Source organism: Somniosus microcephalus, chromosome 31 (assembly GCF_052327205.1).
Source record: "Somniosus microcephalus isolate GS21.2 chromosome 31, FLI_Smic_1.0, whole genome shotgun sequence".
NCBI lineage: Eukaryota > Metazoa > Chordata > Chondrichthyes > Squaliformes > Somniosidae > Somniosus > Somniosus microcephalus.
The window spans coordinates 24,031,882-24,103,970 of record NC_141017.1 but is presented as its reverse complement, the minus strand read 5'-3'; the positions used below and the strand labels follow the sequence as shown (position 1 = coordinate 24,103,970).

Sequence of the window (72,089 nt, the reverse complement as noted above, 5' to 3'; positions counted from 1 at the left end):
ATCGCAAACATGCATATTCAGCCTTAATCCGCAATACTGACATGATAGTCAGTCCAAAAACTCACCACCCTGCCTCACAGCAAATAAAATCTGGCACAAAAATCAGAAGTTCTATCTGGAATAGGTTATGTTGACTAACTGGAAGATCAGACTATCTGGCACATCATATGCAACTATTAATATAACACTTTGCCCAACATCTGACTCCCGAGTCCAAGTTGTTTATGTAAATAGTGAACAACAGTGGTCCCAGCACCTGTCGCTGTGGAACACCACTTACCATCTTTTTATATTCCTTAATAATTTAATGCTTTAGTTTCTTTTTGCCTTCTTTTTTTACTGTTTTCCTAACCTTTTTGTATTCCCTTTTGTCATCCTCTCCTTTGTTGTCTATGTACTTAGTGTATGGATTTTTCTTTAGTTTCAGAGTTGCCCTTATTTCTTTACTCTTCCATGGTGTGTCATTACTAGCTAGTTTGTTCTTGCATTTTAGTGCGATATATTTCTCCTGGACTCTATTGATCACCATTTTAAATGTTTCCCACGGCTATTCAATTTCATTGTTTGACAGTAAATTTTTCCAGTTTATTTCCCTAGTTCCATTCTCATCAGCTTTTTTTCCAATTTATTACTTTGGTCTTTGTTTTACTTATGTCCATCTCAATCTTTATCTTAAAACGTATTGGGGGGAAAAATTGGCTCGTGCCCCCGTTGGGGCAATAACTTCGCCGGGGCGCTACATTTGGCGTCTCGAAAAAGTTAACGCCCCGCCCCTGAAATTGAATGGTAGCGCCCCAAGCAGGAGGCGGGGCGCTACTGGAAGCGCTCACCCTCCATCCTGGGGCGCTCCCATTGAATATTGCGGCGCTACGTGCAGCAGCGCCATGCGTGTTGGCACGTGGCACCGCGGTACTGCAGGCCGCACTCCCCTGATTAAAGGGGAGGGGCCTAGCCCAACGCGCACTGGGGCCCTGCTGGCCCACCGGGGAGCGGGGTGCCAGCAAAAGAGCCCGGCACTCAAGAGGAGCGCCGGGCTGACCGATTGCAGCTGGCACTCTGCAGGAGGAGGCCAGAGGGGGCAGGTGCTGGCAGGCAGCCCCAAAAAAATGGCCGCCCGGCACCTGCCCTTTAATTTGCGCCACCCTGTCAGACACAGCGTCCGGTTGTAGGTCAGGGGGCACGAGCCAAGTTTACGGCCAGGGTGCAAGGGAGGTGCTGCGCACGGCAATGACGTCATCGCCAGAGGCGCAGCGCCGTGGGGAGCTACTGGCTGCCGCCGGCGCTAACCTCCCGTTGAATTTCACGGGAGGCATTAGCAGCGCCGTGCCCAGGCGCTAGGGGCTTTGAGCCCCGGGGCGCTAATGGGAGGTGCAAAGCAACCAAATGTTTCCCCCATGATGTTGTGATCACTATTGCCTAGATGTTCCCGTATACTTATTTCTCTTATCTGTTCAGTTTCATTTCCCATTGCTCGATCCAGCAGTGTTCCCTCTTTTGTTGGGCTTTATACATAATGGGTAAGAAAGAAGTCCTGCACACATTTTTAAACTTCTTTTCCTGCCCCCTTTCATTACCTCTTCTTGCCAGTTTATATGGGAGAAACTAATATCTCCCATTAGAATTATTTTATGTCCTTTCACACATTTCACACATTTGTTTACATATTTCTTCCTCCACTTCCTTTCCACTATTAGGTGGTGTGTGGTTTACCCCTATTAGCGTGACCAATCCCTTTCTGTCTTTTATTTCAATCCATATGAATCCTGTTTCTAACCTTCTGTTAGTTATGTCCTTTTTTCTACTGGCATTATATTATCGTTAATTAGTGCAGCTACCCCATCCCCCTTCTTCCTTCTCTATTCTTTCTGATTATGTTATAACCTGCAATATTTAGTTGCCAGTCCTGTTCTTTGGTAACTGGAAGGAACAGATTTAAAATATTCACTAAAAGAACAGTGGGAGAGGGCAGGAGCATTATTTTTTAATGCAGAGGGTTGTTAGCAGAAACTCAGCTAATCTAGGCAATTACAAACTAGTTACTTTAACATCCATGGTAGGAAAAAAATTCTAGGCCGCGAAATTTCGGCTCCTTTGTGCCTGTCGTTAGCGCCTCCGAGGCGCAAAGGGCTTCTCGCCCGGCGGGGCCGCTAATAGCGCCTCCCGAGAAATTTGGCAGGGCACTACTGAGGCGCTAGCCGATAGCGCCGCGCCCTCGCCAGTAGCACCCCGGTCCGCTGCACCACCAGCGATGATGTCATCAGTGTGCGCCGCGACACCTTAGCGCCCCACAGCCGAAATTCAGCTGCGGGTCGCGAGCTGGGCCTACCTCCGCTCACGGGGCGCTAATTAAAGGGAGGTGCGGCCATGACGCGCGCCGCCATTTTATTTTTTTTGGATGACCTCCATGTCGGCCCTCCATGGTGGCCCTTGGTGTGGTCGTGGCCACCATCGCGCAACCCGGCACCGCGTCTCGGTGACGGGCTCCAGCCACGGCACCATGCCGCCCTGGTGGGCTAGTGCGGGCCATCGGAGGCCCTGCAGAGCTCGCAGCGTCCCTCCCCTTTAACAGAAGGGGAGGGGAGGTGAAATGCGTCAGTGCTACGTGGAGCAGCTGCGTAGCACTCTGGCACTACTGCACTTTGTGCCCCCGACACTGCCCCGAGAAGAAGTGGAGCGCCCGAGATAGCACTCCACTTCCTCGCCGGGGCGGTAAGCAGAATTTAACAGCCGGGCCGGTACTTCCGCACCAGGCGCTAAATCTCCAGCGATAACTTGGTTACCGCCACCTCTCCTCCTGCAGCTCCCCCTCTCCTCCTGCAGTCCACCCTCTCCTCCTGCAGTCCACCCTCTCCTCCTGCAGGCCCCCCCCCTCTCCTCCTGCAGTCCACCCTCTCCTCCTGCAGGCCCCCCTCTCCTCCTGCAGGTCCCTCTCTCCTCCTGCAGGTCCCCCTCTTTCCTCCTGCAGGGGCCCCCTCTCCTCCTGCAGGTCCCCTCTCCTCCTGCAGGTCCCTCTCTCCTCCTGCAGTTCCCCCTCTCCTCCTGCAGTTCCCCCTCTCCTCCTGCAGGCCCCCCTCTCTCCTCCTGCAGTTCCCTCTCTCCTCCTGCAGGTCTTCTCTCCTCCTGCAGGTCTCTCTCTCCTCCTGCAGTTCCCTCTCTCCTCCTGCAGGCCCCCCCCCTCTCCTCCTGCAGGCCCCCCTCTCTCCTCCTGCAGTCCACCCTCTCCTCCTGCAGTCCACCCTCTCCTCCTGCAGGTCCCTCTCTCCTCCTGCAGGCCCCCCTCTCCTCCTGCAGTCCACCCTCTCCTCCTGCAGGTCCCTCTCTCCTCCTGCAGGTCCCTCTCTCCTCCTGCAGGTCCTCCACTCCTCCTGCAGGTACCATTAGATCAGGACGAATCCCAGCTGCGTTATTTCCTAGTTTGCCTTGATGATGTCCTCTTCTGAGCCTTGCGGATGAATTATTTATGTAAATATGAAATATGAAAATGTCACTTCATATTTGCATCCGTGGAACGGGTTTCTTTTGAAGATATAAAGGCATTGTTATGTATTACGATATTTCTAAATTTCATAGAATAGTCTATCACCAATAAGAAAGTCTTGCATTGATACAACATCCTTCACAATCTTGGGACGTCCCAAAGCGCTTTACCGCTAATTAAATACTTCTGAAGTGTAGTCACTGTGGTAATGGAAGAAAGATGGCGGACAATTTACGCACAGCAAGATGCCACCAACAGCAATGACCAGATCATCGTTTTTTTTTGTAGTGATGTTGGTTGAGGGATAAATATTGGCCAGGACTCCCCTGCTCTTCTTCGAAATAGTACCGTGGGATCTGAGAGGGCAGACGGGGCCTTGGTTTAACGTCTCATCCAAAACAGCACCTCCGGAGATGGGCATAAATGATCCCACGGTACGATTCGAAGAAATGCAGGGAAGTTCTCCTGGTGTCCCGGCCAATATTTATCACTCAACCAACATCACCAAAAACAGCTTATCTGGCTATTTCTTGCTGTGTGTAAATCAGCTTGTCACATTTGCTTAGCTGACAGAAGCGACCGCACATCAAAAGTACTTCAGTGACTTTGGGACGTCCTGGGGTCATGAAAGGCTCTACATAAATGCAAGTTCTTTGTCTTTCTTTCTTTCGCCACCCTCCAATTTTTTCACTCCTCTCCTTGAAGCCACTGATTGATGCTGGGATTCCAGACCACGGGCGGCATTATTCCCGCTAAGCCCCGCGGCCTGCCCGTTTAAATGGGTCGCACAACTAGTTAAAGGGCCCGCGCTCAAAAAAAAAATTGATGGGCCAGCCTCCAGTTCCACTCCCAAGTGGCCATTGTTCAGGTGCAAGGCTAAATGGTGAGTGATGTAAAAAGATTACTGAGCACTTGGTGTGAGTATAAAACAAGGCTTTAATCAACTGTTTCACAACCATGAGATTCTAGTTACATCACTAGTTCCTGGTTACAGAAATGTCCTGAGCAAGCTGGGCCCACACCTGAGTATTTATACTCCTTGGATGGCGCCACCAGCTGGCCGCCCAGTGTTATTTCATGAGTCATTTCTCCATGAATGGTAAGATTCATGACAGTGAGCGTCAGCAGGAGATCCAGTGGTGGTAGGACTTGGTCCTGTTCTCAGTTGATGTCCACGCACATGCTCATTCTAATGTGTGTGGTCATCGAGCAGGAACCCTGGCTGATTTCTCCTCCCTGAGGCCATTTGTAGCAGCTGAACCAAGATCGACCAACTACGGACATTCTTCTTCTTCTTAGGCAGTCCCTCGGGAACCGAGGATGACTTGCTTCCGCACTAAAAATGAGTTCTCAGGTGACTGATGAGTCCAATGCGGGACCTACAGTCTCTGTCACAGGTTGGGGCAGGTGGGTGGGGTGCTTGGGTTGACGTGCGCTCCTTGCGCTTGGCTTCCACTTGCTCCCGGTGAAGAGACTCGAGGTGTTCGGCGCCTTCCCGGATGCTTCTCCTCCACTTTGTGCGGTCTTGGGCCAGGGATTCCCAGGTGTCGGTGGGGATGTTGCACTTTTTCAAGGAGGCTTTGAGGGTGTCCTTGAAGCATTTCCTCCGCCCACCTGGGGCTCTCTTAAAGTGGAGCCGAATCTGGGATCGGTGTGACTCAGTAACACACAGATCTAACCTGTAACGTCATAAACCCTTGTCAAAATATCAGCAACACCGTAATTATAACAGATGGTTTTCGCCTCTGGCAGTGTTGGGTTGAATGAGGTACCACAGGGATCTGTCCTGGGCCCCCAGCTGTTCACAATTTACATTAATGACCTGGATCAGGGAGTCGGATGCAGCATTTCCAAATTTGCAGACGACACTAAACTAGGAGGGGGGGTGGGCTCAGAGGAAGAGACCAGGAAGCTCCAGAGCGATTTGGACAGACTGGGCGATTGGGCGGATAAATGGCAGATGCACTATAATGTGGACAAGTGCGAAGTTATCCACCTTGGGTGCAGGAACGGGAGGGCAAATTATTATTTAAATGGCAATAGATTGGGAGAGGGGGAAGTACAGAGAGACCTGGGTGTTCTTGTACACCAGTCACTGAAGGCGAGCATGCAGGTGCAACAGGCGGTCAAGAAGGCAAACGGTATGCTGGCCTTCATAGCAAAAGGGTTAGAATACAGGAACAGGGATACCTTGCTGCAGCTGTACAGGGCACTGGTGAGACCACACCTCGAGTACTGTGTACAGTTTTGGTCGCCTCATCTGAGGAAGGATGTTCTTGCCATGGAGGGGGTGCAGCGGCGATTCACCAGGCTGATACCAGGAATGGCGGGAATGACCTATGAGGAGAGACTATGTAGTTTAGGGATGTACACACTGGAGTTTAGAAGATTGAGAGGGGACCTCATAGAAGTGTATAAAATTCTGACAGGTCTAGACAGACTGGATGCAGAAGGAATGTTTCCCTTGGCGGGTGAGAACAGAACTAGAGGACATAATTTAAGGATAAGGGCTAAACCATTTAGGACAGAGATGAGGGGGAATTTCTTCACTCAGAGAGTGGTGAACCTGTGGAACTCATTGCCACAGAGGGCAGTGTACGCCAGCTCATTAAATATATTTAAGAGGGAATTAGATATATTTCTACGGGCAAAAGGGGTTAAGGGTTACGGAGAGAAGGCGGGGACGGGATACTGAATTAAAGGATCAGCCATGATCTCATCGAATGGCGGAGCAGGCACGAAGGGCCGAATGGCCTACTCCTGCTCCTATCTTCTATGTATTTCTATGTAAAATAAAAGTCTATCTACAGATTGTTCCCTGTAGGCACCGCACCCAGCCCAAAGCCTAATGGGATGTCATTGGTTTGGGATTGACGTGGATAGCAAATGTCATAAATAATTCCAGCACAGCCTTGTGCTCATCCCCCTAATAACAGCGTGTCAAACTGCAACCCCATAATTATTGAGTGAAGCCGAGTTAAAGGACCTTTCCCCCAAAGAGTTTTGAGGCTGAGATGGAGAATGTGCAATGGCAGTCTTCATGTTTGGGCGGCACTCCCTGCACTCTTGTCTTCCTGATTTACATAGCATTTGTAGCACAGAAACTGGTCTACCTTTACGCCACATGAGCCTCCTCCCATCCTTCATCTCACCCTATCAACATATCCTTCTAAGACTTTCTCCCTCATGTACCTATCTAGCTTCTATAGCATCTATGCTGTTCTCCTCAACTACTCCACTTGGTAGTGCATTTTAACCACTCTCTGGGTAAAGAAGTTTCTCCTGAATTGCTTATATTTATGTCCTCTAGTTTTGGACTCCCCCCACAAGTGGAAGCATCTTCTCTACGTCTAGCCAATCAAACCCCTTTATCATCTTAAAGGCCACTTATCATGTCGCCCTTAAGCCTTCCCTTTTCTAGTGGATAGAGCACCGGCCTGTACAGTCTTTCCTGATAGTTGTGCCCTCTCAGTTCTGGTATCATCCTTGTAAATCTATTTTTCACCTTCTCCAGTGATTTAGGCCCGTCACACGGTTTTCATCGTCCCCCTAGTGGTCTAAGGGGTAATGGCACAGCCCCATGTGATACCAAAGGCGCGATCTTGCCAGCCCTGGGGAGGCGGGTATGGACGCGGGACTGCCAGGAAAATGGCAGAATTTGGGGCGGGTCCCTCCAACCCGCCTCCGTGCCATCTTGCCAGGAGGCGGGTAGCCGACCCGTGCCGGGTCCTATCTCCTTGGAGGCGGGAAGGGGATTACAGGCACCTAACTGCCTGTTAACAGGCAGATAAGAGGATTATCCCCATTTTGCCCACACAAGTGCAGGCTTCCCGAAGGCTGCGAACCCCGCCAGGGTCACCGAGGCGAGCAGTGGGTCTGCGGGGGTCGGAGGGGTGCAAAAGTGCGCTGTGAAGGTAAGTGATGGGTGCAAGTGTGGAGAGGTGAGTGTGTGAGGTAAGTGGAAAGTGTTAGAAAAAGTTTACTTACCTTTGTTTCTTCCTGCAGGCTTCAATCGTTGGGGATGCGGAGAGTCTCGCATCTCCGCGGCAGAGATGATAGATGGCCGCTGCATTCTCCAATGCAGCAACCAAATAATTTCTGCTAAAGAAAGAGGTTTGGTGAGTCTTGAGTACAAGAACTCATCAAACTACAGAGAATGTCCGTGTTTGACAGCTTCACAGGGCTGTTACATGATGACAATTCATCTGTCAAAAATGAAACGTCATACGCTGATGTTCTCTATAACCAGCTTTCCCTTAATTAGCCTGCTGAGCCCGCTGGGCGGGCTTAACAAGGTCAATCAAGGGAAAATAGCGTGGGTTGGCCACAAATCGGTGGAGGCGGGACATAAACCCGACAAGTGGGAGTCCCGCCTCCAACGCGCCCCCATTGGCGAAATCGCCTCCTATGTCTCTACACACCAGAGGTTCAATTCCTAATCTATGCTGAGTCCACTGGTCTTGGCTGGGTCAGTAATAGGGGCTGTTACAATTTTTAAAAAAAATTAATTTGTGGGATATAGGCGTCGCTGACAAGGCTAGTATTTATTGCCCATCCCTAGTTGCCCTTGAGAAGGCGGTGGTGCATCTCCCAAACCCGCGACCTCTACCACCTAGAAGGACAAGGGCAGCAGGTGCGTGGGAACACCACCACCACCAAGTTCCCCTCCAAGTCACACACCATCCTGACTTGGAAATATATCGTCATTCCTTCGTCGTCATTGGGTCTAACTCCCTTCCGAACAGCATTGTGGGAGTACCTTCACCACACGGACTGCAGCGATTGAAGAGGTAGCTCACCACCACCTTCTCAAGGGCAATTAGGGATGGGCAATAAATGCTGGCCTTACCAGCAATGGCCACATCCCATGAATGAATAAAAATAAATGTGGTGAAGGTGCTCCCAAAGTCCTGTTAGAGAGGGAGTTCCAAGGTTTTGACCCAGCGACGATAAAGGAACGGTGATATTTCCAAGTTGGGATGGTGTGTAACTGGGAGGGGAACTTAGAGGTGAAGGTGTTCCCATGCAGCTGCTGCCCTTGACCTTCTGGGCAATGGAGGTCGCGGGTTTGGGAGGTGCTGTTGTAAAAGCCTTGGAGAGTTGCTGCAGTGCATCCTATGGCTAGTGCACACTGCAGCCACGGTGCGCCGGTGGTGGAGGGAGCGGATGTTTAAGGTATCAATTGGCATTAGTGCCTAGGGGTTGGAAGAAGGAAAAAATCAGCCTGGTTCTGATCCAAGGCCCCAAGTGTATGCGTGGTTGTTGTGTGACGCTGGGCTGTGATGCCCTTCATGGGCGAACTCCCTGCCGACCCTCTGCCTAAGCTCAGACATGAGGAACAGCCATTTGGGTGGGGTATGGAAGAGCAATTGCTGATCCTGGAACTGAACCCCAGCAAGACACACTCCAAGAGCGAGAAGTGGGAACAAAGGTGTTGGAGTGTCTGCCCATTTCAGGTGCAGGAAGCAGTGATCACAGACACTGGAACTAGTAGAATGGGCAGACAAGTAGCAGATGGAATTTAATACAGGGAAGTGTGAGGTGATGCATATTGGCAGAAGGAACAGGGAGAGGCAATATACACTTAATGGCATAATTTTAAAGAGTGTGCAGGGACAGAGGGACCTGGGAGTTAATGTGCATAGGTCCCTGAAGGTGGCAGGACACATTGAGAGAGTGGTTAGCAAAGCATATGGGATCTTGGGTTTCATAAATAGAAGTATTGAGTACAAAAGTAGAGAAGTTATGCTGAACCTTTATAAAGCGCTGGTTAGGGCACAACTGGAGTATTGCCTCCAGTTCTGGTCACCACACTTTAGGAAGGATGTGAAGGCCCTTGAGAGGGTGCAGAGGAGATTTACCAGAATGGTTCCGGGGATGGGGGGTCTTAGCTACAAGGACAGGTTGGAGAAGCTGGATTTGTTTTCATTAGAGCAACGGAGGTTGAGGGGTGATTTGATTGAGGTGTACAAGATTATGACAGGTTTGGATAGGCTAGACTGGGAAAGGCTGTTCCCACTAGTTGATGGTACAAGGACTAGGGGACACAGATTTAAGCTTTTGGGCAAGAGATACAGGGGGGATGTGAGGAAAATCTTTTTTACGCAGCGAGTGGTGAGGACCTGGAACTCGCTGCCGACGGAAGTGGTGGAAGCGGAGACACTCAATGTTTTCAAGGGGAGACTGGATAGGCACTTGAGGGAAATAAACTTGCAGGGCTACAGGGATAGAGCGGGGGAATGGGACTGACTGGATTGCTCTACAGAGAGCTGGCACGGACTCGATGGGCCAAATGGCCTCCTTCTGTGCCGTTTTGACTCTATGACCTTCCACCAGATCATCTCCCCAGTTCTTCCGTGAGTGTCATGCATTCCAGTCCTGGAGGATGAAATATCTTTGCCTCAGGGTCAGGTGCCCCTCAGGCCAGTAGAGTTAGATGCAGAGCAAAGCTCCCTCCCTCGCTATGGCAACCAGGTGCCTTAACAGCAACTTTCATTCCAGACTATGTCAAACTGGCACTCACACCTTCCTCGGCTGTACTGTACCAGACGGGAGTGAATCATTCCATTTTAACTGCTGTGTACTGTACACATACAGGAGGTGACACTGAGACACACACGCGCCGTACAGTACCAGATGGGAGTGAATCGTTCCCTATCACCCTCTGTGGCCTTTAGGGGGGATTTGGGAAATTGTTTGTGCGTCAGCTGTGGCTCAGTGGGTAGCATGCTCTTGCCCCGGAGTCAGAAGGTTGTGGGTTCAAGTCCCACCTCAGGGACTTGAGCACAAAAATCCAGGCTGACACTCCAGTGCAGCGCTGAGGGAGTGCCGCACTGTCGGAGGTGCCCTCTTTCATATGAGACATTAATCCGAGGCCCCAACTGCTCTCTCAGGTGGATATAAAAGATCCCATGGCACTATTTCGAAGAAGAGCAGGGGAGTTCTCCCCGGTGTCCTGGCCAATATTTATCCCTCAATCAACATCGCTAAAAGCAGATTATCTGGTCATTATCACGTTGCTGTTTGTGGGAGCTTGCTGTGCGCAAATCGGCTGCCACATTTCCTACATTACAACACTTCAAAAGTACTTCATTGGCTGTAAAGCACTTTTGGGACGTCCTGACGTTGTCAAAGGCGCTATAGAAATGCAAGTCTTTCTTTCTTCATTGGCCTCCACGCATTAGCACCAGCCTGTAATTTATGAATGTAACATTTCTATTTTCAAATGGTGTGGATGACACAGATTAGCAAACATGGCAGAGAAGGTTCATGTCTCGGAGTTGTCAGGGATGTTTTTTGAAGAATTTAAACTCTCTCTGAACATCTTTGTTGTATATATAAACAAAATCAAGGGAAACTCAAAGTTCTGAGCAAAACCTTTAACTGAGCTCGGCTACAGACTTTCCCAGTGGTCTCCAGAATTGCCCTACACTCTCCACCCTCCCCACAAGGCTCCTGGGGAGCAACACGACGAGAAAGAATTTTCATTCACCTCTTCCCAGCTTTCAGCAATGCTCGTTGCTGCCAGCTTAACCCATTAACTTCCACCCCTCCTGCGCAGCAATGCTGGCTCACGGCTTTTAACCGCTGCGACTCTTCCCCACTCCCTCCGCAAATTGTTCGGCCCCCCCTCTTAAAGGGGGCTCCCCCCCACCCCCCCTTTCCGACAAAGGGTCTGCGCGGGAACGACTTGCAGTTGTAAGAACCCATCGGTATCAGCGAGGCTGCTGCAGGATCGGATAAATGAAATTCGAGGGCGAGGAGCAGGCAGAGCGGACAGAAGGAAGGAGCTGATAAAGAAAGCCAAAAAGAAGTCTTTAGTCAGTTATTTAAAGCGGGAGTGAGGGGGGTACGTGAGATGGTTTAGGGGGGGAGGGAGGTCCAGGAGGATAGATGGCAAAAAGAAGAGCCACTAATGCTGGTATGAAAAAGACGAGGAACATTAAACCCAGAACTCGAAACCTGTCTTTTCAGGTGCTGATCAGTTTGCTGTGGATTTGCAGCATTTTAAGTTTTCAGTCCTTATCAGCGGATAGTGTCTGCTGTCCTCTAACTAGACACCTTGTGCTAAACATAAATAAACAACTTCCATTTATTTAGCTCTTTTCACGACCTCAGGACGTCCTAAAATGCTTTGCAACCAATGAAATACTTTTGACGTGTAGTCACTGGTGTAATGTAGGAAACACAACAGCAATTTGCATTTATATAGCGCCTTTAACATAGTAAAACGTCCCAGGGCGCTTCACAGGGGCGGTTATCAAACAAAATTTGACACCGAGCCACATAAGGAAATATTAGGGCAGGTGACAAATAGGTAGATTTTAAGGAGTGTCTTAAAGGTAGAAAGAGAGGTAGAGAGGCGGAGAGATTTAGGAAGAAAATTCCAGAGCTTAGGACCTCAGCAGCTGACGGCACGGCCGCCAATGGTGCAGCGATTAAATTCGGGGGTTCATAGCAGCCAATTTGCGCACAGCAAGCTCCCACAAACAGCAATGTGATAATGGCCAGATCATCTGTTGCTTAGGTGTTGGTTGAGGGATAAATATTGGCCAGGACACCGGGGAGAACTCCCACTGCTCTTCTTCGAAATGGTGCTGTGGGATCATTTATGTCCCCCCCGAGAGAGCAGACGGTGCCTCGGTTTAACATCTGGTCCGAAAGGCGGATAAATAAAAATGCAGATTTTGATTTTCTGCGAGTGTAAAACGGGTGAAAGCGAACCTGCAGCCCGCTTTACATCGCTCCCGGTTGAGTTCGATGGGAATAAAAAGCAGGAGAGCCGCAAAAACCGGCTGCAGACTCGCTAACACCCATTTTACAGCAACATGCAAAGTCAGAATCTACCCCAAGGTGCTTAAACTATCGACAGGAGACACATCGAGAAGGCGTCGTCCTGAAGAGCCAACGCTGCTTTAATCATTCTGTTCACACGCTGACCTGAGCTGTTATTGCCCCTCTGACGCTTGTGCAGGTGTGTAGTCCACATGCAAGAGAGGAGGATCAGTATTCAGCCAGTTCAGTGAACTGAGCTGTCGCCTCCAGACTCGACTGTTCCAAAGCTCTCCTGACCGGCCTCCCATGCTCCACACGCCATAGCCTTCAGCTTATCCCAAACTCTGCTGCCCCGTGTCCTATCCCGCACCAAGCCCCACTCACCAATCACCCTTGGCCTTGCTGAGCTCCATCGGCTCCAGTTTAAGAAGTGCGGAGGCTGCTTGCGTGCGTTTGCTGTGCTTCGGTGTCCCTCGGCCACCCACGCATTTCAGAATCAGGATTGTTTTTTTGGACGCAGCTCCCTGATCTCTCCTGCCAGTGAGCTTCCCCAGGAAGCCAGCAACGTTTCCACCTCCGACTGCTGCCTACTCGAGCGTGTTCCAAAATTAGGAGTTGGGTTTGCACAGGAAGTTAAAAAATAACCGTGGTATAAAAAGCTGGAAGCAGAGCGAGACTGTGGTCAGAATCTGTGTGCGATTGACCACATAACTAAACGGAGACTGAGTGAAAGTCAGAAATCCTTTCCTGGCATATTTATTTATATATATATGCTATTTTCCTAATTCCCCACTTGCCACCCCTTCCTCCTTGGGAGACCGGGATGATCCAGACCTGACGACCCTCCAAACGGCCTTAATATTGAATGTTGGTTGAATTATGTCAAAAACCCCATCCCAATTTCTCAGGTCAATGGTTCTGGCCACCTTCAGATAGCCCAGTATAGAGAATCATAGAATCGTAAACAGAGGGAGGCCATTTGCCCCATCGTGCCTGTGTCTTTGAAAGAGCCATCTAATTAGTCTCACTCTCCTGCTCCTTCCCCATAGCCTTGCAATTCTTTTCCATTTCAATTATTTATCCAATTCCTGTTTGAAAGTTACTACTGAATCTGCTTCTGCCACCCTTTCAGGCAGTGCTACCAATAATAATCCAGTAGATATGCAAAAACTTATCCTGCCATTATGTCACAGATGTATCTAAACGCGGATTTGAATGAGGGTTGGCTTGTCGTCAGAATATTGTGGGATAGCAGCCACTTCACTTCCACTTCCTGTCTCTCCAGAGCTATCAGGTCATTATCAACAATGAACCTCAGGTAATACTTTCTCTGCTCAGTGACTGAGACATCTAAACCCTGGGGTACCACACCTCACATCTACTGGACGGAGAATAGCCCAATAAGCACATGCCGATTATTCATAAGAACATAAGAAATAGGAGCAGGAGTCGGCCATAGTCCCCTCGAGCCTGCTCCACCATTCAATAGGATCATGGCTGATCATCGACCTCAACTCCACTTTCCTGCCCGATCTCCATATCCCTTGATTCCCCTAGAGTCCAAAAATCTATCGATCTCAGCCTTGAATATACTCAAAGACTCAGCATCCAAAGCCCTCTGGGGCAGAGAATTCCAAAGATTCACAACCCTCTGAGTGAAGAAATTCCTCCTCATCTCGGTCTTAAATGGCCGACCCCTTACCCTGGGACTGTGCCCCCCTAGTTCTAGACACACCAGCCAGGGGAAACAACCTCTCAGCATCTACCCTGTCAATCCCCTTCAGAATCTTATATGTTTCAATGAGATCACCGCTCATGTTTCTAAACGCCAGAGAGTATCGGCCCAATCTACACAATCTCTCATCATAGGACAACCCTCTCATCCCAGGAATCAATCTAGTGACCCTTCGTTGCACCGCCTCCAAGGCAAGTATATTCACCGAACATCACCTAGCGTGAAGAGAGCGGAGCAGAGGACCAGCGTATGTTTTTTTATTATTCATGGGACGTGGGCGTCACCATCCCTAATTGGCGGTGAGCCACCAATGCTGAAGGTACTCCCACAGTGAGTAGCGGTTTGATACAACTGAGAGGCTTGCTAGGCCATTTCAGAGGGCAGTTAAGAGCCAACCACGTTGCTGTGGGTCTGGTCAGACCAGGTCAAGATGGCAGATTTCCTTCCCTAAAGAACATTAGAGAACCAGATGGGTTTTTACAACAATCCGGTAGTTTCATGGTCACCATTACTGGTACAAGCTTTGAAAATGGGATTTGAACTGATGTCCCCAGATTATTAGTCCAGGTCTCTGGATTACCAGCCCAGCAACATAACCACTAGGATACAGGAAACTCTCGATTTACTGGCACCTAAATAACCGGAAATCTCTGTTAACCGGCAAAATTCAGGAGTAGGTTCAGGTAAGTTTTACTTCATATTAGTGGCAGTTCCTGGATCTGTGGCGTGTAACTGGGGCTCCTACACTTGTTGCTAAGCAACAGGGACGCTTGGTCTGTGGCCGGAGTTCCTGCAAATGTTGCTAAGCAACAGGGAAGCCTGGATTTGTTGCTGTGTACGGGGCTCTCGTACCTTTTACTATACCTCTCTGTAATCCGGACTTTTGATAAACCGGCACCACACCGGTCCCGTCGGTGCCGGATACCAAAGAGTTTCCTGTACAGTACTCCATGCGCTGACAGCTCCCGCTCACACAAATGTTCGCCAACCACTTCACACACCAGCTGACCCCCAGTCTTCTCCTTTCCTCTTGGTGAATCATTGATTTTTCTAGGTACAGTTCCACCTACGACCCTCTGGTACCTAGTACTTTGGCCAGGAGTCCATTACTCATGTGTGAGCCCAGACAGTGTGTCGATAGGATGTGGGGAACACCACAACCAGGTCCAGGCCCAGGCCTGTCCTCGGCTGGGGTCCTTTTCCCAAATTGGTATTTTGCACAGGTGTCCATTATTCGTTGTATCTTACCTACAAGAGAGAAACTAAGAGAGACGGAGAGAGAGAGAAAGAAAAAGAAAGAGACTGAACAAGAAATAAAGTGAGTGAGCTATAAAGAAGGTACATAAAGGGATGAAAGAGGAGGAGAAGGAAAGGGGCACTAAATTAAGGGGATTCCCAGTATGTTGGGATCCCACCGCCAATGGATGGCAGAGATGGGGAAATTCATCCTCTGGGTTATTGAATAGAGAAGGGGTGAGTGTGTGGATATATTGAATGGAGAAGGAGAGAGTGTGTGGATATATTGAATGGAGAAGGAGAGAGTGTGTGGATATATTGAATGGAGAAGGAGGGAGTGTGTGGATATATTGAATGGAGAAGGAGGGAGTGTGTGGATATATTGAATGGAGAAGGAGGGAGTGTGTGGATATATTGAATGGAGAAGGAGGGAGTGTGTGGATATATTGAATGGAGAAGGAGGGAGTGTGTGGATATATTGAATGGAGAAGGAGGGAGTGTGTGGATATATTGAATGGAGAAGGAGGGAGTGTGTGGATATATTGAATGGAGAAGGAGGGAGTGTGTGGATATATTGAATGGAGAAGGAGGGAGTGTGTGGATATATTGAATGGAGAAGGAGGGAGTGTGTGGATATATTGAATGGAGAAGGAGGGAGTGTGTGGATATATTGAATGGAGAAGGAGGGAGTGTGTGGATATATTGAATGGAGAAGGAGGGAGTGTGTGGATATATTGAATGGAGAAGGGATGAGTGTGTGGATATATTGAATGGAGAAGGAGGGAGTGTGTGGAGAGCTTAGGGTCCAGGCAGCTGAAGGCACGGCCGCCAATGGTGGAGAGATTAAAATCAGGGATGCGCAAGAGGCCAGAATTGGAGGAGTGCAGAAATAACGAAGTGTTGTAGGGTTGGAGGAGGTTACATAGAGTGTGTGAATATATCAAATGGAGAAGGGCTGCTACACAACAGTTTTAATGGCCAGGATATTCCGATCCTTACGGGTGTGTACGAGCTGTGTGCCCACCCGCAGGGACATCGGAAATGCCGGTTTCAGGCATGCACAGCGCATGCGCTGAAAACCGGTATTTCCGATCCGTCAAGAATGCTCTCGACAGATCGGACGCCTGCCCTGGAGAAGGGCCTCTGCGGGGGGAGAGTTCCGCTTTCTGGAGACCCTCCGCCCGCAGAAAACCCTTACAATTCTTACGCCTGGTAAAAGCAGGCATAAGGCCTGCTTTTACCAGGATACGAGTTGAAAAAATTTAAAAAGAAAAAAAAAATTTCACTGATTTATCATTTAAAAATACTTTTAAAAAAAGGTAAGTTTATTTTTAGCCCCGTAAAAAACTTTAATTATTTTTTTCAAAGAATAAAATTTTTGTTTAAAATACTTAATTTATTGTAATTTCAAGTCATTTTAAAAATGTGATTAAAAAAAAAATGTATTTAAAGTTTTACTATGTTTTTGGGGGTGATCTCCATTCATATATTCGACAGGTCTTCCTGTCAAGTGTATGAAGGGAGATTCCCTTCTTTGACTGGCTCCCCATGGCCCACGTGATCCCAGGGACGCTGCGAACTACCTGCGCCTCTGGGATATGTGGGCCCTGCACATTTGGAGTTTGGTGAGGCCCAGGAGCCGAAGAGTGTGCGTCCTGGGGGCCCTCAGGTAAGGGCACAGATTTTTCCAGATCGCAGGCCCCCACCCGCGGGGAGGCCTGCGATCGGAAAATACGGGCCAATGTGTCAATCGATATCTTGTTCTTGATCTTTGCCAGGAGGGACTGACTGGCTGGTGAGATAGAACACAGAACTTCACTTTCTTGGGGCAGAGTTCAGAGAGTTTCATCATCTGATGAGTGCTACCTGCCCTGGGAGTACTCGATGCTGGCATTGGTTGCAAAGAAGCATATAGTAGGAATTAAAGAAAGAAAGACTTGCATTTATATAGCGCCTTTCACTCACCACCGGAAGTCACACAGAATCACAGAAACCCCACAGTGCAGATAGAGGCCATTTCGGCCCATCGAGCCTGCACCGACACATATCCCACCCGATCCCCGTAACCCCTACACCAACACATATCCCACCCTATCCCCACATATTTAATCCCCCCCCTAACACTAAGGGTCAATTTATCATAGCCAATCAACCTAACCCGCACATCTTTGGACTGTGGGAGGAAACCGGAGCACCCGGAGGAAACCCACGCAAACACGGGGAGAATGTGCAAACTCCACACAGACAGTCCCCCGAGGCCGGATTCGAACCCGGGTCCCTGGCGCTGTGAGGCAACAGTGCTAACCACTATGCCACCGTGCAAGTCCCAAAACACTTTACAGTGAATTAAGTACATTTTTTCTTTTTTTGAAGTGTAGTCACTGTTGTAATGTAGGAAACCCGGCAGGCAATTTGCGCACAGCAAGCTCCCACAAACAGCAATGTGATAATGACCAGATAATCCGTTTTAGTGATATTAATTGAGGGATAAATATTGGCCAGGACGCCGAGGATAACTCCCCCTGCTCTTCTTCAAAATAGTGCCATGGGATCTTTTACGTTCACCTGAAGGAGTAGTCGGGGCCTCAGTTTAACATCTCATCCAAACGACAGCACCTCTGACAATGCAGCGCTCCCTCAGTACTGTCCTGGAGTATCAGCCTAGATTTTTTATGCTCAAGTCCCTGGAGTGGGACTATGAGCCCACAACCTTCTGACTTGGAGGCAAGCATGCTACCAACTGAGTCACAGCTGACTCTCCTATGTATTAACATGTATGTATGTCATCCAGATTAACAACCTCTCTGAAGGCAGCACTTGGGAAAATGTTGAAAGTAATGCAACAGGCAGTGAAAGCTCTCAGCTTTGTCCAGTGAGCCTTACACTGTGCAGCACTCTCTCCGGGGCATCAGCTTCTGTGCAAGTCACTAAGTGGAGGGCGGGACTCCGTAGTCTCAAAACAGTAGTACGTCGGAAAAGTACAGGGCTCTGATGGATAGCAAGAGAGCTTAGATTTAATGCCATCTCTCTCAGCTGGCCTGATTGCAAGCCATAGCTGAATAGTCTGTTTCAAGCTTCTTCAAGGTACAGGAAACTCTCGATTTACCAGCACCTAAATAACCAGAAATCTCTGTTAACCGGCAAAATTCAGGAGTAGGTTCAGGTAAGTTTTACTTCATATTAGTGGCCGTTCCTGGATCTGTGGCTGTGTAACCGGGGTTCCTGCACTTGTTGCTAAGCAACAGGGAAGCCTGGATTTGTTGCTGTGTACAGAGCTCTCGTACCTTTTAACTACACCTCTCTGTAATCCGGACTTTTTGATAAACCGGCACCACGCCGGTCCCGTCGGTGCCGGATAAAAAAGAGTTTCCTGTACACAGGAGACCTCTTTAATGAATGCGATGCCAAATTTCTGGGGTTGGCCTAAGCTGAATGAGCTAACTCTTTAAAGAGTCATCTAGACATTTTCATTCCAACCCACAGCCTGCCAGGTATCTCTCTTCCTCTGACTCTGCCCGGGGTACCGTTCCACACTGCTGCCTGATACCTTACCCAAGTGGTCATTCTTCATGTTGGGCGCTGGTAAGATGTCTGACAATGAATGGGCATCACACACATGCGCCACCCTTTCCAGCAGCTGCCAGTTTCTTTCTCTGCCATTGATGCCATCCACACACTACGCCTACCAGCGAGAGCGCCTAACATTGTAAGGGAGGGGAACTCCTCACCTCCGAGGGCATACTGCAACGACTTGCAAACGTATGGCACCATTATCAGAGAGGAAAATTGATGTGCCATCAATAACTCAAGGACAAGAAGTTAAAGGATTCAACTGAAGGCTTTTAATCGCTAAGAACATTGCACGTCATTCCACATCGGATTCGGCTGGCAGAATGACTCATACAGCTCTTGAGGCCTTTATATGACAAAAGACAGGGGCGGAGCCAATACACCCAATAGGGAAAAGGGGGCAGTACACACAATACAATGCAGGTAAAACACAGGGGCTGATGAAGACATATATTTCATCACAAAAACATCCCAAGACGCTTCACGGAGGGGTGATCAGACAAAAATGGACGCTGGTCACAGGAGGAGATGTTGGGAGGACTTAGGACAAAAGCTGGCCTAAGAGGTGTGCTTTTTCTTAGGAGCTTACAGGAGGAGAGGAGAGGTGGAGTGGCGGAGGGGTTTCGGAGGGAATTCTAGATCGTGGCACCTAGGCAGCACAGTCACCAGTGGAGGGGCGGGGAAGGGTGTGCAGGTTGCACAAGAGGATGTGAATGTTAATGGGCTTCCATTGAAACACCAAAATACACAGGCCTCCATCGCTATTGGCCCTACAGAGGCCAAAGGTACACTATTCTTTTGGACACTACGGGAATCAAGGGATATGGGGATAGTGCGGGAAAGTGGAGTTGAGGTCGAAGATCAGCCATGATCTTATTGAATGGCGGAGCGGGCTACAGGGGTCGTATGGCCCACTCCTGCTCCGATTTCTTATGTTCTTATACAAGCAAAATCAGAGAAAGCAGCCCTCATTGGTGAGGGGTCACAGTGTGGACCACTCTCCCAACACCCTAACCTATGATAGGATTAGACACTAGGCTTTGTTAATTAAGGGATAGAGTTGATTGAGGGCATTCTATACTGAACCGCAGGAAGATGACTTCAATCCCTTGCCGGTCCTAAGAAACAGAGCGAGGAGGTTGAAGACATAGAGAAAAAACCAAGCTAATTATTGACTACACTGTCAGGGCAGTGCTGGTACGCTGAGGCACTGAGTCGGACAGCGCTAGCACTGGGGACTCTTCCTCTCTCTCGCCCACAATTTCTGAAATATTACCAAGAATTCCTCTACTAGCTATGGGTAGGGGCATTACTGAATTAGCGATCTTTTCCTCTGTTCAGTAATTTTTAGTAAATCATAAAAGAACACGCTTTACATACTGCTGAGTATAATGAACCCTCATCCCATTCTGAGATCACAATCCCGTGGAGATCTCACCCCATATTGGGATCCAATCTCGAGGAACCCTCATCCCATACCGAGATTCCAATCTCGAGGAGCCCTCATCCCATACCGAGATCCCAATCTCGAGGAACCTTCACCCCATACCGAGATTCCAATCTCGAGGAACCCTCACCCCATACCGAGATCCCATTCTTGAGAAACCCTCATCCCATATCGCGATCCCAATCTCGAGGAACCCTCACCCCAAACCGAGATTCCAATCTCGAGGAGCCCTCATCCCATACCGAGATCCCAATCTCGAGGAACCCTCACCCCATACCGAGATTCCAATCTCGAGGAGCCCTCATCCCATACCGAGATCCCAATCTCGAGGAACCTTCACCCCATACCGAGATTCCAATCTCGAGGAACCCTCACCCCATACCGAGATCCCATTCTTGAGAAACCCTCATCCCATATTGCGATCCCAATCTCGAGGAACCCTCACCCCATACCGAGATCCCAATCTCGAGGAGCCCTCATCCCATACCGAGATCCCAACCTCGAGGAACCCTCATCCCATACCGAGATCCCAATCTCGAGGAACCCTCATCCCATACCGAGATCCCAATCTCGAGGAGCCCTCATCCCATACCGAGATCCCAATCTCGAGGAACCCTCATCCCATACCGAGATCCCAATCTCGAGGGGCCCTCATCCCATACCGAGATTCCAATCTCGAGGAGCCCTCATCCCATACCGAGATCCCAATCTCGAGGAACCTTCACCCCATACCGAGATTCCAATCTCGAGGAACCCTCACCCCATACCGAGATCCCATTCTTGAGAAACCCTCATCCCATATCGCGATCCCAATCTCGAGGAACCCTCACCCCATACCGAGATTCCAATCTCGAGGAGCCCTCATCCCATACCGAGATCCCAATCTCGAGGAACCCTCACCCCATACCGAGATTCCAATCTCGAGGAGCCCTCATCCCATACCGAGATCCCAATCTCGAGGAACCTTCACCCCATACCGAGATTCCAATCTCGAGGAACCCTCACCCCATACCGAGATCCCATTCTTGAGAAACCCTCATCCCATATTGCGATCCCAATCTCGAGGAACCCTCACCCCATACCGAGATCCCAATCTCGAGGAACCCTCATCCCATACCGAGATCCCAATCTCGAGGAACCTTCACCCCATACCGAGATCCCAATCTCGAGGAGCCCTCATCCCATACCGAGATCCCAATCTCGAGGAACCCTCATCCCATACCGAGATCCCAATCTCGAGGAACCCTCATCCCATACCGAGATCCCAATCTCGAGGAGCCCTCATCCCATACCGAGATCCCAATCTCGAGGAACCCTCATCCCATACCGAGATCCCAATCTCGAGGGGCCCTCATCCCATACCGAGATCCCAATCTCGAGGGGCCCTCATCCCATACCGAGATCCCAATCTCGAGAAACCCTCATCCCATACCGAGATCCCAATCTCGAGGAGCCCTTATCCCATACCGAGATCCTAATCTTGAGGAACCTTCACCCCATACCGAGATCCCAATCTCGAGGAACCCTCATCCCATACCGAGATCCCATTCTTGAGAAACCTTCATCCCATACTGAGATCCCATTCCCGAGGAGCCCTCATCCCATACCGAGATCCCATTCTCGAGAAACCTTCAGCCCATACCGAGATCCCATTCCCGAGGAGCCCTCATCCCATACCAAGATCCCATTCCCGAGGAGCCCTCATCCCATACCGAGATCCCATTCTCGAGAAACCCTCATCCCATACCGAGATCCCATTCTCGAGAAACCTTCAGCCCATACCGAGGTCCCTTTCTCGAGAAACCCTCATCCCATACCGAGATCCCATTCTCGAGAAACCCTCATCCCATACCGAGATCCCATTCTCGAGAAACCTTCAGCCCATACCGAGATCCCATTCCCGAGGAGCCCTCATCCCATACCGAGATCCCATTCTCGAGAAACCTTCAGCCCATACCGAGATCCCATTCTCGAGGAGCCCTCATCCCATACCGAGATCCCATTCTCGAGGGGCCCTCATCCCATACCAAGATCCCATTCTCGAGGGGCCCTCATCCCATACCGAGATCCCATTCTCGAGGAACCCTCACCAAGATCCTAATCTCAGCCGATTGAACCAGTGGCCACTGTCCAGATGGTACGACTCTCCTCCTAAGGACCAGTTGAAGAGCAGATCATCAGAGTAAAATGGGGGACCCTCCAGCACACCTTATGTTTAGACTTACCATAACCCAGTGCTCTCTTATTGTTCCACAATGGTGACTTTCTTGTTCTCCTCACAGCAGTAACCCTCCAGTACCTTACCCAAGCGGCTATTCTTCATGAGTGAGCCGGGACAATGATTGTTGGGGGCTATTCCTCCATGTGGGCTATCATAGGGAATCCCAATTTCATTCATACATGAAGCCCACACATGTGCAGTAGGGAGTGGTCAGGAGTCCAAATCCTGGCTGAATTTTCTCCCCCTTAGCGTGAGCACAATGAAGCCAGCCATAGTGTCCCTAGTACCATCCAACTGGGATCAGCTAATGCAATACAAATAGGATCAAACCTTCACCTGCCTGCTCGTATGACTCAGAATCATTATGCTGTCCAGTAAATCAGAGCACAAAAGAAAGTTGTGAATGTGTTAACTAGTGCACTGCGCATGAGGGCACACCTTCCTACATTGTTCTATGGAACATCTGAAGGATGAGTTCATGGAATGACTTGGCTCAATTTCTGATTATTTGTCATTTTCTTCCTGGTCTGACTGAATAAAGCCTGAAAAGCTGCTGCACCTTGTCGCTTGAACTGTTGTCGAATGTTACATGCCTTCAGGAACAGCTCTGCGTTATTATAGGTTACATACAGCAACCTGGGCGTATTTCATGTCCTCCACATATAGGGGTAGAAATTCGGGTACGCCCATTTCTGGGCGGGTGTGGGGGCTCGGGGAACCATCCCTGCACCTGAATGGTGAGGCCCATCCAGTTGCCGAGGTGTGAAGAGCCCGCTGCTGCTGCTAGCATCGTCGGGAACCTCAAGTAAGTGAGGACCTGGTCAGGGGGATATGGGGCCGTGAGGGTCAAAGGCCGGGGGTCGGAGGCCGTGGGAAGTCTGAGGCCGGGGAGGGTGGGTGGGTGGTCGGAGGCTGAGGTGGATCTCAGAAGATCGAAGGCTGAGGGGATCGGAGGTCAGTGGGGTCAGAGAATAGGGGGATCAGAGGCCCGGGGGGTGGGGGGGTCGGGGGTTGGGGGTTCAGAGGCCATAAGAACATAAGAAATAGGAGCAGGAATAGGCCACTTGGCCCCTCGAGCCTGCTCCGCCATTCAATAGGATCATGGCTGATCTTGGGCTCAAAGCCACTTCCCTGCCTGCTCCCCATAACCCTTCACTCCCTTATCTTGTAAAAATCTGTCTATCTCTACCTTAAATATATTTAATGGCCCAGCCTCCACAGCTCTCTGCAGAGAATTCCACAGATTCACGACCCTCAGAGAAGAAATTCCTCTTCATCTCAGTTCTAAAAGGGCGACCCTTTATTCTGAGACTGTGCCCCCGAGTTCTAGATGCCCCCACGAGGGGAAACACCCTCTCTGCATCCACCCTGTCAAGCCCCCTCAGTATCTTATATGTTTCAATAAGATCACCTCTCATTCTTCTAAACTCCAATGAGTATAGGCCCAACCTGCTCAACCTTTCCTCATAAGTCAACCCCCCTCATCTCTGGAATTAACCTCGTGAATCATCTCTGAACTGCCTCCAATGCAAGTATATCCTTCCTTAAATAAGGAGACTGACGTAATAAAGACTCACTACGTACTTGGTTGAACATAAAGCAAGGCTTTAATCGACTTGTAACAAAACATGGAGGTCTAGTTAGTAGTCACTAACTTCCTGTTTCCAGATTGTCTCTGGCCAAGTTGGGCCCACGCCCGAGTATTTATACTCCTTGGACGGTGCCCTCAGCTGGCCTTTCAGTAGTACTTCCTGAGTTATTTCTTGTAGAAGTTGCGATTTATGACAGGGACCATGAGGGTCAAAGGCCGGGGTCAAAGCCCAAGGAGGCCCGGGGTCGGTGGGGAGGTTTTAGGAGGCATGGGAGAGGGGCGATGTCAGTGGCCAGAGGGGAGTGGCGGCAGCCCGCATTCTTTAAATGTAGGGTCGGGAGGAGCAGGCTGTCCCGAGCCCTAGTTTCCCTGAGTGCAGCCAGTTGAGATATTGCCCATCCTCGGACCCTCAGTGACCAGTGGGCTTTATCTCCTCACTGACGCTCAGTCCCCAGTGGACGGGGGGAGGGGGGGGTGGAAGGGAGGGTGGCCTCAGACCTTGGGTACAGGGTTAGCTTTGCTGCTGATGAAAGTCTAATGACTCTGATAATGAATCTTCCGCATTCTGAGACACAGGCTTAACTGGAAAATTTCAATTTTAAAAGCAGCCTGCTGGTGGCTGGTTTAAGTTTTCCTAATTTACAGTAGCCCAGTCAAAGTGCGAGTTAGGATACGGGCAGCAGAATTTTGGATGAGCTTTCAGTGAGGAACTGTGCCATGTAGTGTGACGCTGAGTCACACAGGGCAGGTAAGTCACATGATCGGTGGCCGCGCTGATCCCAGCTGCAGCAGCAGTTTTGGAGATACATAAAGTATTTACAGCACAATAACATGCAAATGTGTCTCAGGGAACCCGGGCTAAAGAAGGGAACACTCAGCCAGGGCACGGCCCCTCATCGCTATCTAGTGACCCCTGCGGGAAGTCCATGTGCGGGGATGTGGGGTGAGGATTGGATCGGCCTCAGCTACTCAGGCCCACTGGCTTACCGCTTTCCCGGAATAATGTACAGGATTGCGCAACGCAATCCTGTAATAATCCCTGGACAGTGCAGTAATCTCATGTCATGATAATGGAATAAAAAGAAAGACTTGCATTTATATAGCGCCTTTCACGACCTCATAAGAACATAAGAACATAAGAAATAGGAGCAGGAGTAGGCCAATCGGCCCCTCGAGCCTGCTCCGCCATTCAATAAGATCATGGCTGATCTGATCCTAACCGCCAATCCACTATCACAGAACCATCTCCTGAATCTAACAGAATTAGACACACGAAATAGGAGCAGGATCAGGCGACACGGCCCCTGGGCCCGCTCCGCTACCCACAGGGCCATGTCCGATTCGAACCTAGACTAATGTCCAAATTCCTGCCCGCTCCCCGTAACCCTTTATTCCCTTTACTTCTAGGAAACTGTCTATTTCTGTTTTAAATTTATGTAATGATGTAGCTTCTACAGCTTTTTGGGGCAGCATATTCCATGGACCTACCACCCTCTGAGTGAAGTAGTTCCTCCTCATCTCAGTTTTGAAAGAGCAGCCCCTTATTCTAAGACTATGCCCCCTAGTTCTAGTTTCACCCATCATCGGAACATCTTCCCCGCATCCACCCGATCCGGCCCCTTCACAATCTTATATGTTTTAATAAGATCGCCTCTCATTCTTCTGAACTCCAATGAGTAGAGTCCCAATCTACTCAACCTCTCCTCATACGTCCATCCCCTCATCCCCGGGATTAACCGAGTGAACCTTCTTTGTACTGACTCGAGAGCAAGTATGTCCTTTCTTAAGTATGGACACCAAAACTGTACGCAGTATTCCAGGTGCGGCCTCACCAATACCTTGTACAACTGAAGCAATACCTCCCTATTTTTATATTCTATCCCCCTAGCAATGAAAGCCAACATTCCATTGGCCTTCTTAATCACTTGCTGCACCTGCATACTAACTTTTTGAGTTTCATGCACCAGGACCCCCAGATCCCTTTGTACCTCAGGACGTCCCAAAGCGCTTTACAACCTACGACGTACTTTTGAAGTGTCGTCGCTGTTGTAATGTGGGAAATGCGGCAGCCAAATTACGCACAGCAAGCTCCCACAAACAGCAACAAATGAACGACCGGTTCCATCTGTTTTAAGTCCTGGCTGAGGGATAAATATTGGCCAGGACACTGGGGATAACTCATAGGTAGACTCATAGAGTTATACGGCACAGAAAGAGGCCCTTCGGCCCATCGTGTCTGCGCCGGCCATCAAGCCCTGTCTATTCTAATCCCATTTTCCAGCACTTGGTCCGTAGCCTTGTATGCTATGGTGTTTCAAGTGCTCATCTAAAACTTTCAAGTGCTCCCAGCTGTTCTTCGAAATAGTGCCATTGGGATCTTTTACGTCCACCTGAGAGAGCGACGGGGCCTCGGTTTAACATCTCATTCGAAAGACGGCACCTCCGGCAGTGTAGTGCTCCCTCAGCACTGCACTGGGTTTGTCAGTTTAGATTATGTGATCAAATCTTTGGAGTGGGACTTGAACCCACAACCTTCTGACTCCGAGGTGCGAGTGCTACCAACAGCCACGTAAAGCCGTGATCCTAATGATAAACTGACTGAATCGTGCAATGGGATGCCCCAAAACAGCAGCAGCAATCCCAGAAATACACATATTCCATGGGTTAAAAGAGAATTGAAGCTGGGCAGTCCCTGTAAAGCAGCGGCTCTGACATGGCCAAAGGTCTGCTGGCATGGTCTTGGTTTTCAAACTGTGGGCCTTGGGGATTCCAGGGGATCCTCGCGGTCAGAATGGGCATTAACCAATCTGCACAATAGCAAAATACTGCGGATGCTGGAAATCTGAAATAACAACAGAAAATGCTGGAAACACTCAGCAGGTCAGGCAGCATCTGCGGAGAGAGAAACAGAGTTAACGTTTCAGGTCTGGGACCCTTCATCAGATCAACTACCAACAGCCTGTTGGTGTTTTGGGAATTCAGTCAGTTTAGAATTAGGAACACTGTTTTACGTGGCTGTTCGTAGTTCTGAAGAAGGGTCTCCGACCTGAAACGTTAACTCTGTTTCTCTCTCCACGGATGCTGCCTGACACGAAGGATCTCCGACCTGAAACGTTAACTCTGTTTCTCTCTCCACGGATGCTGCCTGACATGAAGGATCTCCGACCTGAAACGTTAACTCTGTTTCTCTCTCCACGGATGCTGCCTGGCCTGCTGAGTGTTTCCAGCATTTTCTGTTGTTATTTCTAACCAATCTGTACCTGGGCAGGATTCAGTGCCCTTAGGAGAAATGATTGAATAGAGGTGTTCAAAATTATGAGGGGTTTTGATAGAGTAGGTACATACGAACATACGAATTAGGAGCAGGAGTAGGCCACTCGGCCCCTCGAGCCTGCTCCGCCATTCAATAAGATCACGGCTGATCCGATTACTCCACATTCCCGCCTACCCCCGATAACCTTTCACCCCCTTGCTCACCAAGAATCTATCTACCTCTGCCTTAAAAATATTCAAAGACTCTGCTTCCCCCGCCCTCTGAGGAAGAGAGTTCCAAAGACTCACGACCCTCTGTGAGAAATTTTTTCTCCTCATCTCTGTCTTAAATGGGCGACCCCTTATTTTTAAACAGTGACCCCTAGTTCTAGATTCTCCCACAAGAGGAAACATCCTCTCCACATCCACCCTGTCCAGACCCCTCAAGATCTTATATGTTTCAATCAAGTCACCTCTTACTCTTCTAAACTCCAGCGGATACAAGCCTAGCCTGTCCAACCTTTCCACATAAGACAACCCGCCCATTCCAGGTATTAGTCTAGTAAACCTTCCCTGAACTGCTTCCAACGCATTTACATCCTTCCTTAAATAAGGAGACCAATACTGTACACAGTACTCCCGATGTGGCCTCACCAATGCCCTGTATAACTGAAGCATAACCTCCCTACTTTTGTATTCAATTCCCCTCGCAATAAACAATAACATTCTATTAGCTTTCCTAATTACTTGCTGTACCTGCATACTAACCTTTTGCGATTAATGCACTAGGACACCCAGATCCCTCTGCATCTCAGAGCTCTGCAATCTCTCACCATTTAGATAAGATGCTTCTTTTTTGTTCTTCCTGTCAAAATAGACAACTTCACATTTTCCCACATTATACTCCATTTGCCAGATCTTTGCCCACTCACTTAACCTATCTATATCCCTTTGTAGCCTCCTTATGTCCTCTTCACAATTTACCTCCCTACCTATCTTTGTGTCATCAGCAAATTTAGCAACCATACCTTCGGTCCCTTCATCCAAGTCATTTATATAAATTGTAAAAAGTTGAGAGGCCCCAGCACTGATCCCTGTGGCACACCACTCGTTACATCTTGCCAATCAGAAAATGACCCATTTATGCCTACTCCCTGTTTCCTGTTAGCTAGCCAATCTTCTACCCATGCCAATATGTTAGGCAGAAACTGTTTCCACTGGCAGGAGGGTCAGTAACCAGTGGACACAGATTTAAGATAATTGGCAAAAGAACCAGGGGGGGAGATGAGAGGATATTTTTTTTAATGGTACAAATTGGGCACACTGGCTGAAAGGGCAGCGGGAGCAGGTCCAACATTCAAAAGGGAAATTGAGAGACACTTGAAAAGGAAAATAAATTGCAGGGCTATGGGGAAAGAGCAGGGGGAGTGGGACTAATTGGAGAGCTCTTTCAAAGGGCTAGCACAGGCACGATGGGCCGAATGGCCTCCTTCTCTGCTGTACGATTCTATGTGGCGACATAAAATCATGTAACCTTTAAAATACAAACTTCTTCGATCATATTGCAAGCATATAAAAACAACCTGCTCTAAATTCTGGACACTATAAAGTGCTGGTAGGGCTTTCTACATAAAGTTAAAAGGAGGGTTTAAAAAAAAAGTTTTCTAAACTTTTTCAGAAGTTGAACGCTTGTCAATTTCATAATTTTGCAACTCACAGGCACCGCCCTTCGGCAGCAGAAACTTTGTGCGTGTCATTAATATTAAACAGGTGCATGCATATAAAATCACGTGTATGAATATTAATCAGGGACAAGTTCCGCCCCCACCCACAATCTGGAAAAACAGAGCCAACCTGTTGCTGAGAAACTTTTCAGATCGGGAAGTGAGTGAGAGAGAGAGAGAGAGAGAGAGAGAGAGTGTGAGTGGGAGCAGGAGCAGCCACAGAGAGACCCTGACTCAACCTGCTCACTCTCCCCTCCCACCCCATCCTACCCCCCGGGTCAGTGACATCCCCCACCCCCTTCAACACCTTACCCCGGACTTGCCATGGCTCTGGCCGATGCCGTTCTACCTTCGATCAGCTCCTTTGCCAATCCCAGCAACTTTCAGGAAAAGCAGGACGAGATCATCAAGGTATGGAAAAAAAAAACCCCAATTGAGCAAGTTTTACCTTGGGTTGGGGTTGGGAATTGGAGAGGAGATGGGGGCCGCTTACAATATTGCATGGCCACTCTGCTATTTCACGGGACATAATTCCGTGAATAAAGTATGGGAGTACTCGGATATTGTCGCGCTCTTTCAGTATATTACGAATCACAAGTAGCAGCATTTCCAGCATTGCTGGCTTTCATGGTCGAGCAGCAGATTTCGGTGTTGGAGGCTGCAAGCTTCGTGTGACCAGAGCCCAGCATTGAACGCGATTGCAATGTAGGCTCCTGTGTGTCCCAGGGGAGCACTGGACTGCAGCAGATCAGATTGTCTACACACACACTCTGCCAGGTTATATGATTTATTTCTGTTTATAATTAATTGCAGAAGGGGGGAAAAAAATAACTTTTCGGTAGGTGGGTGTGGAGATTAATCTAATGGCATTTAATTATTCTGCTTAAAAAATTTTTTTTTGACAAGTTGGAAATGGTGAATTTGTTGATTTGTGCCTATAACTAGGAGAAGTGATCCAGCTTTGGGTGGCAAGACTTGTCATGAGGGGGTTGGATAATCGGGTGTGGCGTGCTGTGAGGATTGAAGGGTTTGAGTGGGTGACGGTCTTCACTAGGGTTGGGTGATGGCCAGGGGTGGGCTAGAGGGCTACTGCCCGTGAAACCATCGCACAGCAAGAGTCAGCACCTTTGGGAGAGGAGGGGAGGGGACAGGAGGAATAAAGGTGTGTGTGTGTGCGTGCGTGGGTTGGTACACAGATTTTCTGAAAACTGTCAAGTGGATTCTTTGCACCGGCGTGTTGGCATGGAGATAAAGATTTTTTTTTTAAGAATAATTTTCAATTGAGAATTCGGCTGAGATCCCAAAGAGGGAAATCATTGCTTTTCTATAGCACGTCGCCACATTGAACAGCTTTTTCTGGAGAGTGCTGACTCGTTATGTAAGCACAGTGAGATCCCGCAAACCAGAATAACCCGTTAATCTGAGGGAGGAATGTTGGCCCAGTACACCGGGGAGAGCTCCCTCTTTTTTTTTGAATAGTTGCCATGGGATCTTCAATGTTCCTCCCAACCACCCAACAGGCAGGTGGGTTCTCGGTTTAGTGTCTCATCCGAAGAGTGGCAGCTCTGGCAATGCAGCACTCCCTCGGTACTGCACTGCAGTGCCTTTGAGAAGTCGCTTTGCAATGGTCATTAGCTGCTTTCGTGTAGCGATCTTTTTTTAATTTTGTTTTTTGGTTTTCTGGGACTGCGAGGCTCCTGACATGAGGGTCCGGCAAAGCTAGCAGCAATCACAGAATCAGAATCACAGAATCACAACAGTGCAGATAGAGGCCATTTCGGCCCATCGAGCCTGCACCGACACATATCCCACCCGATCCCCATAACCCCACGTATTTAATCCCCCCTAACACTAAGGGCCAATTTTTATCATGGCCAATCAACCTAACCCGCACATCTTTGGACTGTGGGAGGAAACCGGAGCACCCGGAGGAAACCCACGCAAACACGGGGAGAATGTGCAAACTCCACACAGTCACCCGAGGCCGGATTCGAACCCGGGTCCCTGGCGCTGTGAGGCAACAGTGCTAACCACTATGCCACCGTGCTGCCCGTGGGAGCTTTCCAAAATTCGCAAGTGCTAGCCACCAGAAGGACTTGAGTTAGAAATAGGAGAGAACAGCCCCGGCATTATTTACGTGCAATAAAAAAGAAAAGATTTGAATTTATTTAGCATCGTTCATGACCTCAGGATGTCCCAAAGTGCTTTATGTTAAGTATGTGTATTGTATTGAACAATTAACACAAAGACTTAAACGTATAACTCAAACAGGTCTTTACTGGTTGGAGGTAGGGACTATACATAGGTCTTTACTTCATGCCCACAGGCGGGAACTGAGGGGAGATCAGTACCCACAGTACTATTTATACCCCTATGGCCAGGAGTGGTACTGCGTATCACTACGCCCAACAAGTAGTGCAGTCCTGTCCATAGGTTCAAAGTAGCACACATATTACATACACAACACTTTACAACCAATGAAGTCTTTTTGAAACGTGGCCACTGTCCTAATGTAAGAAATGCGGCAGCCAATTAGCGCACAGCAAGCTCCCGCAAACCGCAATATGAAAATGACCAGATAATCTGTTTTTAGCGATTGTTGGTTGAGGGATAAATATTGGCCAGGACACTGGGGGAGAACTCCCCTGCTCTTCTTCGAAACAGTGCCGTGGGATCTTTTACGTCCGCCTGAGAGAGCAGACGGGGCCTCGGTTTAACGTTTCTTCTGAAAGACGGCACCTCCGACCGTGCGGCGCTCCCTCAGTAGCTGTACGGGAGTTGTCGGCTTGGATTGTGTGCTCAAGTCCCTGGAGTGGGACTGAGAACCTACAACCTTACTGGTTCAGAGGCAGGAGTGCTGCCCACTGAGCCACGGATATGCAACAACAACCCGCGCCTTTAATAAAGTAAAATGTCCCAAGGCGCTTTCTAGGAGTGTCGTCCAATTAAAAAAATAAAATAAAAGCAGCTTAAGTCAGGAATTTAGAATTTAACTTGGAAGGAATTAAAGATGTTGCTTAATGTAGGCGTGCGTGTGTAAGGTGTTTCTTTATTATAAAGAATCTGCCCTTATCACGACTTGAAATTGGGATGACATAATTTAAGAAGGCATCATGTGTCCTGGGGTTCTCAGTAAGAAAGAAAGACTTGCATTTCTATAGCGCCTTTCACGACCACCGGACGTCCCAAGACGCTTTACAGCCAATGCAGCACTTTTTGAAGTGTAGTCACTGTTGTAATGTAGGAAACGTGGCAGCCAATTTGCGCACAGCAAGCTCCCACAAACAGCAACGTGATAATGACCAGATAATCTGTTTTAGTGATGTTGACTTAGGGATAAATATTGGCCCCAGGACACCGGGGATAACACCCCTGCTCTTCTTCGAAATAGTGCCATGGGATCTTTTACGTCCACCTGAGAGGGCAAGTACCTGAAGGAAAATACATTTTCAGGGCTATGGGGAAAGGGCGGGGGGAGTGGGACGAGCTGAAGTGCTCTTGCAGAGAGCCGGCACGGGCTTGACAGGCCGAATGGCCTCCTTCTGTGCTGTACCCATTCCATGATTCTATGAGAGCGCGGACTGGCCTCAGTTTAACGTCTCATCCGAAAGACGGAACTAATCCGCCCAGCCTCCATTCCCCAAGCAACCAGCGAGGCATTCCTTCACCAAGATTTCAAAAATTGATGAGGAATTTCATCTCGGTGTAACTGTGGAGTGAGAAATGAATTTGTTTGTGCGAATTTTGACTCGCAATGTTCAGACGCACAGCTCGGGGGGGGGGGGGGGGGAAACCCTTAGCACCTGCACAAGGGGAAGAGATTGGAATTCAAACAGCCAATGCAAATCTGTGACACGCTTTGGCGGCTGGAGAAAAGATCAGGTGGAAAAACGAACCAGTATCCACACCGCAGGGAATATCGAAAGAAGCACTGGAATTGCTGAGGAGTTTTGCATTTAAGGAATCGAGCGGGTGTTTAGAGTTTATGGCGGGGGTGGGGGCGGATTCGATTGTGGTGGGGTAGGGTCCTGAAGGGGCATTTTAGGGAGGAAGGTGTTATTGTCACCACACCACCCACCCCAGGCTCGCTGACCCACATTGGCTCCCGGTCCAGTATCGCCTCGATGTTAAAATTCTCATCCTTGTTTTCAATTCCCTCCATGGCCCTCGCCCCCTCCCTATCTCTGTAACCTCCTCCAGCCCTACAACCCTCCGAGATCTCTGCGCTCCTCCAATTCTGGCTGCTTGCGCATCCCCGATTTTAATCGCTCCACCATTGGCGGCCGTGCCTTCAGCTGCCGAGGCCCTAAGCTCTGGAATTCCCTCCCTAAACCTCTCCACCCTCCTTTAAGACAATCCTTAAAACCTACCAAGCCTTTGGTCACCTGTCCTAATATCTCCTTCTGTGGCTCGGTGTCAAATTTTGTTCGATAACGCTCCTGTGAAGGGCCTCGGGACGTTTTACTATGTTAAAGGCGCTATATAAATACAAGTTGTTTGGTCTGATGAGCAATAATAACAAGTTAAAGCAACTGCAAATGCTGGAAATGTACAGCAGGCCTGTCAGCATCTGTAAAAGGTCAGGTTAATATATCGAGCATCTTCTGTCAGCTACGGGTCTGACCAAGGGTTTACACCTGAAACCCAAACTATCTTTCTTCAGATGTGAACAGAGCCCCTGTGAATATCCTGCATTTTCCGAGCATATTTTTGCACCAAATTTAACTGTAGAACATTAGAATTTTATTTTACGGTTACTGCGGACACTTATCCCTCTGAGAGAACCACTATCCAGCTCTGGATCAATTTACTAATTTTTTTTATAACTTGTGTGTTTCATCGTGAATCTAGTTTTAAAAAAAAAACTAATCATGGGATACGAGACGACTGCTAGTGAGTTACAAGGGAGCCACTCGGCAAACTGCAGCCTGACGATGACAATATCTTGTATTTATATAGCGCCTTTGACATAGTAAAACGTCCCAGGGTGCTTCACAGGAGCGATTATCAAACAAAATTTGACACCGAGCCACTTAAGGAGATATTGGGACGGGACCAAAAGCTTGGTCCAAGAGGTGACTTTTGAGGAGCGTCTTAAAGGAGGAAAGCGAGGCGGAGAGGTTTAGGGAGGGAGTTTCCGAGCTTAGGGCCTTGGCATCTGAAGGCACGGCCGCCAATAGCGTGGAAGCATCAAATCCAGCCAATGCATGGGTATCAGACATTAAACTGCTCCCGTACCACACACCTAGCTCTCCCCTGGCATTGCTCGTGGAAACTCAAACGACGTGCTGCTTTATAATGGCATGTAGCATGTAATGTATATGGTGTAGCTGTGCTTAGGATGACTTGCCCTCTCAAGGCCACATAGTTTCATTGCTGTCTGTAGCAAGACGTCTCGAGGTCAGTTAGAGGTTCATTGCTGTTGGGTGAGAGAGGTTTTCAGATTGCCAGGTGCTTGCAAAGTTCTGGGACCAGGTCAGGAGAAACCAGCAAAAAATAGCTGTCTCTCTCATCCTTTTGATACTTGGAAATGTGATATCTGATGTAAAACTTTATATCGTTTTTTAATTTCCTAATTCAGAAGGTGGAGGTGCCGTCTTTTGGACGAGACGTTAAACCGAGGTCCCGTCTGCTCTCTCAGGTCGACGTAAAAGATCCCATGGCCACTATTTCGAAGAAGAGCAGGGGAGTTATCCCCGGTGTCCTGGCCACTATTTATCACTCAACCAACCTCACTAAAACAGATTATCTGGTCATTATCACATTGCTGTTTGTGGGAGCTTGCTGTGCGCAAATTGGCTGCCGCGTTTCCCACATTACAACAGTGACTCCACTTCAAAAGTACTTCATTGGCTGTAAAGCGCTTTGGGATATCCGGTGGTCGTGAGAGGTGCTATATAAATGCAAGTCTTTTTTATTTTTATATATAATACTTTCCTTTTGTTACCATTGTGTGCTGGTATCAGTAGTGACAGAGGCAGTGTGACACTGGTGCTGGTGTAGTACCAGAAAGAAATGCTGCTAGTTTTTCAGCAACATATGTCCTGGCTTGGACACATATCAACGTCCCTTCCTAATTGCTATGTCAGTGCCCTGGAATTCCCTACACACGCTATCATGGAAGCCACAGCACCACACGGACTGCAGAGGTTGAAGGAGAAGGCCCACGACCACTTTCTCAGGGCAACTAGGAATGGGCAACAAATGTTGGCCTTGACGGTATCGCTCATGTCCCCAAAACAAGTAAAAAGCTAAGTGCAAGGGTGAGCATGTGAAGTTTTCATCGAACGATGAAAGCACCCAGCATCAGGGGCCTTGGCTATTCACCCAGGCTTCTCAGCAAAGAAACAAAACACAGGGCTGCCTCTCGTGGCAAGTCACCAATGTGCCCTTGATGTTGGAGGCATTGAAATCCACCTGGAATGGGATTTTCACCCATGAGAACATAAGATCATAAGAAATAGGAGCAGGAGTCGGCCATTCGGCCCCTCGAGCCTGCTCCGCCATTCCATAAGATCATGGCTGATCATCAACCTCAACTCCACTTTCCCGCCCGATCTCCATATCCCTTGATTCCAAAAATCTATCGATCTCGGCCTTGAATATACTCAAAGACTGAGCATCCACAGCCCTCTGGGGCAGAGAATTCCAAAGATTCACAACCCACTGAGTGAAGAAATTCCTCCTCATCTCGGCCTTAAATGGCCGACCCCTTATCCTGAGACTATGCCCCCTAGTTCTAGACACTCCAGCCAGGGGGAAACAACCTCTCAGCATCTACCCTGTCAATCCCCCTCAGAATCTTGTATGTTTCAATGAGATCACCTCTCATTCTTCTAAACTCCCACCACCTCTGATCCAAACTGTTGGTCTTGGTAAATGTAAACAACTCATTGATCTGACATTTTGGGGACGGAATAAGTCAGCTCGTCAGCTCACCCGTAGCGGGCAGTAAGACACTTTCTGCATTGTTGCGGGGAAAGTTAACTGCAGAAATTTGCAACCGTGCATTCTTTGAAAGTCATGTTGGCAACGTGAGGGGGTATCTGTGCATAGGCAAATCGCATGCATGCTCATAGTTACTGAATCTGGCCTACAGTATAAACAACAACAACAACTTGCATTTATATAGCGCCTTTCGCGTAGTAAAATGTCCCCGGGCGCTTCACGGGAGCGATTATCAAACAAAATTTGACACTGAGCCACATGTTAGGGCAGGTGACCAAAAGCTTGGTCAAAGCGGTAGGTTTTAAGGAGCGTCTTAAAGGAGGAGAGAGAGGCGGAGAGGTTTAGGGAGGGAATTCCAGAGCTCAGGGGCCCAGGCAGCTGAAGCCACGGCCGCCAATGGTGGAGCGATTAAAATCGGGGATGCTCAAGAGGCCAGGATTGGAGGAGCACTGCGATCTCGGAGGGTTGTATGGCTGGAGGAGGTTAGAGAGATGGGGAGAGGCGAAGCACGCGAGGCACCTTCAGCACAATGAATAGCTGTGCTGTTTGATCAGCTTCCATTGAATCAAGCTCAGTCATTTAAAAAGGGAAGCGAGTGATGCAAGCCCTCATGTAAAATTAGCACAGATCCCAGTCCCCCACCCTTGGAAATCAAGTATCTTTCAATCAGAATAAATAGGAGTGAAATATTTACTTGTTCTCTAAGGTGAAAATCTCTCGCTGTGCATTGACCATACAAAAAAATTTAACTATGGTTTGACTTGATTATAGTTTCACTAAAGCACTAGTGAAGCAATGCACTGCTGCCAATGTCACACTGCACTCCACTCCTCCTGCCCATTTACTCTTGCAGGTTAACTGACCATCTGATAAGGAGCCAACGCTCTTCTCTTCATTCTCGCCACTCATTCTCCCACTCCGGTTTAAAATGAAAAGGAGAGAGAACTTCACCAACCATAACGTCCAACACACTGGGGAAGATTTTCAACTTGCAAATGAAAAATTGTCTGGTTTCTAGAACAGTCATGGGGAGAAAGCAGGGACAGGGTACTGAATTTGGATGATCAGCCATGATCTCATTAAATGGCGGAGCAGGCTCGAGGGGCCGAATGGCCTACTCCTGCTCCTATCTTCTATGTTTCTATATCATCTGATCCGCAGCACTGGATTAACGCACATACAGCAAGTTTAGAATCTACCCCAGTATATTCTATATATTGTACACCGGAGTGTTATATCTCTGACACACTCTGTATTCTATATATTGTACACAGGAGCGCTATATCTCTGTGACACGTTGTATATTATATATCGTACACAGGAGTGTTATATCTCTGACCCACTGGGCTCGATTTTGCGAGGCCTGAGGAGGCGGGTTTGGAGGCGTGTGAGTTGTCAAAATCGCAAAAAAATGGCGGCCAGGCCCCATCCCGCCTCCAAGCAATTTACCCACGTTCTTGTTTTCAGACCCCATTTCCATCCCGTCTCCAGGAGGCGGGATAGGCCCTTAAGGCCCTTAACAACTACTTAATTGCCTCTATAATCCCATTTTGAGAGGCCTTTCTGATTTTTAGACATTTCACCTGTCCTGCATGCCGCCTCTGGAACACGCCAGTTAACCCTGGCGGCCTCACAATTGGACTGCTTACTAACAGCTGCAGCTCCACCATTACAAAGGAGTTTTCACCGATGATCATTTGCAGGTGGCAGAACTTTGTTGTCTCAGGTCTGGGGGAGCTTTTAGCAGGCCTACTCATTGTTGTGGAAGTTTGGAGCCTGACACCCATCTCCAGTGTGACCTCCTGGGAAACCCCTCTCCCCACCTTGACTGAGCGCTTCCTCAACTGAGGCATATATCAGAAGCATGAGCATTTATTTCCTTTCCTCCTGGACATCAGATTCGGATGAAGATCAGCCGCGGCAGCAGCAGACCCATGAGCAACAGCAGCACCAACAGCAGCAGCAACAACAGGAGCGCCAAGCTGCTGCTCACCCACCTGAAGCTGCACAGGCCAGAAGGTGCCAGAGCACGACCACATTGCTGGCCGGGATGCAAGGGACGCACTCATGTTGGCCAGATTTGCTTAGCCTGGACAATCAAACACTTTTGCCTCGCTCCTTCTTACCAGATCATTGACAATGGACAAGAACCTGTGGATTCCTATCACTCTGACCACCATTCTGATAATCACAAGGTGCCCTAAGCCCTCAATGTGAAAGTCCCATTAGCGAAATGACACAGGCCACAACTTCAACAGTTTGCCATCAAATCTGTTTATGTTACCACGACAAGGATGGCTGGTCAAAAAACAATACATCACAACACCCAAGTGACTACTTGTGCTTTCTCTTTCTCTTACGTGGTGCTCCCCCTGTGGCTTCAGAAGATGTGGAGGCCCCTTGCTCAGTTTCTTGCTGCTCCTGTGTGATGAAATATTCCATTCATCACTGCCTGTGACTGTGGTTGGTTTCAGTTTCACTTCCCTTACCTCTGTTCCGTTTCCTCACCATTGTATTGTACTATGTGTAGGGCTCCGCCCATACCTGGCCCATTGTATTGTACTATGTGTAGGGCTCCGCCCATACCTGGTCCCTATGTAAGCTGGCCCAGCCTGCAGCACATCCAGTATGACAGAGCTCTGGATGGAAGATACCTCTCTCCTGTGTGTTACCTTCTAAGTCAATAAAATCCTTGTTTTGTTTTGCTAACATCGAGTCTCGGATTTATTGAGGCACATCATCCTGCATCGACACCTTTGGCGGGCGTCCTCTGGGGTTGCGAACCTGTGAGGGCTCGGCAACAGTCTGCTGCTCCTGCGGCTGTGCAGGGGCTGAGATGCCCATCTCAGTTGGGTGAGGACTCTGGTGGGGCTCTGACCGAGGGCTTTGCAGTGGCATGGCCATGTGAGCGCTTGGAGAGGAGCCCCCACTTCCTTGTTGTCTGCCACCCTCTCATGGGTCAGCCCCACTTCAGAGCTAGCAAGTGGCTTGACAGCACCTTGCTGCACTGCAGGGGGGCCATTGGGACCCGTTTCTGCACTGGAAGTCCTACTCCAGAGGACTTCCATGAAGGTCTGGTTTGTATGCTCAATAGCTGACCATCGCTCCTCAAGAAATGTCATTTATTCTGAACAATGACCATGTTTTCGAGACCCTGGCGACTAAGCTCCTCCATGGCCTTAGCCATTCTCTCCTCTATGGTAGCCAGCCTTTCCACGGAGGTTGCCATCCTTTCCGCGGTGATGCGTTCACGTGCCAATGCCTCCACAAAGGCTCTGCTCATGTTTGCGATGGACTCCTCCATTCGTTCGACACTCGCAGTGACCCTGGAGACAAAACCTGCCGGAGACTCCTGCACCTGTTCCTGGAGTTCCAGCACCGCTCTTGATCTGGATGGACCCGGAGACACAGGGTCGACGTGCAGCTGAGCCGAGCTGGCAGAGTCCTGCGCCCTCCGACGAGGACTCTCCATTACTGTCCCTGTCTCCGCCTTCTGCTGATGCTCACTTGTGATCTGTGATACACCAGGTGACAACACTACTCTATCTCGCGAAGGTCCCACCGAGGTGTGAGTGTCTGCGCTGGTGATGTGTGTGCTGAATTCTGCTGAGGCTGCGCCCTCGGAGGTTGCAGCTTCCTCTGAGGAGTCTGGAGGCTCAGGCTGTTCCTCCTGGACAGTGGGGACGGGGGCTCTCGATGGTCCTGTGGGGGAGTAAAGGAAAGAGTTAGAGATGTGAGGTCAAGGTTACATAAACATTGAATAGTGCAGATGATCATAAGTCAATCTGTTAGAGCATCAGATATTCATCATCAGTGACTCATGCAATGTCAATGAGAGAGATGCCAAACTATTCTGTCACCAGCTTGCTGTGATGCGCCCATCTGTCTGTCCCCCACTTGGGAATCCTCCTCGATCCCGGCGATTTTCCAGGGCCGCCTCCTCCGAGGTGGCGAGCTGGGCTACTGAGGGTGGCCCTCCTCCTGTCCTCACTCTTTCCCTCTTATTGTGGGCTCTCTTTTCCTGCAATGAGTGACACAAGTGGAGTTTGAGTGAGAATGAAGGAGTGAGTGTAGAGAATCCATAGCATAGATGGTTAGAAGGAGACCAAGGGCCCTCCCTGTGTGTTGTAAGTTGTTGTTGTATCACAGTGATAGGGAGTGTGAGGGCTGCATGGTCGAATAGTTAAGTGAATGTGACCATAGAGAGGGAATGGGTAAGGGTGCAGGGATGTAAGTGTCAAGTGGGATGTGAAGGAAGGGGTTGGCAAAGCAGAGTGCTGGTGAGGAGAGGCGATGGGGATCAGGTTGAGGGTGATGGGAAAGTCATACTCACTTTTCCTGTGCGGAGACAGTCATGAAACCTCTTCCTGCATTGCAGCCAGGTTCTGCGGCTCATCGAGATGGAGTTAACCTCCTGGGCCACTTGTAGCCAGCTCCTGTCTGCTGGGGTGGCTTTTTTCTCCCTGAGGAAAGGAAGAGCACCTCCTTATTGGATCTTGCTCCCTGCACCAGAGCTTGGAGGGAGGGCTCATCGAAGCGTAGAGCACACTTTGGCCTACTGGTGGACATAGTCGATCAATGAAGTGCTTACTACAATGGCCATAAAGTGTGCAGTCTCCAGGAGAAGCAAGGCTGCTTGCAGGCCTTAAATCCAACAGCATTAATGATGTCATCGGAGGCGACTTTCTGGATGAAAAGATTCATTGGGCCAGGGGTTTCCACACGCTGGAAAGCAAGGGCCCAATTAGGGGAAAATTGCACTTTTTCCCCACTTCACTTCCGAGTCGGGGTCCTGACACGAATTCCACCTGACCCGCCCCAGCCTGCTCACTGGCAAAATCCAGCCCACTGTATATTCTATATATTGTACACAGGAGTGTTATATCTCTGACACACTGTATATTCTATATATTGTACACAGGAGTGTTATATCTCTGTGACACACTCTATATTCTATATATACATTCTATATATTGTACACCGGAGTATTATATCTCTGACACACTGTATATTCTATATATTGTACACAGGAGTGTTATATCTCTGACACACTGTATATTCTATATATACATTCTATATATTGTACACAGGAGTGTTATATCTCTGACACACTGTATATTCTATATATTGTACACAGGAGTGTTATATCTCTGACACACTGTATATTCTATATATACATTCTATATATTGTACACAGGAGTGTTATATCTCTGTGACACACTCTATATTCTATATATTGTACACCGGAGTGTTATATCTCTGTGACACTATATTCTATATATACATTCTATATATTGTACACCGGAGTATTATATCTCTGTGACACACTGTATATTCTATATATACATTCTATATATTGTACACAGGAGTATTATATCTCTGTGACACACTGTATATTCTATATGTATATTCTATATATATATATATTCTATATATTGTACACCGGAGTATTATATCTCTGACACACTGTATATTCTATATATTGTACACAGGAGTATTATATCTCTGTGACACAATGTATATTCTATATGTATATTCTATATATATATTCTATATATTGTACACAGGAGTATTATATCTCTGACACACTGTATATTCTATATATTGTACACAGGAGTATTATATCTCTGTGACACACTCTATATTCTATATATACATTCTATATATTGTACACCGGAGTATTATATCTCTGACACACTCTATATTCTATATATTGTACACAGGAGTGTTATATCTCTGACACACTCTATATTCTATATATTGTACACCGGAGTATTATATCTCTGTGACACACTGTATATTCTATATATTGTACACAGGAGTGTTATATCTCTGACACACTCTATATTCTATATATTGTACACAGGAGTGTTATATCTCTGACACACTCTATATTCTATATATTGTACACAGGAGTGTTATATCTCTGACACACTCTATATTCTATATATTGAGTGTTATGTCTCGGTCAGTGTTCCCGTTAAGCTGCGCAGGTGCTCAGCGGTCTGGAGTTCCCGCACTAGCCGCTCGCCGGCTTTTCAATTGGAATAACCGCGCATTCGCGAAGATTTGAATGGTCGGCGCAACCACTTAAAGGAGCCGCGCACCCAAAAAACTTACAGGGGACATTGGTCTCAGTAACATATAGTGTATTTCAGATATTGTACACAGGAGTGCTTTATCTGTAGTTATATTATCACTCTTTTACCATATCCTTTTTATTTCATAGGTGTGGGTGTGTATTTGTATACATATGTGTATATTTGAACCACTATTACCATATATGGGTGCATGTGTGTACTTTTTATTTATTTATTTATTTATTTATTTAGTTAGTTAGTTATTTTTTTATTCGTTCCTGGGATGTGGGTGTCGAGAAGGTGGTGGTGAGCCGCCGCCTTGAACCGCTGCAGTCCGTGTGGTGAAGGTACTCCCACAGTGCTGTTAGGGAGGGAGTTCCAGGATTTTGACCCAGCGACGATGAAGGAATGGCCGATATACTTCCAAGTCAGGATGGTGTGTGACATGGAGGGGAACTTGGAGGTGGTGGTGTTCCCATGGACCTGCTGCCCTTGTCCTTCTAGGTGGAAGAGGTCGCCGGTTTGGGAGGTGCTGCCGACTTGTGCCTTGTAGATGGTGGAAAGGCTTTGGGAAGTCAGGAGGTGAGACACTCGCTGCAGAATGCCCAGCCTCTGACCTGCTCTTGTTGCCACAGTATTTGTGGCTGGTCCAGTTAAGTTTCTGGTCAATGGTGACCCCCCAGGATGTTGTTGATATATGTCATAATAATCAATACCTGGTCCTCTTGGTCACTCGTGGAGCAGAATGGATGGTAAGAGCCTGGCCTGTCCCAGCTTCCCAGATGAATGCAGATGGCAGAGTTTAGAGGGCCATAGGGGGAGGGGAGCAGCATAAATCCAGCAAACCACACCTGTCCCAGGTAGCGTGCTCCAGGAAGCATCTCCCTGTTGCCACAGCTATCGGACAGGGACAGTAAAAGCACCCTGACTCCCTGGCACCCACTCCATCCCACTTGCGTTATGTAGGCGAGGGCAGGGGCTGGGACACAAACTGTTGCGAAAAGGCGTTCATTGCAGTGGAAGTAATCTCACTGCATCGAAGCCTGTGGGGCATCGTGTGTGAATGCAAAACCCAGGATAAGGGGTTGGCCATTTAGGGCAGAGATGAGGAGAAACATTTACTGTCAGATACCTAAACAATGGCATGCAGCTGTTTTATTAAGTTTCAGTATTACGGTAACTCACTTTAATTTGCATAATCATGCATGAAGACATAACGTAGGAAATAGGAGCAGGAGTCGGACATTCGGCCCTTCGAGCCTGCTCCGCCATTCAATAAGATCATGGCTGATCTTCGACCTCAACTCCACTTTCCCGCCCAATCCCCATATCCCTTGATTTGCCAAAAATCTATGATCTCAGTCTTGAATATGCTCAACGATTCCGCCATCTGGGGCAGAGAATTCCAAAGATTCACAACCCTCCTGAGTGAAGAAATTTCCCCTCCTCTCAGTCCTAAATGGCCGATCCCCATATCCTGGGTTTTTGCATCTGCACATGAAGTGCCCCAGACTTCGGTGCAGTGAGATTGTCTCCACTTCAATGAACGCCCTTTTGCAACAGTTTGTATCACAGCCCCTGACTCTGCCTACGTCACATCAGTGAGACAGAGCAGGGGCCAGAGAGGCAGGGCGCCAACGTGCTTTTTGTTCCCAGGCCTCCAGAAACCAAGCTTGGCGGCCAAGGCAAGTGGCCGGTGCCTGGCATCGGAGCCGCCATTTTATTCCGAGCGAGCCCCCTCCTCCTTCTTTCCCGACCTGGCCCCTGATGGGAAAATGTGGGGAGAAGGGGTTGCGGCCTGGAGTGGTGGAGTCTGCACTCTGGCAGCGCTGGCCTTGTGTGACGTCTTGGGCGGGTTTAAACCCAGGGGGGAACAAAAAGGGCTGGAAACCCTCATCAGCTCGGGCAGCACCTGTGGAGCAACGCCGGTCAGTCTGTTGATGCTTCAAATCTTGCGACCCCGTCCTCTGGACTGCATCTGATTGAACCGTCGACTGACTGACTTGTGTTGACCGATAGAAAGACTTGCATTTATATAGCGCCTTTCACCAATGGCAGGACGTCCCAAAGCGCCAATTAAGCATTTTTTGAACTGCAGTCGCTGTTGTAATTTAGGAAATGCGGCAGCTGGTTTGTGCACAGCAAGATCCCACAGTGTGATGACCAGATCATTTTTTTTTTAGTGATGTTGATTGAGGGATAAATATTGGCCAGGACACCAGGGATAACTCCCCTGCTCTTCTTCGAAATAGTGCCGTGGGATCTTTTACATCCACCTGAGAGGGCAGACGGGGCCTCGGTTTAACCTATAATAGAATGGTTACAGCACGGACGGAGGCCATTCGGCCTGTCGAGCCTGTGCCGGCTCTCTGCAAGAGCACCTCAGCTGGTCCCACTCCCCCTGCCCTTTCCCCGTAGCCCTGCAAATTTTCTTTCCTTCATATACTTATCCAACTCCCCTGAACATCTCGACTGAAAGACGGTGCCTCCGACAGCGTGGCACTCCCTTGGCACTGCAGTGGGGCATCGGCCTGGATTTTTGCGCTCCTGTCCCTGGAGTGGGAGTTGATCCACAATCTCCGGACGATGAGCCGAGAGAGCGCTGCCCACCGAGCCACTGCTGACACGGGTGCCTTTTGCGGATTTCCAGCTTTCTCTGGGTTTTAGTTTCACATTTCCAGCGTGCGGGGTATTTCACTATTTTCCTGCACTTGTAGTTGTGTGGCCAGTCTCTGAATCCAGGTGAATTTGGCACACGTGGGGTGCGGGGGGGAAAGTGACGCTCGGATATAAATGGAGTGCGAGACGGGGCTAGGGTCATGGCACGGCTCCTCGGCGCAGACATTTCCTCCTTCTGCATCCGGTTTCTAATGAACGTCTGCAAACAACATGTGCAATGAGCTGATGTTCCTAAATATCTGAATACAATGCTGCCTAACCTGTTGGGTAGAAGTGGAGTTAGCTCGTCATCACTGAAACTTCCCTGTTCACACAGAGCTTCAGTGCCTGATGTGCTGCCGGCTGGGGTCACCGCGTAGCGCCTACTTTCAAAATGCCCCCTAGTTCCACAATACCGCAATCCCCACTGTGCAGAGAGCAACCACACAATCGAGTGGGATGTACACAATTAACCAACACGTTAATTAAACCCAATTTGCTAACTCATTAATTAAGCACTTCATTAACTCTCTCGTTAAACACAATTAACTAACACAGTGGCAGACGTGGCACATCCCGTCTCTTGAGTCAGCAGCTTGAAGTCTAGGCTGACTCTGCCAGCGCTGCACTGTCGGAGGTGCCAACTTTCGGATGAGACGTTCAACCGAGGTCCCTTCTGCCCTCGCAGCTGGACCTAAAAGATCCCATGGCACTATTTTGAAGAAGAGCAGGGGGAGTTCTCTCCGGTCCCCTGGCCAATATTTACCCCTCCACCAACACCTGATGAACAGATGATCTGGTCATTATCTCATTGCTGTTTGTGGGAGCTTGCTGTGCGCAAGTTGGCGTTTCTTACATTACAACAGTGACCCAGAGGGTGGTGGGGGCCTAGAACTCACTGCCTGAAAGGGTGGTAGAGGCAGGAACCCTCACCACATTTAAAAAGTACTTGGATGTGCACTTGGGATGCTGTAACCTGCAGGGCGATGGACCAAGAGCTGGGAAGTGGGATTAGGCTGGATAGCTTTGTTGGCCGGCGCGGACACGATGGGCCGAAATGGCCTCCTCCCGTGCTGTAACTTTGAGATTCTATGACTGCACTTCAAAAGTACTTCGTTGGCTGTAAAGCACTTTGGGACATCGTGAGAAAGCAGAAAAGAAAGACTTGCGTTTCTATAGCGCCTTTCACGACCACCGGACGCCCCAAAGCGCTTTACAGCCAATGAAGTACTTTTGAAGTGTGGTCACTGTTGTAATGTAGGACAATGGCAAAATACTGCGGATGCTGGAAATCCGAAATAACAACAGGAAATGCTGGAAACACTCAGCAGGTCAGGCAGCATCGGTGGAGAGAGAAACAGAGTTAACGTTTCAGGTCTGTGACCCTTCGTCAAACGTGGCAGCCAATTTGCGCACAACAAGCTCCCACAAACAGCAATGTGATAATGATCAGATAATCTGTTTTTGTTATGTTGATTGAGGGATAAATGTTGGCCCAGGACACCGGGGATAACTCCCCCAGCTCCTCTTCAAAATAGTGCCATGGGATCTTTTACATCCACCTGAGAGAGCAGACAGGGCCTCGGTTTAATGTCTCATCCGAAAGATGTTCTGAAAGGCGCTGTGTAATTTTAAGTCTTTGTTTCTTGTTAGCTAGAGTGACCGCAGGTGACCGTGCTTGACAATTACTCATGGGTTCGGAGCCCCATGAGGTGTGCACGCACCATCTGGTTTGCAACGGAGCTATACAGAACAGGAAGGTGCCAGCTTCAGCCCCTGGCCTGTGCTGAGTGATCGGCTCTCGGGCAGGGTGACAGTAGGGGCACTGCAGGAGCCGCCAGGTTGTGTGGGGGTGGGGAAAGATCAGTCAAAGTTCCTGCTGCTGTTCCTTGCCCCCTCCACCTCCCCCCCCCCCCCCCCCCCTCCACTGGAAAGTGCACACGATTGTATTTAAAAAAATTCATTCATGGGTTGTGGACGTCGCTGGCAAGGCCGGCATTTATTGGCCATCCCCAGTTGTCCTGGAGAAGGTGGTGGTGAGCCGCCGCCTTGAAATGCTGCAGTCCGTGTGGTGAAGGTGCTCCCACAGTGCTGTTAGGGAGGGAGTTCCAGGATTTTGACCTAGCGACGATGAAGGGTCGGCCAATATACTTCCAAGTCAGGATGGTGTGTGACTGCGAGGGGAACTTGGAGGTGGTGGTGTTCCCATGCGCCTGCTGCCCTTGTCCTTCTAGGTGGAAGAGGTCGCGGGTTTGGGAGGTGCTGCCGAAGAAGCCTTGGCGAGTTGCTGCAGTGCATCTTGTAGATGGTACACACTGCAGCCACGGTGCGCCGGTGGTGGAGGGAGTGAATGTTTAAGGTGGTGGATGGGGTGCCAATCAAATGGGCTGCTTTGTCCTGGATGGTGTCGAGCTTCTTGAGTGTTGTTGGAGCTGCACTCATCCAGGCAAGTGGAGAGTATTCCATCACACTCCTTACTTGTGCCTTGTAGATGGTGGAAGGGCTTTGGGGAGTCAGGAGGTGAGACACTTGGCCCAGGGTGCACCCATGAGGTGGTAACGCTTGCTGCCTGTGCCCCCACAGGGTGGGCGAGGTGCAGCTGGCATCTGTTGACCTGAACCCCCTCCCTCGCAGAGTCAGTGCCTTCAGGACCAGAGGGGGGGGTGGGCAGGGGGCGGAAAGAGCAGGCGTAAACCATAACAAAAGAAAACTGGGTTTCAGAATCTTGCGTAGCTAACTACCTTGTGAAATTCTTTGATCGATACAAGAACTTCCATCTAAGTAGCGCTTATAATGTAGTAAAACATCCCAAGGTGTTTCACGGGAGCGAATATCAAACAAAATTTGACACCGAGCCACAAGGAAATCTCAGAAATAAAAACAGAAAATGCTGGAAATACTCAGCAGGTCGGGCAGCATCTGTGGAGAGAGAAACAGAGTTAATGTTTCAGGTCGATGACCCTTCGTCAGAACTGTAAAAAGTAGGGGCAGGGGGAGGGAGGGGGGAAAGAACAAAAGGGAGGGGCTGTGAAACAGAAAGCAATGAAGATGAACAAGGTAAAAGAGACAAACGGAAATCCTGTCGGAGAGACGAGCCAAACTTCTTCGAGGCGGGTATTCCTAGAAGAGAGGTGGCAGTGAACCAAACACGAAGACAATAGCAAAATACCGCGGATGCTGGAAATCTGAAACAACAACAGAAAATGCTGGAAACACTCCGCAAATGCTGCCTGACCTGCTGAGTATTTCCTGTTTTTATACAAGGAGATATTAGGGCAGGTGACCAAAAACCTGGATAAAGAGGAGAGAGAGGCCGGGGAGAGAAGCAGAGTGGTTTAGGGACGCCATTGGAAATACCATTTTAAACTGAATCATATTGCATTCCTTCGGACTGTCCCAAGCTTTAGACTTTGGTCCATATTTTGTTTTCTGGATTTTGCCCGTGAAACAATTTGTTGGGGGAGGGGGTTTGTAACACCCGCCGGTGTCAGCATCAGCCCAGGGTGGACTTCTTCGACCAATGCGACGCCGTGCGGGCTGCGAATGGCTGATACTAGCCAAGCAGGAAGCACCTGATAAGCTGGCCAACCCCCCCCCCCTTTGTTGAACAGCTGAATGAACTGCAGAATGCGTTGGAATTGCAACGGAGCTCTCGAACCTTCAGACAAAATATTCCCGAAACCAAAGCTCCTCACTATCATCTCCCTCTACCAGATCCTTGCACGACCTCCGGACGTCCCAATGTGCTTTACAGCCAATGAAGTACTTTTTTGAAGTGTCGTCCCTGTTGTAATGTAGGGAACGCGGCTGCCAATTTGCGCACAGCAAGCTCCCACAAACAACAATGTGATAATGACCGGATAATCTTTTTTTTAGTGATGTTGGGTTGAGGGATAAATATTGACCAGGACACCGGGGAGAACTCCCCCCTGCTCTTCTTCGAAATTGTGCCGCGGGATCTTTTACAGTTCACTTGTCATCCGAAAGACAGCACCTCCGGCAGTGCAACGCTCCCTCAGTACTGCACTGGAGTGTCAGCCTGGATTATGGGGCTGAAGAGCGGTGGGGTTTCAACACGCGACCACCTGACTCAGAGTGCTACTGCTAGGCCAAGACCCTAACCCTAGCTGTTTTTCCCCCTTCTAACCCCCATGGAGGGGGGGGTTGGGGGGGGGGGAAAGAGGGGGAGAATGCACGGAGGGCAATAAATAGGGCTCTTCCCATCTGAGACCAGCTAAGTCAGTTTGTGTGGCTTCTGTCCAAGTGATTTGCAAAGATACAACAGCAGATATCCCCTACTGCCAGCAGAGCTAATCCCTCCCTCGGGCACAGCCTCCTCTCTATATTGACTTAAAGTATAAGCTCTCTGATGGTGCCAAGACACAAAATACATGTATGATCCACGGACAAGTCTCAACATGGCCTGGATTCTATCCACTGACATTGCAACACACCTGGAGCATGTGCCAAGAAAGTTGCACAATGACATATTAAGCTACAGAATAAACACACGTTTCTCGATTATTGGCTAATTAAGCAGTAAAATTACTTTTTTTAAGCTCGGGAGTTTGTTGAGGTTTCTGAATAAACATCTAGGGAACAGGATGGCCGCACTGTGGTAGTGTGTGAAATGGCTTCACAACTCAAAGAAAACCACACCAGGATTGGGAGTAAGGCTTAAAGGCCTTTCTCATGACAGAAGGCCTGTAAAGAAAGAGCTTGCACATCTCCGAGTGCATCCCGCGCGGTGAATGACTTTGATGCGCAGCAAGATCCCACAAGCGCCAAGGGGGACACCTGTTTCTGGTGGTGTTGGTTGAGGGTGGAATGTCACCGGGAGAATTCCCTGCTCTTCTTCAAGCGAGATGGGAGGATCTGGAACAGCCAAAGCTGGGCCAGCAGAACAGGCAGACAGTGTTTTGGTTTGAAGAGTCCCGTCTGAAGATTGGCACCGACCCCCCCCCCCCAGGCCTACCAACTCCTGGTGGGCAAGGTCCTGACCTCCAGCCTCAGGACGGTGCTGGTAATTCCTGATGGATCACCACATAGAATGGAAGGGAAAAGGCAACACGAGCCCACAGTCAGATAGAAGGGAAGAAAGAAAGAGACTTTCATTTATATAGCACCTTTTCACGACTTTAGGACGTCTCAAACTGCTGTACAGCCAATGAAGCACTTTTTGAAGTGGAGTCACTGTTGTAATGTAGGAATATCAGCAGCCGATTTGCGCACAGCAAGATCCCACAAACCGCAATGTGATAATGACCGGATAATCTGTATTTTTAGTGGTGTTGGTTGAGGAATAGATATTGGTCCCGGACACCGGGGATAAGTCCCCTGCTCTTCTTCGAAATCGTGGCCGTGGGATTTTTTTACATCCGCTTGAGAGGGTAGACGGGGGCCTGGGTTTAACGTCTCATCGGAAAGCCGGCACCTCCGACAGCGCGGCGCTCCCTCAGCCCCGCACTGGGAATGTCGGCCAACGTTCCCGGTTAAGCTTCGGGCCGCACAGCGATATGCAGGTCCCGTGCAGCCAGCTCCATGACGTTCTAGTGGCGGAAAGCGCAAATGCGCGGTAATTTGTACGGGCCGCGCACCCAGAAACCAATTTTACGGGGAGCATTGGCGTCAGCCTGGATTTTGACTTTGACCCACGACCTTCTGACTCTGCGACGAAGGCTTTGAAGGGAGCAAGAGAGGGGGGGGGGAAAAGAGTCCGAGAAATGGGGCGAGTGAGAGGAGAGCAGACAAAGCAGACCTTTGGTGGCCATGCCTTTTGTTGCCTGGGCCCTAAGCTCTGGAATTCCCTGCCTAAACCTGTCCGCCTCTCCACCTCTCTTTCCTCCTTTTAAGACGCTCCTTAAAACCGACCTCTTTGACCAAGCTTTTGGTCACCTGTCCTAATTTCTCATTATGTAGATCGGTGTCAAATTTGTTACCTTAAAATACTCCTGTGCAGCACCTTGGGACGTTTTACTACATTAACGACGCTATATAAATTTTTAAAAAACTGTACGAATGTCACTGTGGGGCCCACGCAGCTTATGGCTATTGCTCATGGTTGTTGTTGAAGGGCGGTGCCTCGAACAGCTGGGTAGCTCCTACCGAGGGACTGACAGCTCTGCTGCAATTGTTTAGACACCAGAGCCAGTGTTAGCAGCTTATCCAAATGCTGAGCTTTAGTTGACTTTATTTGAATATATCGGTCTGATAAGGGTTTGCTCAGCTTTGGCTCCTGTCTGTATAAAGCAATTGGAACAGGATATCAGCTTGAGCTAATAATAGTTTACAACAGGGAGCAAAGTTTGCAAAAGAGAAGATAGGAATCAAACTGGGTTTTGGGTGACTCACACTGAAACAAGTTTTCTTGGCTCTGTAACGTGCGACGCGGAGATGCTTTCAAGAGAGGATTTTTTTTTTAAGTTTGCTTTATTTGAATTTACCCACGACCTACCAGTGCCAACTAATCATTTGCCTGAGAGATCGCAATCGAGCACACCGTCTTTTTAGCAGCACAGTTTAAGATGCCCATTGGCGCTAACCCACATTTGGATGGTTGGGGTTAATGAGTGTTCAGGAACTTGTGTCCTCGCCGAGCCACTCCCAAGAAAGAAAGTGAAAGACCTGCATTGCTATAGCGCCTTTTACAACATCGGGACTTCCCAACGGGCCTCATTTCACACTTAAAACAACCTGTGTCCGATCCGGGAGGCACAAAAGAATTTCAATGATGGGGATCTTACCTGTGGGTCTGACGCAGGGGACCAGGCTGAAAGCATCCTTTCTGTCACTTCCACAAACATTTCTGTCGTGTATTGATTGAGAGTTTACCACCAGTCAATATGGTAATGTAATGTGCAAGTTTGACACCAGTAAATATGGTAATGTAATGTGTATTGCATTATGGGAATTACCCAGGAAAGCAGCAGTCGGCCATTTTACCAATAAGGTAAAGATCCCAGTTATGAGCCTGTCTGTCTGACTCTGATTTAATTCAACATATCTACATGCTTGATTGAACGCATTAAAGCATAGATACAACAGTTTCTTAACCCTTTTATGACAGCAAGGCCCCAGCTAGTTAGATCAAAACTTTACAGTGGTTTGGAAAATTGAATGGGAAACCTGGATTGACCATATACAGCACAACATTCCCAAAATAGGAACGCTCACTGATTCCTTTTTATAAAAGCAGCGGAAAGTTCGCTGTAAATTGATATAAATATGTATCGGCTCTATATCAATGCAAGTTGTTGTTGAGGGCCATTTGAAAAACAGATGGAGATTATCATTCGATTTTCAACCTATTCAGGGATGCAGCCGCGTACAGACAGCGGAATGAGTAAAGATGGGAAAACCTGCTTTTATACAGCGCTGTTCACAGCCCCAGAATGTTCCAAAGTGCTTCACAGCTAATGAAGTACTATTTTGGAGTGTAGTCACTGTTGTAATGTAGGAAACGCAGCAGCCAATTTGCGCACAGCAAGCTCCCACAAACAGCAATGTGATAATGACCAGATAATCTGTTTATAGGGAAGCTGGCTGAGGGATAAATATTGGCCCGGGACACCCCCCCCCCCCAACAGCTCGCCCTGAGAGGGCAGACTCGGTTTGACGGCTCACCCGAAAGACAGTGCAGCACTCCCTCAGGACTGCCCTGGGAGCGTCGGCCTGGATTATGGGCTCAAGTCGTTAGATTGGGACTTGAACCCGCGACCTTCTGGCTCGGAGGCGAGAGGTGCAACCCACTGAGCCACGGCCGGCACCCGCCAGGTTTACACGGCACTCGCCCGTGGGCTTTTGTTCATTTGAAGGAAATGGCAGTTTCGGGACAGCAGCAACAACAAATTGCATTTATATAGCGCCTTTTAACCTAGCAAACCGTCCCGAGGTCGCTTCACAGGCACGTAATCGGACAAAAACGTGACGGCAAGCCAAAGAAGGAGACATTGGGAAAGGTGACCAAAAGCTTGGTCAAGGAGGTAACATAGAAACGTAGAAGATAGGAGCAGGAGTAAGCCATTCGGTCCCTCGAGCCTGCTCCGCCATTCAATGCGATCATGGCTGATCATCCAAATTCAGTACCCTGTCCCTGCCTTCTCCCCATATCCCTTGATCCCTTTAGCCTTAAGAAATATATCCAACTCCTTCTTGAATATATTTAATGAATTGGCCTCTACTGCCTTCTATGGTAGAGAATTCCACAGGTTCACCACTCTCTGGGTGAAGAAATTCCTCCTCATCTCCGTCCTAAATGGCTTACCCCTTATCCTTAGACTGTGACCCCTGGAGGTAGGTTTTAAGCAGGGTCTTAAAGGCGGAGAGGTTTAGGGAGGGAATTCCAGAGGTTCGGGCCTAGACAGCTGAAGGCACAGCCACCAATGGTGGGCCGAAGGAAATCGGGGAGGCACAAGGAACGCAGAGTTCTTGGAGGGTGACCGAGATAGCGAGGGGCGAGGCCATGGAGGGATTTGAACATGAGGATGTGACTTTTAAAATTGAGGCGTTGTTGGACTGGGAGCCAAGGTTGGATGTGCACTTGGAGTGCCGTAACCTACAGGGCTACGGACCAAGAGCTGGAAAGTGGGATTAGGCTGGATAGTTCTTTGTCGGCCGGCGCGGACACGATGGGCCGAAATGACCTCCTTCCCCACTGTAACTTTCTATGATTCTATGATTGATTAAGTCGGCGAGCGCCAGCGTCATGGGTGAACAGGAAGCGTGAGTTGAGACAACTTGAGAAAGACTGTAATTCAACTTTGAAACTAACAAAAAGTGTCTGATTTTTGTTTTGCAGTGGTGGGAAGTTAATGACCGTTCAACAAAGCCGAACTCCATGAGCAACAAGCGTTCGCCCGACGAAGTGGCTGGCCCTCTGCTTGCGCCTGATCAGATCAAGCGAGAGGAGGACGACTTCAGCTCATACTTGGACCTGGACTTCCTTCTGTCGGACCTTTCCAACGCGGAAACCGGTGCCAGTGCGCCGGTGCCACCTGGGTACCCATTGGCAGACGTGCCAGAGAACTGCAGTGGAAAATTTAAGAGGGAGCCCCAGGATGCCACAGGCTGGAATAGTTCTGAGGCCTCGGCCACCAGCCTTGTAGCTGAACTGTTGTCTTCCGATGTCCAAACAGGCCAACTGGGACCCAGCAATCGGGCCAATTGCGTTGACCCTCGCAGCAAGACCTACACCAATTTAGGAGCTGGGGACCACGGTCCTTCCGTCGCACTGCTGGAGAGGTTGGTAGACCCCTCGCACATGCCAACAGGGAACACTGGACATGGGTTTCAGAAGCAGGGCGGTGTGGCTTCCGCCTCCTCCTCTGCCAGTCAATTGGTAGATGAGAAGCCCATTTTAATACCAAGGAACCATTTGCAAGTACCCCTTGGTCGGCAGTTCTATCCTCCTCAAACACCGATGCAACCAGCCCCGGGAGATGCGAGGACCCAGCCAAGGAGCCAGCAGATGCACCAGTTCCAGATTCCCCAGCATTATCGATACCACCATCTTCAGCAGCAGGCTCCCCTCAATTACCACGTACTCTCCAGATACCCGTCCTACTACCCGCACCAGCCCCCTCACCAGTACCAGGGGCAGATTCACTTCTACACGTCCAACCTCAAAGCTGCCCACTCCGCACACGGCACGGTCCTGTCTCCCCCCTCCTCCCCTCTGGTGGGCTTGATCCCGCCAACCGCAGTGCCGGAGGATGCCAAGCTCAAGCGGAGCCGGAAGACCTGGGTACGGAAGCGTACAGCCACCCACACCTGTGACTATCCTGGCTGCGGAAAAGTCTACACCAAGAGTTCCCATTTGAAGGCCCATCTACGCACCCACACAGGTAACATCATTCACGGAGCCTTGGCCCGAATTCAGTGGTGCCAGTAAAGAGTAAGGAAGTTGTTTTCATTCAAACAATGATCACATCTTTCAAAGGCAGCCTGCAGTCCTTTGAAGTTATGTAGGCAAATGCAAAGGCACATTGCTAACTCTCTCTCAGAAAGCAATCGAATGAACGACTGGTTAATCTGTTTTTGGTAGTGTTGTTGAGGGAGGAATCTTGGCCGTCACCTTGAGCTCGTCCAAAACGCTGCTGCCCGTGTCCGACAGAACATAAGGAGCCGGAGGAGGCCCCTCGAGCCTGCTCTGCCATTCAATGAGATCATGGCTGATCCAATCTTGGCCTCAACACCACTTTCCCGCTCTCTCCCCTTACCCCTCGACTCCCTTGTAGTTCAAATGTCTGTCAGTCTCCGCCTTGAATATATTCAATGACTCCGCCTCCACAGCTCTCTCGGGTAGAGAATTCCAAAGATTCACGACCCTCCGAGAGAAGAAATTCCTCCTCATCTCTGTCTTAATGGGTGCCCCCTTATTCTGAGACTATGCCCCCGAGTTCTAGATTCCCCCACGAGGGGAAACATCCTCGCTGTCAATCCCTCTCCGAATCTTATATGTTTCAATAAGATCACCTCTCATTCTTCTAAACTCCAATGACTATAGGCCCAACCTTTCGTCATACGTCAACCCCTTCGTCCCAGGAATCAACCTAGTGAACCTTCTCTGCACTGCCTCCAATGCAAGTATATCCCTCCTTGCATATGGAGTCCTATTTCGCACCAAGTCCCGTTCACGCATCATTCCGCTGTGCTCGCTGACCTACACTGGCTCCCGATCCGACACTGCTAGATTAATAAAATTCTCATCCTTGTTTTCAAATCTCTCCATGACCTCGCGCCCACCACCACCCCCCCCACCCCATCTCTGTAACCTCCTCCTGCCTTACAACCCTCCGAAATCTCCAATTCTACCTCTTGCGCATCCCCGGTTTCCATTGCCCCGCCATTGGCGGCCGTGCCTTCAGCTGCCTAGGGCCTAAGCTCTGGAATTCCCTCCCTAAGCCTCTCCGCCTCTCTCCTTTTAAGTTGCTCCTTAAAACCTACCTCTTCGACTATGTTTTTGGTCACCTGTCCTAATATCTCCTTATGTGGCTCGGTGTCAAGTTTTGTTTGATAATCGCTCCTGTGAAGCGCCTTGGGGACATTTTACTATGTTAAAGACACTGTATAAATGCGAGTTGTTGGGACACCGGGAGAACTTGCTGCCCTGCTGCAAACAGTGCCTTGGGATCGTTAACATCCATCTAAAACACAAGAACAAATGGGCGGCAGGCTCTGTTTAAAGGGGATGAGTTTTGCCCACGTGTCGGGGGACGGGCGTTCACTTTCCAGCACCGCTTTCCCTCGGGAGGCAGCACCCACATATACACGGGGCAGTGGCAGGGAGCTCGGGATTATCACACTTTCCCGATCAAAGAAAGAAAGGGCTCGCATTTCTCCAGCGCCTTTCACAACCTCAGCGCATCCCAAAGCCCTTCACAGCCCACAAAGTACTTTTTGAAGTGTAGTCGTTGTTGTAATGTAGGAAACGCGGCAGCTAATTTATGCACAGCAAGCTCCCACAAGCAGCAATGTGATAATGACCTGATCATCTATGATGTTGGGTTGAGGGATAAATATTGGCCCAGGACACCGGGGAGAACGCCCCCTGCCCTTCTTCCAAATAGTGGCCGTGGGATCTTTTACATCCACCTGAGAGGGGCAGACGGGGCCTCGGTTTAACATCTCGTCCGAAAGACGGCACCTCCGACAGTGCGGCACTCCCTCAACACTGCACTGGGAGCGTCAGCCTCGAATTTTGTGCTCAAGTCTCTGGGGAGGGACTTGAACTTAGAACGTTCTGACTCGAGTGTAGAGTGGCGCCAATCTGAGACATTGAAGACAGTTACCAGCAAAGGTAGAACCTGCCTATTTTAATCCCTTCCCCTTTCAGTCATCAGTTTAGCTTCACTACCCCCAGGCATGGGGTGTAAGCCTTATATAACGTTATTTTATGATTTTATCTCCTCTCCTGACGGTGCTGACACTTGCCGGGACAGCGGGCCATTCGCAAGGCTGAAGCGTGCATGTCAGCAGGCTATTGAACCATGAAGTCCATCGCGGCCCTGTCCCTCATCCGACGTCTATTTCCCAGCCGGGGTGGCGGGGGGCAGTGTCACTGGAGAGCGATGAGGGGACAGAACCCCCACCCTGTGCCCCCTGTTGGTGTGTCTCTCCTCCCTAGTGGAGGGACCCTGAGCCCCTCCTCATCTGCTGCCCGTCTAACTGTGCCCAAAGCAGCAATGGAACCCTGACCTTCCAGTCTGCATTGGCTCAGTACGACATCGGGACTTACCCACTAGGCCATTAGGGAGAGCTCTAAGAATAAAAGCATTTGAACCCATTTCTGCTCCATATGGTGAAAGAGGGGTGGACTTCACAAATTAGCGTCCCAGGTATAGAGATTCGTGCGACTGCGTATCAGGAGTTCAGGGGTGGTGCCTCACACAGTTGACCATCCATTAAGGTTACCTCAAGTGCCTGAATTTCTCCGTACGTCCTCCTGTTGGGTGAGCTCTCTCGTCGCGGGCACTAAATGGTTAAAGTCTATTCACTAATAAGTCTGGCCATTGGCGCCAGCCCGTCAGACGACCTCTGGATTTTAGTGCCCCTCGTTCAATGAAGGTGCCAGGTTGTCCTAAGCAGCCGATGTAACAGCCCCGACCTCTCGTTGCCACAGCAACCCACGTGTGGTAAGAAGAGGAACATAGGAACAGGAGGAGGCCATTCAGCCCCTCGAGCCTGTTCCGCCATTCAATGAGATCATGGCTGATCTGTGGCCTAACTCCGTATACCCGCCTTTGCCCCACATCCCTTAATACCTTTGGTTAACAGAAATCTATCAATCTCAGATTTAAAATTAACAATTGATCTAGCATCACCTACCGTTTGTGGAAGTGAGTTCCAAACTTCTACCATCCTTTGTGTGTAGAAGTGTTTCCTAATTTCACTCCTGAAAGGTCTGGCTCTAATTTTTAGACTGTGCCCCCTAGTCCTAGAATCCCCAACCAGCGGAAATAGTTTCTCTCTATCGACCCTATCTGTTCCCCTTAATATCCTGAAAACTTTGATCAAATTACCCCTTAACCTTCTACAGGAAACTTTCGATTTACCGGCACCTAAATAACCGGAAATCTCGGTTAACCGGCAAAATTCAGGAGTAGGTTCAGGTAACTTTTATTACTTGCCTTCCTCCATGTGTTGCTGTGCAAGGGTGTGGCTGCAGCTGTTGCTAAGCTACAGAGACGCTTGCAACTTGGGGCCATTGTTCTGAAGCTGTTGCTAAGCAACAGGGTTTGTTGCTTTATACGGAGCTCTCAGCTCTCCCTATCTTTTAGTTCGGTTATCCGGAATTTTTGATGAACCGGCACCACGTCGGTCCCGTCCGTGCCGGATAAAAAAAAGTTTCCTGTAAATTCCAGGGAATCCAACCCTAGTTTGTGTTCTCTCTCCTCGTAATTTAACCCTTGGAGTCCAGGTATCATTCTGGTAAACCTACGCTGTTCAAGAGATGAGTATTATCCACGTGATGGGAGACGGGAGCTCAGTTATATACAGCACCGCCTTCCCTCATCAACAGCAACTTGTATTTATATAGCGCCTTTAACATAGCAAAACATCCCAAGGTGCTTCAGAGGAGCGATTGTAAAACAAAATTTGACACCGAGCCACATATTAGGGCAGATGACCAAAAGCTTGGTCAAAGAGGTAGGTTTTAAGGCCTGTCTTAAAGTTGGAGAGAGAGAGGTGGAGATGTTTCGGGAGGGAATTCCAGAGCTTAGGGCCGAGGCAGCTGAAGGCACGGCCACCAATAGTGGATCGATTAAAATTGGGCATGTGCAAGAGGCCAGAATTAGAGGAGCGCAGAGATCTTGGAGGGTTGCAGGGCTGGAGGAGGTTACAGAGATAGGGAGGGGTGAGGCCATGGAGGGATTTGAAAACAAGGATGAGGATTTTGAAATCGAGGTGCTGCTTAACCAGGAGCCAATGTAAGTCAGCGAGCACAGAGGGTGATGGGCGAACGGGACTTGGTGCGAGTTCGGACACGGGCAGCTGAGTTTTGGATGACCTCAAGTTTACGGAGGGTAGAATGTGGAGGCCAGGTAGGATTGTGTTGAATTAGTCAAGTCTAGCGGTAACAAAGGCATGGTTGACAGTTTCAGCAGCAGATGAGCTGAGGCAAGGGCAGAGACGGGCGATGTTAGAGATGGAAGTAGGCGGTCTTCGTGATGGTGCGGATATGTGGTCGGAAGTTTATCTCGGGGTCAAATATGACACCGAGATTGCAAACAGTCTGGTTCCACCTCAGACTGATGCCTCTGGAAGCAACTGCAGGGAGCTCTGAATTATCACACCTTCCGGATCAAAGAAAGACTTGCATTTATATAGCGCTTTTCACAACCTCAGGATGTCTCCAAGCGCTTTATAGCCCATGAAGTACTTTTGAAATGTAGTCACACTTGTGACGTAGGAAATGTGGCTGCCAATTTGCACATAGCAAGCTCCCACAAACCGCAATGAGATAATGACCAGATCAAGTGGGTACGGTAGCACAGTGGTTATGTTACTGGACTAGTAATCCCGAGGCCTGGACTAATGATCTGGAGACACAAGTTCAAATCCCACCACGACAGCTGGGAAATTTAAATTCAATTAACTTAAATAAATCTGGAATAAAAAGCTAGAGTCTGTAATGGTGACCATGGGATTGTTGTAAAAGCCCATCTGGTTCACTAATGTCCTTTAGGGAAGGAAATCTGCCGTCCTTACCCGGTCTGGCCTATATATGACTCCAGACCCACAGCAATGTGGTTGACTCTTAACTGCCCTCTGAAATGGCCCAGCAAGTCACTCATTTGTATAAGGCAGCTCACCACCACCTTCTCTCAAGGGCAATTATCCCATAAATGAATATAAAAAAAATATATATAAACAGCCAGTTAGTACTGTACCACAGTACTCAATGTGATGGGCAGTGGGAGCAGGTACTCCGTCTGTACACGGAATATGATGGGTAGTGGGAGCAGGTACTCGGTCTGTACACGGAATATGATGGGCAGTGGGAGCAGGTACTCTGTCTGTACACGGAATATGATGGGTAGTGGGAGCAGGTACTCGGTCTGTACACGGAATATGATGGGCAGTGGGAGCAGGTACTCCGTCTGTACACGGAATATGATGGGCAGTGGGAGCAGGGACTCGGTCTGTACACGGAATGTGATGGGTAGTGGGAGCAGGTACTCCGTCTGTACACGGAATATGATGGGCGGTGGGAGCAGGTACTCGGTCTGTACACGGAATATGATGGGCAGTGGGAGCAGGGACTCCGTCTGTACACGGAATATGATGGGCAGTGGGAGCAGGTACTCCGTCTGTACACGGAATATGATGGGCAGTGGGAGCAGGGACTCGGTCTGTACACGGAATGTGATGGGCGGTGGGAGCAGGTACTCAGTCTGTACACGGAATATGATGGGCGGTGGGAGCAGGTACTCGGTCTGTACACGGAATATGATGGGCGGTGGGAGCAGGTACTCAGTCTGTACACGGAATATGATGGGTAGTGGGAGCAGGTACTCAGTCTGTACACGGAATATGATGGGCGATGGGAGCAGGTACTCCGTCTGTACACGGAATATGATGGGCGGTGGGAGCAGGTACTCAGTCTGTACACGGAATATGATGGGCGATGGGAGCAGGTACTCCGTCTGTACACGGAATATGATGGGCGGTGGGAGCAGGTACTCGGTCTGTACACGGAATATGATGGGCAGTGGGAGCAGGTACTCAGTCTGTACACGGAATATGATGGGCAGTGGGAGCAGGTGCGCCGTCTGTACACGGAATATGATGGGTAGTGGGAGCAGGTACTCCGTCTGTACACAGAATATGATGGGCAGTGGGAGCAGGTACTCAGTCTGTACACGGAATATGATGGGCGGTGGGAGCAGGTACTCGGTCTGTACACGGAATATGATGGGCGATGGGAGCAGGTACTCAGTCTGTACACGGAATATGATGGGCAGTGGGAGCAGGTACTCCGTCTGTACACGGAATATGATGGGCGGTGGGAGCAGGTACTCCGTCTGTACACGGAATATGATGGGCAGTGGGAGCAGGTACTCAGTCTGTACACGGAATATGATGGGCAGTGGGAGCAGGTACTCGGTCTGTACACGGAATATGATGGGCAGTGGGAGCAGGGACTCCGTCTGTACACGGAATATGATGGGCAGTGGGAGCAGGTACTCCGTCTGTACACGGAATATGATGGGCGGTGGGAGCAGGTACTCGGTCTGTACACGGAATATGATGGGCAGTGAGAGCAGGTACTCCGTCTGTACACGGAATATGATGGGCGGTGGGAGCAGGTACTCAGTCTGTACACTGAATATGATGGGCAGTGAGAGCAGGTACTCGGTCTGTACACTGAATATGATGGGCAGTGGGAGCAGGTACTCAGTCTGTACACTGAATATGATGGGCAGTGAGAGCAGGTACTCGGTCTGTACACGGAATATGATGGGCAGTGAGAGCAGGTACTCGGTCTGTACACGGAATATGATGGGCAGTGAGAGCAGGTACTCGGTCTGTACACGGAATATGATGGGCAGTGAGAGCAGGTACTCCGTCTGTACACTGAATATGATGGGCAGTGAGAGCAGGTACTCGGTCTGTACACGGAATATGATGGGCAGTGAGAGCAGGTACTCCGTCTGTACACGGAATATGATGGGCAGTGGGAGCAGGTACTCCGTCTGTACACGGAATATGATGGGCAGTGGGAGCAGGGACTCGGTCTGTACACGGAATATGATGGGCAGTGGGAGCAGGGACTCGGTCTGTACACGGAATATGATGGGTAGTGGGAGCAGGTACTCGGTCTGTACACGGAATATGATGGGTAGTGGGAGCAGGTACTCCGTCTGTACACGGAATATGATGGGCAGTGGGAGCAGGTACTCAGTCTGTACACGGAATATGATGGGTAGTGGGAGCAGGGACTCGGTCTGTACACGGAATATGATGGGCGGTGGGAGCAGGTACTCGGTCTGTACACGGAATATGATGGGTAGTGGGAGCAGGTACTCGGTCTGTACACGGAATATGATGGGCGGTGGGAGCAGGTACTCGGTCTGTACACGGAATATGATGGGCAGTGGGAGCAGGTACTCCGTCTGTACACAGAATATGATGGGCAGTGGGAGCAGGTACTCGGTCTGTACACGGAATATGATGGGCAGTGGGAGCAGGTACTCGGTCTGTACACGGAATATGATGGGCAGTGGGAGCAGGTACTCCGTCTGTACACAGAATATGATGGGCAGTGGGAGCAGGGACTCGGTCTGTACACGGAATATGATGGGCAGTGGGAGCAGGTACTCCGTCTGTACACGGAATATGATGGGCGGTAGGAGCAGGGACTCGGTCTGTACACGGAATATGATGGGCAGTGGGAGCAGGTACTCGGTCTGTACACGGAATATGATGGGCAGTGGGAGCAGGTACTCCGTCTGTACACAGAATATGATGGGCAGTGGGAGCAGGGACTCGGTCTGTACACGGAATATGATGGGCAGTGGGAGCAGGTACTCCGTCTGTACACGGAATATGATGGGCGGTAGGAGCAGGGACTCGGTCTGTACACGGAATATGATGGGCAGTGGGAGCAGGTACTCGGTCTGTACACGGAATATGATGGGTAGTGGGAGCAGGGACTCGGTCTGTACACGGAATATGATGGGCGGTGGGAGCAGGTACTCGGTCTGTACACGGAATATGATGGGTAGTGGGAGCAGGTACTCGGTCTGTACACGGAATATGATGGGTAGTGGGAGCAGGTACTCGGTCTGTACACGGAATATGATGGGCAGTGGGAGCAGGGACTCGGTCTGTACACGGAATATGATGGGTAGTGGGAGCAGGGACTCGGTCTGTACACGGAATATGATGGGCGATGGGAGTAGGGACTCGGTGTGGGTACTGAATATGATGGGCAGTGGGAGTAGGGACTCGGTGTGGGTACTGAATATGATGGGCAGTGGGAGCAGGGACTCGGTGTGGGCACTGAATATGATGGGCGATGGGAGCAGGTACTCAGTCTGTCCACTGAGCTTATTTCTAAGGCTTCTAGGCCATGCTGCCTCCCACAAATCAATCTGTGAATCTCTTAAATGCCGCTTTCAGTTCCAAGGGCAATGGCTGCCCTCCGCGGGGGGTCACTCTTCATGTTTGACTTCAGTCAGTGTCAGCAGGCTATTCAATTGGGCAAGGCATCAACTGATCCAGTTCTCACCTGACATTCACAAATGGTCCCTTTCCAGTAGAGGCATTGATCAGGCTCGGGAGCCCTGGCTGATTGCCCTCTGTGTATTTTTAAAAAATTCATTCCTGGGATATATGCATCGCTGGCAAGACCAGCATTTATTGCCCATCCCTAATTGCCCTTGAGAAGGTGGTGGTGAGCCGTCTTCTTGAACCGCTGCAGTCCGTGTGGTGAAGGTGCCCCCACAGTGCTGTTAGGGAGGGAGTTCCAGGATTTTGACCCAGCGACGATGAAGGATCGGCGATATACTTCCAAGTCAGGATGGTGTGTGACTTGGAGGGGAACTTGGAGGTGGTGGTGTTCCCAAGCGCCTGCTGCCCTTGTCCTTCTAGGTGGAAGAGGTTGCGGGTTTGGGAGGTGCTGCCGAAGAAGCCTTGGTGATTTGCTGTAGTGCATCTTGTAGATGGTACACACTGCAGCCACTGTATGCCGGTGGTGGAGGGAGTGAATGTTTAAGGTGGTGGATGGGGTGCCAATCAAGCGGGCTGCTTTGTCCTGGATGGTGTCGAGCTTCTTGAGTGTTGTTGGAGCTGCACTCATCCAGGCAAGTGGAGAGTATTCCATCACACTCCTTACTTGTGCCTTGTAGATGGTGGAAGGGCTTTGGGGAGTCAGGAGGTGAGGCACTCGCCAGCCTCTGACCTGCTGGGGAGGTGAGGTAAGGGGCACCTGAACCATTTCATTTCTGTATCACAAGTTGTGTCTTTCCCATTGCAGGTGAGAAGCCCTATCATTGTAACTGGGAAGGCTGTGGCTGGAAGTTTGCCCGCTCCGACGAACTGACCCGCCATTATCGGAAGCACACGGGCCATCGCCCCTTCCAGTGCCAGCTGTGCGAGCGAGCTTTCTCCAGATCTGACCACCTGGCTCTTCACATGAAGAGGCACATGTGAGATTCCCCACCCCGCACCCCCTCAGCAACCTGCCCCCTTCCCCAAGGCCTGGACTCGCTGCGTGTGGACAACATCCCAGGCCCTCCGAACCATCGCCCCGTCGAGACCACAGGAGCACCCACCTCCCGCCGAGAGGAAGGGGGGGGGGGGGGGACACGTTTTGGTGCCTAGTTGGTTCTCTCATGTATACCAGGCACCAAAGGAAGGGTGTTGTGTGGAAAACGCGGTGTCTGCAAGATATTCCTTTTTATATTCAACAAAATTCAGCCGTGCTTTTTAGTTACCTGATAGGAGGGTGCCCAGGGCAGCACAGGTGCCCGCTGACGATCTGGTACTCGTGGAGTGTTCCCTGGCTGTCATCTCGTAGACTTTCTGTTGACTCTGCCCAGGACGCTGTTCACTGTACAAATCGTTTCTCGCCCACCGCCACCATCGCTGGAGGACAGATCACTGCCCGGTGTTGGAGGGGCACAGACTGCAAAAGCTTCCAAACCAAGGCACCTCCCCAGCAAATGCCACCTTGGCCCAGCGCTGCCCATTGAGTGGGCCTGGGAGCACAGTTCCTGTTGTGTTTAGATTGCGTCGGCGTAAGTGGAGGAGCGGGAGGTCTTCGCCGGTTCAGTGACTGGAGGGGGCGACGGATGAGCTCCACCGTCCTCCTCTGCGGGATCCTTTGACTCTTCGCTCTGCACGTTTGATTGAATTCACTGTACCCACCGTGAGCAACGCCTTCGATTCAGTAACTGATGATGGAGCGGGACGGTTGTGTATGTGAAATGGCAAAAACAGCAATGTTCGCTAACCTCTTGCAAGAAATGGGTGGCTTACCAAAAATATTGAACATCTTCCCGCCAACAACAGCTCAGTAAATTGTGTTCATGGCATGCTACGCACACTCGCACTCTCACACACTCCGAAGTTGACCCCTGACCTGTGCTGAATATTGGCCGCGACAGTGCTTGAGGAACACGGTTCTCCTCTGTACGGGTTTAAGAACATAAGAATTATGAGCAGGAGTCGGCCATACAGCCCCTCGAGCCTGCTCCGCCATTCAATAAGATCATGGCTGATCTTCGACCTCAACTCCACTTTCTCAATAAGCCTTTTTGTAGATCCCCCCACCCACCTTATCCCCCCATCCCCCAATCCCACCTTCTCCCCCAATCCCTCTGTCCTTTCACTAGAAATGCATCCAGTTCCCTCTTGCTCCCACTTTATATTTTCCACATCACTATCCTTCCCTGGTGATTTGCTCCACCTTTGGGTGAAATATTTGGCTCTGATTTCCTTTCCTGCTCCCCATTGTTAGTGAGCCTCCCGTTAGCATTTCCCCCCTTTCCCATGGTGAACAACTTGCCTGGCTCGGTCTGCAGCTCGCTGTAAATAGCACCAGCTTTCGGCTCCAGTTCAAAGAGAAAAACGATGTAAATAGGTTAAGACGGAGCAGCGGATTCTTATCCTTATTAGGGCGGGAGTCGAGGGCGATTATTTTGTATTTTTGCCCCGGTGGTTATGCTGAAATAAAATGTACGGATTTAATCCTTTTGCACTGTCCTTTTAGTCGGTGAATTTAATTTTTTTTCCCTCACACTGGTATAATCCTGTTCCACACGTCTTTCAACAAAGCAAGCTTTCATGTAAAGCAACACACTGTACTCTTCCACCCCCTGGTGGCCTTGATCTCCGGTCCATCCTTTGTGGCTGCGATGGCACGGTGGCATAGTGGTTAGCACTGTTGTCTCACAGCGCCAGAGACCCAGGTTCGAATCCGGCCTCAGGCGACTGTCTGTGTGGAGTTTGCACATTCTCCCCGTGTTTGCGTGGGTTTTCTCCGGGTGCTCTGGTTTCCTCCCACTGTCCAAAGATGTGCGGGTTAGGTTGATTGGCTATGATAAATTGACCCTTAGTGTTAGGGGGTTTTAATACGTGGGGTTACGGGGATAGGGTGGGATATGTGTTGGTGTAGGGGTTACGGGGATCGGGTGGGATATGTGTCGGTGCAGGCTCGATGGGCCGAAATGGCCTCTATCTGCACTGTGAGGTTTCTGTGATCTCTCACAGCGCTCGGCTACAGAGACACCTGGAGCTGCAGGGAGGAGGAACAACCTTGACGGCTGTTGCCGGAAGAATTTGCGGTGTTGCAAATAATGACAGCGAGCGCGGCGGGCGGCCGGGCGGCGGGAGGAGATTGCTGCTGTTTGGAGTGGATCATCCTCGCAACCTTGAGGGCGATCTTTAACTCGACTCGCTCAGCAGCAACCTGGCGGGCGGAGCGGTTAAAAATCGCCCCTGGGCTCTTGCCTGTCCGAAAGCCGCCGCGATCGCAACATCTGCAATTTTAACCCAAGGACAGCCGCCTGGAGCCAACCGGGGTCCTTCTTTACACACGCATGTGGCGGCCCCGTGACATCATTGGGACCCGACTGTTATTTTAACTCGGGGCCTGAGTGGGGGGGGGGGGGGGGAGAAATCAGCCTGGAGTTAAAATCGGGGCCTGTTACATTCTCCGCCCCCAACACCACTTTCCATCTCGGAATATATCTGCACAGTCCAAATGCCATCTAGCGTTTAAGTGTGTAAAATGTTAAAAGGATTTGAGAGGGTAAATACAGAGAAACTATTGCCTCCAATTGGGGGGGAATCAATCCCCAGGGGCCATGATCTTAAAATTGGAGCTAGGCCATTGAGGAGGGAAATCAGGATATCGTACAAAGGGTCGTGGAAATCAGGAACTCCAGGCTGTGGGAAGCTCGGGGTCAATTGGAGCTTTCGAGACTCATCAGTTTTTGTCAGGTAAGGGTATCAAAGGGGATGTAGAAGGTGCTATATAAATGCAAGGTATTGTTGTTAATGGAGTTAGGTTGCAGATCAGCTGTGATCTGATTGGATGGCGGAGCAGGCTCGAGGGGCTGAATGGCCTGCTCCTGTTTCCTTTCCCCCCCCCCCCCTCCCCTTCTAAAGCTGCTGACTCGGGCTGCTGTACGCTCCACAGGTACTGGCGGAGAGCTTGAGGTGGAGAGTTGACAGACGTTCTACTGGGGCGGCGCGGCATCACTCTACAGCCCCAGCTTGTCCTGTCCTGCCCTGACCTTAGGCACTCTCAGGAGAGGTCACTGGATAGGGTTCAGGGGCAGGAGCCTTGGTGACCTGTGCAGGTACTGGGCGAGGCAGACTTGGCTGTGATGCCCCCCGTGGGGGACTAGCATGCTGATGCTCACCATCTACTCTCACCCCTGAGAAATGGCTGCCTCAGTGAAGTAACCGAATGTGGAATCCGAACCCCAGCAAGAGTCCGCACCTTCGGGGGAGGAATGGAGGGGGTGGGGGGAATTATTTACTGCCTGGAATGATAATCTGTATGGATATTTGTGAAATAAAATAAATAAGGCGCGAGACTCCTTTTAAATATGAATAAAAAGACACTTTAAAAAAAATTAATATTTTTTTAATTCATGGGATGTGGGCATCGCTCGCAAGGCCAGCATTTATTGCCCATCCCTAGTTGCCCTCGAGAAGGTGGTGGTGAGCTGCCTTCCTGAACCGCTGCAGTCCGTGTGGTGAAGGTGCTCCCACAGTGCTGTTAGGGAGGGAGTTCCAGGATTTTGACCCAGCGACGATGAAGGAACGGCCGATATATTTCCAAGTCAGGATGGTGTGTGACTTGGAGGGGAACTTGGAGGTTTCAGATGTTGAGAGTGCGAGAGTTGTTCTGTTTTCACTGAGGTGATTTTTTGATTGTCCACTTATCCATTCCATCACCGAGACCGACTATTTCCACCTCCGTAACATCGCCCGTCTCCGTCCCTGCCTCAGCTCATCTGCTGCTGAAACCCTCATCCTTGCCTTTGTTACCTCTAGACTTGACTATTCCAACACACTCCTGGCCGGCCTCCCATGTTCTACCCTAACTCGCCCCAAGTCCCGTTCATCCATCACCCCCTGTGCTCGCTGACCCACCTTGGCTCCCAGTTAAGCAGTGCCTCGATTTTAAAATTCTTATCCTTGTTTTCAAATCCCTCCATGGCCTCGCCCCTCCCTAGCTCTGTAATGTCCTTCAGCCCTAAAACCCTCCGAGATCTCTGTGCTCCTCTAATCCTGGCCTCTTGAGCATCCCTGATTTTAATCGCTCCACCATTGGCAGCCGTGCCTTCAGCTGCCGAGGCCCTAAGCTCTAGAATTCCCTCCCTAAACCGCTCTACCTCTCTAATCCTTTAAGACCCTCCTTAAAACCTGTTAGAGCCGTGATTCTGAGAGTATGATGTTTTTCAATAACCACACGGATGCTGTAACTTAACAATCAACAGGTATTTACTGGAGTAGGGTAGTTTCAAGACTGGGGTACAGAGGCATGCTCAAGGCTTATATACAGGTGTGGTCACTGCCGGTACTACAGTATACAGGAGCTGTAAAAGTAGTTCTCTCTTAAAGGTACATACACTACAATTCCTCCCCTTTTAGATTAGTAGTACCCATAATATTCAAATAACAATTAACACTTTAACATGTACATTAAACAACAATAGTCCATTTATAGATTCAGTCTTTGGGGCGGCTTCCTGATCCTTTCGGGATAGCGCCTTTCCTGAGGTTCTTGTTCTTGGTGTGGAGGCGATTCTGGCCCCTTTTCATCGGTTAGTTCATCGGGTTCCACTGCTACTGGTTCGGAGGTAGATGCTACCGGTATGTCGGGTTCATCCCCAGGTACACAAGACATGGGGTTGACTCGTTCCTGTGACGCAAAGATCTGATCAACGTGGCGTCTCACAATGTTCTCCCCGACATCCACTGTGTACATTAATGGTCCCTGCCGTGTGCATATCGTTCCGGGTTGCCATTTCTCTGTTCGGTAGTCACGGGCCAAGACTGGTTGTCCTACATTGAAGCTCCTTGTCGGCTTCTCATTGATGTGCTGGAATTGTTTATCCTCAACATTTCTTCGCACATTTGGTCTAAGTAAGTCCAGACGAGATCGCAACCTTCGGTTAAAGAACATCATGGCCGGGGTCTGGTTGGTAACTGCATGTGTCGCGTTTCGGTAGGCTAATAAGAAATTGTCCACCTTATGCTGTAGTGGAATTTCGTCGTCGCACATGGCCTTTATCGCCTTCTTAAAGGTTTGTACGAACCTCTCAGCCAATCCATTTGTGGCTGGATGATATGGGGCGGATGTGTAATGCCTTACCCCATTCCTTCTCATAAATTTCCGAAACTCTTAGGACACAAACTGTGGTCCATTATCAGAGCAAATCTGCTCTGGCAAGCCGTTTCTGGCAAATATGGTCCATAGGACTGCAATCGTTTTCTCTGTAGTGATTGAGGACATTTTTGTCACCTCAGGCCACTTTGAATGAGCATCCACTGCTATTAAGAACATTGAGTCCATGAATGGACCAGCAAAATCAATATGCACCCGTTGCCATGGAGAGGAGGGCCACTCCCATGGGTGTAGAGGGGCATGTGGTGGTGCATTTTGGACCTTCTGGCATCCTAAGCAGCTCTTGGTTAGGTCTTCGATTTGTTGATAGATTCCCGGCCACCACACAAGCCCTAGCAAGGCTTTTCATTTTCACTCCCCCCCCCCCCCCCGCCAAGATGACCTTCATGTAGCTCATTTAGCACTCTCTCCCTTAACTTGGGTGGAATCACCACTCTGGATCCACACATCACTGTCCCCTGGCATACTGATAGCTGTTCTCTTCTGGATGAGAATGCTGGCAACAGTGAGTCGCCATGTGTTGGCCATCCCCTCACCGTCAAATCATATACCCGAGACAGCATCGGATCATTGTGGGTCTCCTTCTCTATATCCGCGTTCGTTACTGGCAATCGTTCAATTATTGATGAATAAAATATCTCGATAGGGTCCACTGCTGGTACTTCCTCCACAGTAGGCAGTGGCAGGCGCGATAGCCCATCAGCGTTTCCATGCTGTTTCGTGCCTTTATATTCTATTTCATATTGATTCGCCCTTAGAAACAGGGACCATCTTTGTAACCATTGTGCCGTCATCACTGGAACGCCCTTCTTAGGATTAAAGATGGAGACAAGTGGTTGGTGGTCAGTCAGCAAGGTGAACTTCTGCCCGTGCAGATAGTGGTTACATTTTTATACTCCCCATACTAGGCTGAGGGCCTCCCTGTCAATCTGGGCGTAGTTGCGCTCGGCTGAGGTTAGTGACCGAGACGCAAAGGCTACTGGCCTCTCCAACCCATCTGGGAATTTGTGCGACAGCACCGCTCCAATACCATAGGGTGATGCATCACATGCCAAACAAATTGGTAGTGCTGGGTTGAAATGGGCCAACACCTCTTTTGATGTGATCAATTCTTTGCACTTCTGGAAAGCTCGTTTACGTTCGTCATTCCACTTCCATGGTACCCCCGTTTGCAGTAGGGTGTTCAGTGGGTGTAATACTGTAGACAAATTTGGTAAGAGCTTGTGGTAGTAGTTTACCAGCCCGAGGAACGACCTCAGTTGTGACACATTTTCCGGTGCTGGAGCCTTGACTACTGCCTCAATCTTTTCAGGGGACTTATGTAACCCCTTTTCATCGATGACGTGGCCACAATACGAGATCTGCTTCTGGAAAAACTCGCACTTGTGGCGATTAGCTCGTAGCCCATATTCCTTTTAATCTGGTGAGCACCTTCTCCAAGTTGGCGAGGTGATCACTGTCATTTTTGCCCGTGACCAGGATGTCGTCCAAATAACACTGGGTCCCTGGAATCCCTTGCAGGACTTGATCCATCGCCCTTTGCCAAATAGCCGGAGCCGATGCTACCCCGAACACCAGCCGGTTGTATTGATAAAGACCTTTATGAGTGTTAATCGTAAGGTATTGTTTCGAGGCTTCTTCTACCTCCATTTGCAAGTACGCCTGGGCTAGTTCAATTTTGGTGAAGCGTTTACCTCCAGATAGCGAGGCGAAAATATCCTCAATTCGTGGAAGCGGATATTGTACCGTGTAAAGGACTGGGTTCACTGCCACCTTAAAATCCCCACCGATGCAGACCTTCTTTGGTTCCCCAGGCGTATTACTCAACGACCTCTTCATTACAGGAATGATGGGTGTAGCCCACTCGCTCCAGTCTACTTTGGACAGTACTCCTGAACGTTCCAACCCTTCCAGCTCTGCTTCGACAGCTGGTCTGATCGCATAAGGCACTGGTCTGGCCTTAAGAAACTTTGGGCTTGCATTTTCCCCTATTTTAATAATTGCTGTTATGCCTTTTAGTGTTCCGAGTCCCTCCTGGAACACTTCTTGTGCGTCAGTTAGCATTTTTGACAGTCGTCCAGGTGTGACGTCGTCATTCTTTTTGGCCTCAACCTGCAGTGCCTGTATGGAATGCCAATCTAATTGTATCTTCCGGATCCATTCACGTCCTAGCAGTGGTGGTCCTCCATCTGGCAATACATATATATCCATTTTAGGTATTTCCTGGCCTTTATATATCACTTTCACCCTTATTTTTCCTTTGGGGTAGACTTTTTGCCCCGTGTATGTCTTCAAGACAATCTCTGTAGCTTTCAAGGGTATATGTGAAAATAGCCGCTTGTAGTCCCTTTGGTTTATGACTGTTAGGGCTGATCCTGTGTCCAATTCCATTTTCACTTGGACTCCGTCTATCTTGAGTGTAACCCAGATAGTCTGGTGATCCTCCATTTTGGTTACCTTATGTAGTTTCAGACAACCCAGCTCCTTGCTTCCGGAGTCTGTGTCACTTTTCTGTTCGTCTGAACTACTGTCCATCACCTGGTGTACCTTTTTGTACTTCTCCTGTGGAGATTTCTTACTGTTGGTTTTCTTCCCAGACCTGCAGACTCTTGCTATGTGTCCTGCTTTTCCACACTGTCTGCACACTTGGCCCTTGAACCAACAATCCTTCTGGTCATGTGTTGTTCTGCCGCAGCGATAACACTTCCCTGTTCCATAGGACATTTCATTGGTGCCATATTCTTGCGGTCCATTGTATCTCTGCAGCGCCCCTTGCGGCTGTTTCGTGTGATACTGCCATACTGAAAGCCTTGTCCAGCGTAAGATCCTTTTTTGATAGAAGCTGTTTCTGGGTTCCTTCACTTTGCAGCCCACACACAAACTTGTCCCTTAACGTATCTGCTAGTCCCGCTCCAAACTGGCAGTGTTTCGATAGCTTGCGCAGTTCCGTTAGGTTCAGCATTGCTTTCGTCTTTGTGTTGGTTCCTTTTATGGAACTTAA

The 72,089-nt window shown here is 49.4% G+C and overlaps 1 protein-coding gene across 1 annotated transcript; it reads left to right on the top strand.

The window, feature by feature from the left end:
* The first annotated feature begins 29,128 nt into the window (after window positions 1-29,128).
* Window positions 29,129-65,427, top strand: LOC147097649 (Krueppel-like factor 1). The gene is made up of 3 exons (XM_085971639.1): window positions 29,129-29,440; window positions 53,513-54,557; window positions 63,698-65,427. Exons 1-3 carry the CDS (start codon window positions 29,354-29,356, stop codon window positions 63,871-63,873), a joined length of 1,308 nt encoding a protein of 435 aa, XP_085827765.1. The 5' UTR covers window positions 29,129-29,353; the 3' UTR covers window positions 63,874-65,427.
* Window positions 65,428-72,089: the final 6,662 nt, after the last annotated feature.

What these genes read in the sequence shown, in the direction of transcription:
- LOC147097649 (XM_085971639.1), top strand. Translation starts at nt 29,354, where the DNA reads ATGGCTCTGGCCGATGCCGTTCTACCTTCGATCAGCTCCTTTGCCAAT. An exon ending in AGCAGGACGAGATCATCAAG is followed by an intron (nt 29,441 to 53,512) that starts GTATGGAAAAAA and finishes TTTGTTTTGCAG; the next exon opens with TGGTGGGAAGTTAATGACCG. An exon ending in CCATCTACGCACCCACACAG is followed by an intron (nt 54,558 to 63,697) that starts GTAACATCATTC and finishes TTCCCATTGCAG; the next exon opens with GTGAGAAGCCCTATCATTGT.